The sequence below is a fragment of the Oncorhynchus gorbuscha genome, linkage group LG10 (assembly GCF_021184085.1).
Source record: "Oncorhynchus gorbuscha isolate QuinsamMale2020 ecotype Even-year linkage group LG10, OgorEven_v1.0, whole genome shotgun sequence".
Taxonomy (NCBI): domain Eukaryota; kingdom Metazoa; phylum Chordata; class Actinopteri; order Salmoniformes; family Salmonidae; genus Oncorhynchus; species Oncorhynchus gorbuscha.
The window spans coordinates 23,626,691-23,698,312 of record NC_060182.1 but is presented as its reverse complement, the minus strand read 5'-3'; the positions used below and the strand labels follow the sequence as shown (position 1 = coordinate 23,698,312).

General features: G+C 42.6%; 3 protein-coding genes and 3 non-coding genes across 9 annotated transcripts; all 6 read left to right on the top strand.

Moving 5' to 3' along the window:
* Nucleotides 1–22,197: 22,197 nt before the first annotated feature.
* Nucleotides 22,198–33,136, top strand: LOC124045041 (DNA primase small subunit-like). Its single transcript, XM_046364252.1, is given in 14 exon segments — nt 22,198–22,711; nt 25,947–26,104; nt 26,251–26,357; nt 26,518–26,591; nt 26,742–26,878; nt 27,150–27,208; nt 27,373–27,482; nt 31,759–31,850; nt 31,976–32,108; nt 32,272–32,341; nt 32,486–32,554; nt 32,556–32,587; nt 32,694–32,792; nt 32,893–33,136. Coding segments are annotated over 14 exon segments (1,446 nt in total). The 5' UTR covers nt 22,198–22,425; the 3' UTR covers nt 32,913–33,136.
* Nucleotides 33,137–42,179: 9,043 nt separating this feature from the next.
* LOC124045707 (nascent polypeptide-associated complex subunit alpha-like) lies at nt 42,180–55,195 on the top strand. Of its 4 annotated transcripts, none has more exons than XM_046365247.1 (9): nt 42,180–42,258; nt 43,220–43,297; nt 49,054–50,928; nt 53,067–53,146; nt 53,528–53,605; nt 53,774–53,920; nt 54,136–54,264; nt 54,676–54,798; nt 55,078–55,195. In XM_046365247.1, exons 2-9 carry the CDS (start codon nt 43,228–43,230, stop codon nt 55,090–55,092), a joined length of 2,517 nt encoding a protein of 838 aa, XP_046221203.1. In that variant the 5' UTR covers nt 42,180–42,258; nt 43,220–43,227; the 3' UTR covers nt 55,093–55,195. The 4 variants fall into 4 exon arrangements, with proteins under 4 accessions (XP_046221203.1, XP_046221206.1, XP_046221204.1 ...); XM_046365248.1 differs by lacking the exon at nt 49,054–50,928 and adding an exon at nt 46,922–47,800 and having other exon boundaries at nt 42,186–42,258; XM_046365250.1 differs by lacking the exon at nt 49,054–50,928 and having other exon boundaries at nt 42,182–42,258.
* Nucleotides 53,311–53,384, top strand: LOC124047043. Its single transcript, XR_006841093.1, has one exon. It is a non-coding gene; the product is annotated as a small nucleolar RNA SNORD59 (small nucleolar RNA).
* Nucleotides 54,318–54,391, top strand: LOC124047042. Its single transcript, XR_006841092.1, has one exon. It is a non-coding gene; the product is annotated as a small nucleolar RNA SNORD59 (small nucleolar RNA).
* LOC124047041 lies at nt 54,935–55,008 on the top strand. The gene has a single exon (XR_006841091.1). It is a non-coding gene; the product is annotated as a small nucleolar RNA SNORD59 (small nucleolar RNA).
* An 8,776-nt stretch (nt 55,196–63,971) lies between the features above and the next one.
* LOC124045706 (prostaglandin E synthase 3-like) lies at nt 63,972–70,971 on the top strand. Its single transcript, XM_046365246.1, has 8 exons — nt 63,972–64,135; nt 67,899–68,012; nt 68,144–68,213; nt 68,354–68,452; nt 69,321–69,458; nt 69,588–69,644; nt 69,861–69,888; nt 70,063–70,971. Coding segments are annotated over exons 1-8 (528 nt in total). The 5' UTR covers nt 63,972–64,133; the 3' UTR covers nt 70,083–70,971.
* Nucleotides 70,972–71,622: the final 651 nt, after the last annotated feature.

Genomic DNA, 71,622 nt, shown 5'->3' with positions numbered 1-71,622 from the left:
CCATGGCCTAATAGTCCTCACCCAGAACCCCACTGGACTGAGGGGCAGCTCGTGACTGAGGGGCAGCTCGGGACTGAGGGGCAGCTCGGGACTGAGGCAGCTCGGGACTGAGGGGAAGCTCGGGACTGAGGGGAAGCTCGGGACTGAGGGGAAGCTCAGGACTGAGGGAAGCTCAGGACTGAGGGGAAGCTCGGGACTGAGGGGCAGCCCTGGACTGAGGGGCAGCCCGGGACTGAGGGGAAGCCCGGGACTGAGGAGAAGCCCAGTACTGAGGGGAAGCCCAGTACTGAGAGGAAGCCCAGTACAGAGATGAAGCTGAGGCAGGTAGTAGGCTCCGGTAGATCCTGGCTGGCTGGCGGATCTGGAAGATTCTGGTTGACTGGCAGATCTGGAAGATTCTGGTTGACTGGCAGATCTGGAAGAGTCTGGTTGACTGGCAGATCGGGAAGAATCTGGTTGACTGGCAGATCTGGAAGATCATGGCTGACTGGCGGATCTAGCTGCTCTGGCTGCTCCATGCAGACTGGCAGCTCTGGCTGCTCCATGCAGATTGGCAGCTCTGGCTGCTCCATGCAGACTGACAGCTCAGGCTGCTCCATGCAGACTGACAGCTCTGGCTGCTCCATGCAGACTGACAGCTCTGGCTGCTCCATGCAGACTGGCATCTTTGTGCAGACTGACAGCTCTGGCTGCTCCATGTAGACTGGCAGCTCTGGCTGCTCCATGCAGATTGACAGCTTTGTGCAGACTGACATCTCTGGCTGCTCCATGTAGACTGTCAGCTCTGGCTGCTCCATGCAGACTGGCAGCTCTGGCTGCTCCATGCAGATTGACAGCTCAGGCTGCTCCATGCAGGCTGACAGCTCTGGCTGCTCCATGCAGACTGGCAGCTCTGGCTGCTCCATGCAGACTGACAGCTCAGGCTGCTCCATGCAGTCTGGCAGCTCTGGCTACTCCATGCAGACTGGCAGCTCTGGCTGCTCCATGCAGACTGACAGCTCTGGCTGCTCCATGCAGATTGACAGCTCAGGCTGCTCCTTGCAGGCTGCCAGCTCTGGCTGCTCCATGCAGACTGGCAGCTCTGGCTGCTCCATGCAGACTGACAGCTCAGGCTGCTCCATGCAGTCTGGCAGCTCTGGCTGCTCCATGCAGTCTGGCAGCTCTGGCTGCTCCATGCAGACTGGCAGCTCTGGCTGCTCCATGCAGACTGACAGCTCAGGCTGCTCCATGCAGACTGACAGCTCAGGCTGCTCCATGCAGGCTGACAGCTCTGGCTGCTCCATGCAGACTGGCAGCTCTGGCTGCTCCATGCAGTCTGGCAGCTCAGGCTGTTCCGAACAGGCAGGAGGCTCCGGCAGCGCTATAGAGGAGGAAGGCTCTGGAAGCGCTGAACAGGCGGGAGACTCCGACAGCGCAGGAGAGGAGGAAAACGCTGGCTGCGCTGAACAGGCGGGACGCACTGAAGGCCTGGTGCATGGTGCTGGAACTGGTGGTACTGGATCGAGGACACGCCCAGGAAGCCTGGTGCGGGGAGCTGCTACCGGAGGACTGGTGTGTGGAGGTGACTCTGAATAGACCGGACCGTGCAGGCGCACTGGAGCTTAAGCACCGAGCCTGCCCAACCTTACCTGGCTCGATGCCCACTCTAGCCCGGCCAATACGAAGAGCTGGTCTGAACCGCACCGGGCTATGCACCCGCACTGGAAACACCGTGCGCTCCATAGCATAACACGGTGCCTGCCCGGTCTCTCTTGCCCCCCCTGTGCAATAAATTTTTGGGGCTGCTTTTCAGGCTTCCTTGCCAACCGTGTTCCCTCGTATCGTCGGCTCCTCTGCTCTCCTAAGTGCCTCCACCTGTTCCCATGGGAGGCGATCTCTTCCGGCCAGTATCTCCTCCCAAGTGTAACAACCTTTGCCATCCAACACGTCTTCCCATCTCCATTCTCCGAATAATTCATCCTCCTTTCGCTGCTCCTGCTGTCGCTGCCTGTTACCACGCCGCTCGGTCCGTGTGTGGTGGGTGATTCTGTAACGGCGTTCGTCTGTTGAAGGAGAGTCGGACCAAAATGCAGCGTGGTGGTTACTCATGTTCTTTAATGAAGAATCGCGATACATGAAATAACATATCAAATATACAAAAACAACAAACGGAACGAGAAAACCTATCACAGCCTATCTGGTGAACAACTAACACAGAGACAGGAACAATCACCCACGAAATACACAGTGAAACCCCGGCTACCTAAATATGGTTCCCAATCAGAGACAACGAGAATCACCTGACTCTGATTGAGAACCGCCTCAGGCAGCCAAACCTATGCTACACCCCTACTCAGCCGCAATCGCAATACCTACAAAGCCCCAATACGAAACACAACAAAATAAACCCATGTCACACCCTGGCCTGACCAAATATATAACGAAAACACAAAATACTATGACCAAGGCGTGACAGCTGCAAGGATGAGGATTCTTGGATGCACAGACTCTGCTTCACAGTGCACACAAAGGACCAAGTATTTTGTACTAAAATGTAGACTTTTAATCTTGTTAATAAAATGAAACCTGATTCTGGGACGTCTCAGTGTGCAGTAATTTAGATTAGATTGATCTACAACACAAGTAGAAAAAAACCTGTAAGTATGTATCACACAGCTATTATGTACATTGTCAGCACTTAATTGTCATATAGAATGCATTGAAACACCTCAAAGATTTTTCAGCATTTTAATAAACCTTTATTCTTGATTCTGAAAGTAAACCACAAGACAAAAGCAACTGCTGAGAACAGACTTGTAAACAAGCGTCTATGGATTAAAATGTGTCAGTGTAGTTACAAATGTTTCTGAATATAAATATTTTTGAACAATAGTAAAACAGTGTCTGTTATGAACAGACATGTAGATAACAAAAGTGTCTATGGAATAAAATGAAAGTGTCTAGTGTCTTACTGTGGCCCCAGTCAATTGGTCCATATCCTCTTCTTGAAGTAAGGAGACTCTGGAGATCAGTGTGTATGGTGAGGAGAGGAGGAAAAAGGACAAGAAAAGAGAGGGAGGGGATTAGAGAATAAAGTCTGAAATAATTTGTATTTACCTCTGTGACAGGCCGGTGACATGGTGCATGACGTTCTCCAGAGATGTGCCTTTAATCATTTGTAATGCCTTTGCGAGTGATGTGTCAAGGAATGAGACTGCAGCTCTTTTCCCCCTTCTTCTCACACCCTTACCACTACTGCTGCTGCTCTGTGGCTTCGAGCCCTAAACACATTGTAACCATCCATAGCAACCTCAGAATACAGGGGTTTTATCAGTTAACCAGGTCTCAGATATAATAAAAATATCAGGGTCTGTCTGAGAGACCCAGATCTTGACATGATCCATTTAAGGTAATAAACTATGAATATTAAGATGTAAAAATGTCAAACCTTTTCTGCATTTAAATCATATGGAGTTTCAATACAAGTCAGATTACTTTGGAATTTCAGAACAACAGGAGACTCAAATTATAAAAGAAAACAAAGTAGGAATCTTAGTTACATTTAGCACCATTTGGCATGTCACCACTTTCAGACACAATATGTGTAACTCTCACAGTGACCAAAGAGGAGATGGTAAAACTGTCTTACATGTAATGCTAGTATTGTCCTCACATCAATTTAGTTGACCAATAACCTTACCAATGTTTGATGACCACAGCCGGGAGCCATTTTCACCCAGGTGAATTCCGTCTACCACAAAGTAGCCAGGCCTGTTCCAGAAGGAGTCAAAATTGTCGACGAAGGACATGCCCAAGTCCTTGGTCAGACGCATTAACCACTGGTGAAGAGACCAAAGATGGGTAAAACACTCAGTTAAAAACGGCGAGACAAATATATGTCCTGCTAATTTCTGAGCAATCTCAGAAATTAGAATCAATCTTTAATATCAGGAAACTGTGGACTGTGTTAGAATAACACATCACAACAAATTTTCTGAAATTGTCTCTGTTTTGCATTATACATTTATCATGTTGACTGTTTCCTTTAAACCTAGCTTGGGCTTGGTCATTTCTATGTGTTTGTTTCGTAATGATGTGTTGCATAACCTAGTTTGTTTCAGGCGTGATGTGGCGTAGATCTTCACTATCCCTCCTCCTGGGAGTGTTTTATTATTCATTGATTTCTTCTTTCCTCTTTTCCAATTAAAGAGATTAGATATAGCCTATTCCTTTTTGCAGCCCGTAGTGCTATACTTCTAATAACGTAGTAATAGTTATTAAAAGACCCCACTGTCTATGTGTGTGTGTGTGTGTGTGTGTGTGTGTGTGTGTGTGTGTGTGTGTGTGTGTGTGTGTGTGTGTGTGTGTGTGTGTGTGTGTGTGTGTGTGTGTGTGTGTGTGTGTGTGTGTGTGTGTGTGTGTGTGAGAGAGAGAAAGTGAGCCACACTTGTATACTCAAGGAGCGAACATGTATGGAATAAAGCAGGCAGTGCATTAAGAGAGATTTAATACACAAGTAACATAGTATGCATAATCTTCCATGAAGGGTTGTATACTGTGAACATCAAGACGCCAAAGTGGTAAACAAAGTTGTGGTTGTGTATCAACATGCTGCATCGCAAGAAAATGCTATTCCATCAGTCACTCAGTAGGCTGGGCACGACCAATAAGCAACAGAATAAATCACATCCAGCATGCCTGTCACGTTCATTGGAATAAATGTCGGACCAAGGCGCAGCGGATGTTGAGTTCCACATTATTTATTAGAAAGTGAAACTCTGTGACTACAGAGATGCTACGTGCACTAACTCAAAACAATATCCCATAACACACAGGTGGAAAAAATGCTACTTAAGTATGATCCCCAATTACAGACAAGGATAGCCAGCTGCCTCTAATTGGGAATCATACTAAAACACCAACATAGAAAAAACAAACTAGAACCCCCACATAGAAAATATAAACTAGAATAAACCCCTAGTCATGCCCTGACCTACTCTACCATAGAAAATGGCTTTCTATGGTCAGGACATGACAATGTCTTGCAGTCACGGAATTTGCATAATTAAACCAAGACGTGGTTGAGAGGGTTGCATTATGCAAATTAGGTAATGATTAAATGAGATTCCATACACAAATGTAATCATAAACAGGAAATGTTTAGCTTTCAGTTATTGCCTTTGATGATGCTACAGTTCATGGATAAAGCATTTAAAACATGTTGATATTAATAAAACAACAAGTTTATTAGCATGACGTTAGCAAGTTTGGACGGGATCTCTCTCCATGCTCACTCCACGTGGACCCATGTCGCACTCTGAGAGAAAAGGCATGAAAGAAATGGCAGTTGATAGCTTCGACTGGATGTTGTGACAAGGTTGTTATTACTTTCTGATTATTCATACAGATTTCTAATTATACTCCCCTATCATCTTAGTTTTCCTTCCTTTGTTTTTGTTTTACTTAAATAACAAATCTCACCAGATTGGGTCTGCTGGATGGTCGGAATTTCTCCCTAAGGAGAGTGCCAAGTCTAGGACAAAAAGGCTTCTTAACAGTTTTTACCCCCAAGCCATAAGACTCCTGAACAGTTCATCAAATGGCTACCCGGACTATTTGCATTGTGCCCCCCCCCCCCAAACCCTATTTTTACGCTGCTGCTACTCTCTGTTTATCATATATGCATAGTCACTTTAACTATACATTCAGGTACATACTACCTCAATTGGGCCGACCAACAAGTGCTCCTGCACATTGGCTAACCGGGCCATCTGCATTGTGTCCCACCCACCACCCACCAACCCCTCTTTTACGCTACTGCTACTCTCTGTTCATCATATATGCATAGTCACTTTAACCATATCTACATGTACATACTACCTCAATCAGCCTGACTAACCGGTGTCTGTATGTAGCCTCACTACTTTTATTGCCTCGCTACTGTATATAGCCTGTCTTTCTACTGTTGTTTTATTTCTTTACCAACCTATAGTTCACCTAATACCTTTTTTGCACTATTGGTTAGAGCCTGTAAGTAAGCATTTCACTGTAAGGTCTACTCCTGTTGTATTCAGCGCACGTAACAAATAAACTTTGATTTGATTTGATCCCTCTAACTCCCTGACCTGTAACTCTGCAGTGAGATCAAATTGTTATGGAAATTCTTACACAGGGACACTCAATGTCAATCTTAAATGAATCCTTGTTTATTGTCAGCACGCTAGAGAGGTTCCAACAAACTTGATGCACCATAGTGAACATCTGTCAGGAGCTCTAACGCAGCAGTCCCGTTAGTTCTCTTATGTACTGCACACAAGTCATATTTGCATGCTTTAGCTTATTCATAATTCATACATCATTAACGGTGGCTTCATTCATGTGACTGACCAATACTGGGTCACGCATGTGACAGAACAATACCTCACGAGGCTTCTTCTCTCTAAGCTGTTACCTTGAAACCTTGTACTGCCAAATTGCAGATACTGATAGTGAGGGTTCGTTCAATCAGTCACTTACAGAAAACGGTTATTAGAAAAGCACAAACATAGGACATAGAAATTGGTAAATAAAAAAGCACCAACATAACATTTCCCATCTAAAACAATTCGGAGTTTATGCATGTATTATGACGACATTTTGTGACGTTTTTGTTTGAATTGGGCTTCGGTATGGGTATTTTTGGCTGTTCGAGCCAAAGTTTGGGAGCCAAGTCTACACCCCTTCATTCATGATTGGTCAACTGTAGGGATTCTTGTCATTCAACGAGAGATGACTAATTTTCATGCAAATATTTTCATTGAGAAATACTGCGCCGAACATCTTAGTTAGATGTTAAATTGTGCAATCTTGACAAAAACGTTTCTTGAGTTATCATAGATTAATTCTGACTATTTTTAGGAAGTGTATACTGGCTACAGCATCTAAAAATGGACACACAGTACTATTGCCGCTTCTTTCTCGTTTTTCAAGCGGTCTTTTAAGGGACTAAGGAAGCACACTCGTTTGGTTCGCCTAGCCAACTTCATCTAGCCACCACCTGAGCTGAAGCATGCTGACATCTTTAGAAGGATGTGGACAAAGGAAAAGGTGATGTTACAGGATGCTGTATGAATGTATGGTCTAATAGAATAGAATTCAATACAACTTTATTGTCCATATGTTACAGCGAACAACCAAAATGTGTCTTCTGGTTCTGAGAGGGTAGAGAGATAAAAAGAAAGAAAGAGAGAGAGATGGGTGGATGAGTGGAAGAGAAGAGAGAGAAAAATAGATTGATTGACCAGATGGGACAGTGTGGCCTTGAGGATGTAACATATGTCTGGGGATCCTGTATCACTATGAATCTCTACTGGACCAATCAGACCCCCGTACTCTTCCCCATCTTCCCCATCTCCTTAAATTGTGGTCTATATGGTATGTCCTGTGACCATGTTTGGCTAGGACAGACTAGGAGGAAGCAAGGGAGGAGAGGAGGAGTGAGACAGAGGCTCAAGAGATTAGCCAGTAAGCAGGCATGCCGGCCTTTACCCTCTATCATGCTGGCCAATGTCCAATCCCTGCACAACAAACTGTATGAACTACATGCAAACATACAATACCCACCCAGAGAAGCCCAAGATATACTGTACAATAAGTCAGGGTGGTATTTGTGGATTTCTTTAGTGCCTTTAATACAGTCAGGTCTCACTTAATGGGTCAAAGCTCCAGAACATGAATTTCAATCCACATCTGATTCTCTGGGTCCTCTCCTTCCTGACAAATAGAGAACAGTTAGTCAGATTCAATGGTCATTGCAGCTTGTCCAGAACCATCTCTCACCACAAGGCTCTTTCATCTCACCTGTTTTATTCACCCTGTACACAGACGACTGTAGGAGCTCAGACCCAGAGATGATGTGCATTAAGTATTCGGATGACACAGTAATTATGCACACAGCAGGCAACTCAGGCTGAAATTGACTGTAGCATAGGCCGAACTACCTGGACCTCAATGCAACCAAAATCACAGACCAGGTCATTGACTTCAGAAGAGACCAATCTACCATCCCAGCCTGGAGATTAACGGACAGATCATTGAGTGAGTGGAGGACTACAAAAACCTAGAAACCATAATTTACAACAAGCTGTGTCAACAAAAATGTCATCAACGCCTGTTCTTTCTAAAGAAAATTAGGAAGTTTGATGTACACCAATCAATCATCAAAGCATTTTATATATGCTTCATAGAATCCATCTGTCTTTAATATTGTGGGGTGATTTGGTGCTCTAGGGAACACAAGTCAGAACCCATTAAACAGGATAATAATAATCGGTGGGAAGGTCATCGGAGCAAGCCAGGAACCCCTCATTGACATTTGTAAAAATCGAGTGAGAAAGAAGGAGGAACAAAAAGCATTTGTCAAAACACACACACTAAATGACCAGTGTAACCCCAACCCTCCGGGCACAGGTATAGAGCTCAGCTTCTAGTTTTGTGCCAACATCCATCAAACTCATTAATTCATGAAATGTTTATTTGTATATATGTGTATATACAATGGGATTGCATAGAATGCTTATATTCCTTTATACTGTAGCATACTTGTTTTTGTGTTCCATGTTGTTATGTGTCTTGTATGTACCATTCATCACAACACATCAAGTTCCCTTCCAGGAAATTAAAGTTATTTGAATTTGAATTGAATGTAACTATAATTAGAATGTACATAGAGACTTAAGACTGTTTCAACCTTCATCCTTGTTGCGTAGCCATAGTCACTGTTATTCTGTTCTGTATCCTGGCTGAGAGCAGCTCTCTGAATGACTGGAGCAATGGAAAGGGTGCTATGGAACTGTATATCATGTGCAACATTGTATGGTAACACTGTTGAAAATTTAATTTAAAAAAAAAACTAAGGCTTGTTTATTTAAACATCATGGCGACCAAAACAATAAGAAAGTTCATAAATTAAAGGTGAAAACCAAACAGCAACATTTCGGCCTCAGGCCATCATTAGTATAAATCATCATCACACACACCTGGCTTCTATTTCAAGGATAATTGTATATGTCACATGATCAAGCAAGAAAACACATCAGAAAATCTATGAATCTGGACCTAGTAGTCTCCAGAGTGCCACAGTGGTCTAAGGCACTGTAAATCAATTAAAATTTGATTTGTCACTTGCGACGAATCCACTGTGAAATGCTTACTTACAGGCCCTTAACCAACATTGCAGTTCAAGAAATACAGTTAATAAAATATTTACTAAATAAACTATAGTAAGAAAAATATCTAATCAATCAAAATGTAACACAAGAAATGTACATAACGATAACGAGTCTATATACAGGGGGTACCAGTACCGAGTCAATGTGCAGGAGTACAGGTTAATCAAGGTCATTTGTAAAGTGACTGTGCATAAATAATAGACCGTGAGTAGCAGCAGTGTAAAAACAAAGGGGGAGGACTAACGTCAATAGTCCAGATGGCCATTTGATTAGTTGTTCAACAGTTTTATGGCTTGGGGGTAGAAGCTGTTAAGGAGCCTTTTGGTCCTAGACTTGGCGCTCCGGTACAGCTTGCCGTGCAGTAGCAGAGAACAGTCTCTGACTTGGGTGACTCTAGTCTTTGACCATTTTTTGGGCCTTCCTCTGACACCGCCTAGTATATAGATCCTGGATGTCAGGAAGCTTGGCCGCAGGGATGTACAGGACCGTACACACTATCCTCTGTAGCGCCTTACAATCAGATGCCGAGCATTTGCCATAACAGGCGGTGATGCAACCGGTCAGGATGCTCTCGATGGTGCAACTGTAGAACTTTTTGAGGATCTGTGGACCCATGTCAAATATTTTCATTCTCCTGAGGGGGAAAAGGTGTTGTCATGTCCTCTTCACAACTGTCTTGGTGTGTTTGGACCATGATAGTTTATTGGTGATGTGGACACCAAGGAACTTGAAACTCTCGACCCACTCCATTTCAGTCCCATTGATGTTAATAGGGGCCTGTTCAGCCCTCCTTTTCCTATAGTCCATGATCAGCTCCTTTGTCTTGCTCACATTGAGAGGTTGTTGTCCTTGCACCACACTGCCAGGTCTCTGACCTCCTCCTTATAGGCTGTCCCATTGTTGTTGGTGATCAGGCCTATCATTGTTTGTGTCGTCAGCAAATCTAATGATGGTGTTGGAGTTATGCTTGGCCTTGGCCACGCAGTCATGGGTAAACAGGGAGTGCCGCCCCAGTGTTGAGGATCAGTGTGGCAGATGTGATGTTGTCTACCCTCACCACTTGGGGGCGCCTGTCAGGAAGTCCAGGATCCAATTGCAGAGTGAGGTGTTTAGTCCCAGGGTCTTTAGCATAGTGATGAGCTTTGTGGGCACTATGGTGTTGAACGCTGAGCTGTAGTCAATGAACAGCATTCTCACATAGGTGTTCCTTTTGTCCAGGTGGGAAAGGGCAGTGTGGAGTGCTACTGAGATTTCGTCATCTGTGGATGTTGGCTCGGTATGCGAATTGGAGTGGGTCTAGGGTATCTTGCATGATGGTGTTGATGTGAACCATGACCAGCCTTTCAAAGCACTTCATGGCTAATGACGTGAGTGCTATGGGGCGGTAATCATTTAGGCAGGTTACCTTCGCTTTCTTGGGCACAGGGACTATGGTGGTCTGTAGGTATTATAGACTCGGTCAGGGAGTCGGCACGGCAAGCTGTACCGGAGCGCCAAGTCTAGGACCAAAAGGCTCCTGAAAATGTCAGTGAAGACACTTGCCAGTTGTCCACAAATGCTTTAAGTACACGTCCTGGTAATCCGCCTGGCCCTGCGGCTTTGTGAATGTTGACCTGTTTAAAGGTCTTGCTCACATCAGCTACAGAGAGTGTGATCACACAGTCTTCCGGAGCACCACTCTCATGCATTTTTCAGTGTTGCTTAACTCTAAGCGAGCAAAAAAGGCATTTAGCTTGCCTGGTAGGCTCGTATCACTGGGCAGCTTATGGCTGGGTTTCCCTTTGTAGTCCGTAATAGTTTTTGCCACATCAGATGAGCATCAGAGCCGGTGTAGTAGGATTGTATTGATGCTTTGCTTGTTTGATGCTTCGTCTGAGGGCATAGCGGGATTTCTTATAAGCATCCGGATTAGTGTCCCGCTCCTTGAAAGCGGCAGCTCTAGCCTTTAGCTTGGTGCAGATGTTGCCTGTAATCCATGGCTTCTGGTTGGGAAATGTATGTACGGTCACTGTGGGGACGATGTTGTCGATGCAATTATTGATGAAGCCGGTGACTGAGGTGGTATACTCCTCAATACCATTGGATAAATCAAGGAACATATTCCAGTCTAAGCTAGTAAAACAGTCCTGTAGTGTAGCATCCGCGACATCTGACCACTTCCATATTGAGCGAGTCATTGGTACTTCCTGATTCAGTTTTTGCTTGTAAGCAGGAATCAGGAGGATAGAATTATGGTCAGATTTGCCAATTGGTGTTACGTCCTGACCTTAGTTCCTTTTTGTCAATCGTTGTCTCTGATTGAGAACCATACTTAGGCAGCCTGTTTTCCCACTATGGGTTGTGGGTAGTTGTTTTCCGTTTTAGTGTTTGCAACATACGGGACTGTTTCGATTTTTATTTATTCTCTTGTTCTTTTGTATTTAGTGTTAATTTAATTAAAGGAAATATGAACACTTACCACGCTGTGCTTTGGTCTACTCCTTCTTCCTCAGACGAACATCGTTACAATTGGAGGGCGAGGGAGAGCTTTGTATGCTTCTTTGTGTGTGGAGTAAAAGTGCTCTAGAGTTTATTTTCCTCTGGTTGCACATGTGACATGCTGGTATAAATTGGGTAAAAAAGATTTACGTTTGACTGCATTAAAGTCCCCCGGCCACTAGGAGCACCGCTTCTGGATTAGCATTTTCTTGTTTTCTTACGGCCTTATACAGCTCGTTGAGTGCGGTCTTAGTGCCAGCATCAGTTTGTGGTGGTAAATAGACGGCTTCGAATAATATAGTTGAGAACTCTCTTGGTAGATGTGGTGTAGTCTACAGCTTATAATGAGTTATTCTACCTCAGGTGAGCAATACCTCGAGACTTGTTTAATATTAGACATCGTACACCAGCAGTTTTTGAAAAATAGACACACACACCTGCCCCTCATCTTACCAGACGTAGCTGCTCTGTCCTGCCTAAACACGGAGAAGCCAGCCAGCCCTATATTTTCCTTGTCGTCGTTTGGCCAAGTCTCTGTGAAACATAAGATATTACAGTTTTTAATGTCCCGTTGGTAGGATAGTCTTAATCGTAGATCATCCAGTTTGTTTTCCAATGATTGCATGTTGGCCAATAATACTGAGGGTAGTGGTGCTTTACCTACTCCTCTGCAAATGTTTACAAGGCACCACACCCTCCTCCCCCTTTTTCTCTGTCTTTTCTTCATGCTGATGACAGGGATTTGGGCCTTGTCTTGACAAAGCAGTATATCCTTCGCGTCGAACTCATAAAAAAATGTCTTTGTCCAGTTCGAGGTGAGTAACCACTGTTCTGATGTCTAGAAGCTCTTTATGGTCATATTAGACGGTAGCAGCAACATTATGTAAAAAATGAGTTACAAACAATGCGAAAAAACAAACAAAATAGCACAGTCCCCTCCAAAACCTTGCAGTGCTAGATGCATCCCTACAGACCCGGATTTGATTCCGGGCTGTGTCACAGCTGACCACGACTGGGAGACCATGAGGAGGAGCACAATTGGCCCAACGTCGGGGCGGCAGGGTAGCCTAGTGGTTAGAGCGTTGGACTAGTAACCGGAAGGCTGTGAGTTCAAACCCCCGAGCTGACAAGGTACAAATCTGTCGTTCTGCCCCTGAACAGGCAGTTAACCCACTGTTCCCAGACCATCATTGAAAATAAGAATGTGTTCTTAACTGACTTGCCTGGTTAAATAAAGGTCAAAATTAAACATAAAGGAATAAAGGTGTCCGGGTTAGGGGAGGGTTTGGCCGGCCGAGATGTCTTTGTCCATTCGCACTGTAGTGACTCCTGTGGTGGGCCGGGCGCATACATACTGACACGGTCGCCAGTTGTACGGTGTTTCCTCCGACACATTGGTGCGGAAGCAGTGCAGCTTGGCAGGGTCGTGTTTCAGAGGACGCATGGGTCTCGACCTTCGCCTCTCCCGAGTCCATATGGGAGTTGAAGCGATGGGACAAGACAACTACCAGTTGGATATCACAAAATGAAGGTGAAAAAGGGGCAGAAAAATATTTTTTTAAACATTATTAATAATAATAATCTGTACCTAGTAGAATAGAATGCCTGATCTAGATCATATACAAAAGCGGACAGAGAAATATCATCAACTTTTTCTTTTACATATACCATATGAACAATGTGTACTGTACACTGTGTGACATGTGCTCCCTATCTCCCACACTCTTTCTCTCTCTCTTTCTGTCCCTTTCTGTCTTTTATCTACACTCTCTGTCTGATTCTACCTGGTTGTAAAGATGCTCCTATATGAATGTTCTGAAGATAACCAACACAATTTCACTTTCTCACTTCTCTCTTTAAATATATAGACCTGCTCAGCTTTGATGTATCGAAGGTGGGAAAGGTACAGTAATGGGAAATCAACCAAGGTCCTCTTCTAAGAGACTCTAAGTAGATGACTGTCCCAGAGTAGCGGTGCTTTAACAAAAGCACCATCACAGTAGAGGAGAGAGCTCTCAATGCTGCAGAGCAGAAAGGGATGGAGAGTGGAACAGCTCTGTGTTGTGATGTGAGCGTCCACTCAACTCTCACTCAGCTGCTCTCAACCTTCAGTACAGCAGCACCACTTCAGTCAGGTGCAGTCTTAGTATTTATTAGGATCCCCATTAGCTGTTGCCATGGACAGACCTCTCCCCATCATAGCTTCTGTTGCGTCATGACATGTTTTGACCATGTCAGTTTACAATCTCGGGAAGGGTTTTCTAAACTCGGTCCTGCGGCCTCCCAGAGGTGCACATTTTGTATTGATGATGAGTAGATTATTTGAATCAGCTATGTAGAGCTAGGGCAAACACCAAAGCATGTACCCCTGGGAGGTCCCAGGACCAAGTTTGGGAAACGCTGATCTTGGGTTACACCAAGCAGTTTAGTATTTTCAACTTGTTCAATTTCCACATTAGTTTAGCAAATGATTCATTGCAAATACAATGATTTTAGTTTTCTATATATTTAGGACTAGCTTCTTACTTGCCACCCATTCTAAAACTGAGTGCAGCTCTTTGTTAAGTGTAGCAGTGATTTCATTTGCTGTGGTAGATGACGTCTATAGTGTTGAGTCATCCCAGGGGTACACACAGGCTTTACTCAATGCCAGTGGCAGGTCATTAGTAAAAATGTAAAAATGTAAGGGGCCAGGACAGCTATAAGTAACTCATGATCTGTGATATGGCAGAGGATGTAAAGCCATAATACATGTTTTTTTTAGCAGCAGACAATGATCGGTAATGTCAAAAGCTGTACTGAAGTCGAATAAAACAGCACCCACTATCTTCTTATCAATTTCTTTCAGCCAATGATCAGTCATTTGTTTTAGTGCCTTTCATGTTGAGTGCCTTTCCCTATAAGTGTGCTGAAAGTCAGTTGTTAATTTGTTTTCTGTGAAATAGCATTGTATCTGGTCAAACACCATTTGACGGTAGCAGGCTGTTTGTTCACCTGTTTGAACCAGGCCTGAGGACACACACTTTACTGTAGGCTTAGATTGAAGAGAAGGCAAATAGAAGTGGCAGTCGGAGTCGCTACCATCCACAGTAATTGTCCATCCAAGTTGTCAGTATCAGGTGGTTTGTCATTATTGATAGACAACAATACTTTTGACAACAATACTTTTTTCACCTCTTCCACATTCACTTTGCGGAATTCAAATGACAACGCTTGTCTTTCATAATTTGGTCAATTATGCATGGATTTGAAGGTTCAGAGTTTGTTGTTTGCATGTCATTCCTAAGTTTGCTACTCTAAGTCATGGGTCATAGGGTTTTGTGATGAGCCATCTGATTCAATGAAGGACGGAGTTAATCTTTTTGCCCAAAATATAATTTAAGGTACTTTAAAACTATGTTACTATCATCTTTTCTATCGTTTTTTTCTCCCCTTTATATCATACTACAGTTTCACCTTCTTTTGTTTAGACAACATAATTTATCCTACCTCATTCTCCTACCTCGTACCTAATTTACACACACTGTATATAGATTTTTTTCTATTGTATTATTGACTGTATGTTTGTTTATTCCATGGGTAACTCTGTGTTGTTGTTTGTGTCGCACTGCTTTGCTTTATCTTGGCCAGTTTGCAGTTGTAAATGAGAACTTGTTCTTAACTAGCCTACCTGGTTTAAATAAAAGTGAAATTATTATTTTAATTCTCAATTTACAGTATGTTTGCCAACAACCTGTGCAGCCAAACTTACTTGCCATTTGCCTCGTCCTTCTGTAACATACCATTTCTTTTATTCCTCATCAATCCAACCGGAAGAAACTATCTCATAAATATGTCAAGTGCGGAATCTGGTTGCTCCTCATTACAAACAACAGACCAGCAAATATTATTTACATCTTCAACATAGGAATCACTACCCAACCCCTTGTATGATCTCGTATACACAATTTTAGGCCCAACTTTGTTTTTTCTAGATTATGCCTACTATATTATGATCACTACACCCGATGGGTGTGGATACAGCTTTAGAGCAGATTTCTGCAGCATTAGTAAAGATGTAATCAATACAGGTGGATGATTTCTTTCCTGTGCTATTTGTATATACCCTGGTAGGTTGACTGATTACCTGAACCAGATTGTAGGCAGTTGTTACAGTTTGAATATTTTTCTTGAGTTGACAGCTTGATGAAAACCAGTCAATATTTAGGTCACCCAGAAAATACACCCCTGTCTTAATATCACATTTCAAGTATTTCACACATATTATCAAAATCCAGAATTTTTGCACTCGGTGGTCTACAGCAAGTTCCCACAAGAGTAGGCTTTAGGTGAGGCAGTTGAACCTATGGCCATATTATTTTACAGGTATATGACTCTGAATATATACAGCAACACCTCCCCCATTGTCGTTCCTGACTTGTCTCTAGATTTTATAACCATATGTTGGTACCACTGTATCAAAGCAATTATCTAAGTGAGATTCAGCGATAACCAGAATATATCAATGTTATCTGATGTTATCTACAATTTATTGATTTCATTAACCTTGTTTCTAAGGCTACATACAGTGCCTTCAGAAAGTATTCAGACCGCTTCCCTTTTCTACATTATTTTAAGTTACATCGTTATTTGAAAATTGATTTAATTGTTTTTTTTTCCTCATCAATATACACACAATACCCCATAATGACTAAGCAAAAACTATTTTTTTTAAAGATATTTAAAACAGAAATATCACATTTACATAAGTATACAGACCCTTTACTCAGTACTTTGTTGAAGCATCTTTGGCAGCAATTATGCTCTCAAGGTCTGTCAGGTTGGATGGGGAGTGTTCCTGCACAGCTATTTTCAGGTCTCTCCAGAGATGTTTGATCAGGTTCAAGTCTGGGCTCTCTCTGAGCTTCTCAAGGACATTCAGAGACTTGTCCCGAAACCACTCCTGCTTTGTGTTAGCTGTGTGCTTTGGGTCGTTGTCCTTTTGGAAGGTGAACCTTCACCCCATTCTGAGGTCCTGAGCGCTCTGGAGTAGGTTTTCATCAACGATCTCTCTGTACTTTGCTTCTTCATCTTTGCCTCAATCCTGACTAGTCTCCCAGTCCCTGCCGCTGAAAAACATCCCCACAGCATGATGCTGCCACCCCCATGCTTAGCCGTAGGGATGGTGCCAGGTTCCTTCCAGACTTAACACTTGGCATTCAGGTCAAAGAGTTGAATCTTGGTTTCATCAAACCAGGGAATCTTGTTACTTGTGGGCTGTCTTTTACTGAGGAGTGGCTTCCGTCTGGCCACTCTACCATAAAGGTCTGATTGGTGGAGTGCTGCAGAGATGGTTGTCCTTCTGGAAGGTTCTCCCATCTCCACAGACAAACTCTAGAACTCTGTCAGAGTCACCATCGGGTTCTTAGTAACCTCCTTGACCAAGGCCCTTCTCCCGGGATTGTTCAGTTTGGCCGGGCGGCCAGCTCCAGGAAGAGTTTGGCTGTTCCAAACTTCTTTCATTTAAGAATGACGGAGGCCACTGTGTTCTTGGGGACCTTCAATGCCGCAGACATTTTTTGGTACCTATCCCCAGATCTGTGCCTCGACACAATCCTGTCTCGGAGCTCTACAGACAATTCCTTCGACCTCATGGTTTGTTTTTTTGCTCTGACATGCCACATAACTGTGAGACCTTATATAGACAGGTCTGTGCATTTCCAAATCATGTCCAATCAATTGAATTTACCACAGATGGACTCCAATCAAGTTGTAGAAACATCTCAAGGATGATCAATGGAAACAGGATGCACCAGAACTCAATTTAAAGTATCATAGCAAAGGTTCTGAATACTTATATAAATAAGTTATTTCTGTTATTTATATATGTTTTATACAAAAGTTTCTACAAACCTGTTTTCGCATTGTCATTATTGGGTATTGTGTGTAGATTGCTGAGGATTTGTATTTATTTAATACATTTTATAATGTAACAAAATGTGGAAAAAGTCAAGGGGTCTGAATACATTCCGAAGGCACTGCATGTTGATATGGGCTTGTACACCTGAAGGACAACATTCTCCAGGTATAGCAAACATACATGATCCACACACACACACACACACACACACACACACACACACACACACACACACACACACACACACACACACACACACACACACACACACACACACACACACACACACACACACACACACACACACACACACACACACACACACACACACACACACACACATCAACAGCCGGCTATAAATGGGGGAGCAAAAGGTACCTGGCTTGGTTCAGAATTTAGAACCCTGTTGGCTGGGTTCTGAGGAGCCCCTGAGAAACACATGAGTCATTCCATTAACAGGGGGCACATCTACCCAATCTATCTCCTCTGCTGATTAACTGCAGTGTGGTGGGCGTGAAGGAGCGGGTATCTATGGAGAGGCATCACACACATGGGCAATCTTTCAGGAAGAGATTAGCTGACATTGCATCGCCATCTGATGGTCATAGAGGAAAAATGCATTCCATCACCACTTAGGCCTGTGTCAATGAACAGCAGTAGACTACCATAAGAACCATTTTATAAACAGAAAGTATTACATCAAACCAGAGAATATTAAAGTGAATTGTAAATCTGCCAATCCAGTCATCATTTGCAGAGTAAAATAACATTGCTATATGTCTGTCAGGAAGATCAAATCATGAATGATATCATCTCATGAAAATGATCTTATTTGGTGTGACAAATGAGCAGGTAATTAAACACCAGCAACATCTTTCACATGCACCTTTACCTTTTCGAGCTGCTATGAATGATCACTGAAGGATGCCTAGCCTAGGGACAAGATGGCGGGTATGCCCAAATGTTTGTCGGATTAGGAGATGGAGTCAGGGGAACCCATAGAGGTTGGTAAGAAGGCAGGCAGGGAAAAAATGAAAAAAGTGGAACATATCATGTTCATGTGTAGATTTTTTGAATTTCTACTGTACAGAGGGAGTGTGCGCTTTGCATTACTCGACCTGGGAAAATAACTGTGAATTGCTTTCCCCTCCGGAGCAGGGCAACATTGAAAGGAGTGATAACTGAAGTGGTGTTAAGTGTTGAAAAGGTTCAACTAAAGTTGAAGATTCCCTGTGTCTGTGACGCCCTACGTTTGGTGCGAAGTAGAACCGGTGGGGAGCGTGGTGAAACAGAGGAGTCATTGTCAGTCCTTTAGAGTTTTAATTCAGAGTCTCTACCAGACTAAGTCATGTTAGGATACAGTATATCAGTTATCCTGTTAGAGCTTTTGTGCTGAATCCCCTGCTCTGTTTCAGGTGCAACATTTAGAGCCAATTTATGCTTGATCTGAAAATGTGGTCGGTGGCGCCAATGGATGATGCAATTGCGGCAAATTGTGGTCGGTGGCGCCTATGGATGATGCACTTGCGGCAAATTGAGCTCGGTACTGCATCGCCGTGCATGTGCCTCTCAAATTTTACATGATTGGTTGACGGTAGGTGAGGTCGGAAGGTCCTGTGTAAACACAAACTCACTTCCTTGACAATTTCCTTCACAAAACTCTGCATTGCTCGGTGAAGCGCAATAAGTATGAATGCACTGACTTATGCAGAGGCCATATCACCATAAATGCTGCATTTACAGGCAATTCAGACTTCTTACGGGCAATGCAGACTTCTTACGGGCAATGCAGACTTATTATGGGCAATGCAGACTTTTACGGGCAATGCAGACTTCTTACAGGCAATGCAGACTTCTTACGGGCAATGCAGACTTCTTACGGGCAATGCAGACTTCGGATTGACCATGCAGCTTCTTTTATGGTCATGTTGCAGCTGTCTGAAGGAGGGAGATTACAAGATGTGGGAAGTGTGTAGGGGGGCATGGGACAGAGGATTGTGTATTTCGGTGGATAAAGTAGTGTGTGTAAACTGTAGGGGTGCGAGATAGGCAGGTCGAAGTTGCCAGAGTCAGAATAGTGCAGAGGGTGTCATATGCTGAGGCAGTGAAGAAAGTGGAGGAGGATGGGTCAAATGTGAGGGATCCTGAGAGGATCCCAGTGAGAAGTAGATTTGTGCCAGCACAGAGGGATAGGCCAACGAGAGATATATGTTTCATTAAGGTTGGCTTCTTACCGTTCATAGCATTGGTTATCAACTGTACCACAGAAATGGAACGTCAATTATAGAGAATAGATGTTGTGGTGGCAGCTGCAGAGAAGTATTTGTGTACACAAGATTTGGCCAGAAGAGTTACAGGGTGTGTTAAGGAGTGGTGTCCGCCCTCCCATGCAGTTGGCAAATAGAGTCCTCCAATCTTCACGGTGGGAACCACACATGCGGAGATCATCCGTTCACCTACTCTGCATCACCTACTCTGCACCTACTCTGCATCTCACAAAGACATGGCGGTTGGAACCAAAAATCTCAAATTTGGACTCATCAGACCAATGGACAGATTTCCACCAGTCTAATATCCATTGGTCGTGTTTCTTGGCCGAAGCAAGTCTGTTCTTCTTATTGGTGTCCTTTAGTAGTGTTTTCTTTGCATCAATTTGATCATGAAAGCCTGATCACACAGTCTCCTCTGAACAGTTGATGTTGAGATGTGTCTGTTACTTGAACTGTGTGAAGCATTTATGTGGGCTGCAATCGGAGGTGCAGTTAACTCTAATGAACTTATCCTCTGCTACAGAGGTAAATCTCGGTCTTCCTTTCCTGTGGCGGTCCTCATGAGAGCCAGTTTCATCATAGCGTTTGATGTTTTTCGCAACTGCACTTGAATAAACATTCAAAATTTTCCAGATTGACTGACCTTCATGTCTTAAAGTTATGATGGACTGTCGTTTCTCTTTGCTTATTTAGTCACATGCGCCAAATACAACAGGTGTAGACCTTGTAGTGAAATGCTTACATATGAGCCCCTAACCAACAGTGCAGTAAAAAAAGAAAGAAAAAAAGAATAAGAATAAGAAATAAAAGTAACAAGTATTTAAAGAGCAGCAGTAAAATAACAATACCAAGACTATATACAAGCGGGCTCCGGTACAGAGTCAATGTGCGGGGCCAACAGTTAGTCGAGGTAATTGAGGTAATATGTACATGTAGGTAGAGTTATTAAAGTGACTATGCATAGATGATAACAACAGAGAGTAGCAGTGGTGTAAAAGAGGGGGGGGGGGCAATGCAAATAGTCTGGGTAGCCATTTTATTAGATGTTCAGGAGTCTTATGGCTTGGGGGTAGAAGCTGTTTAGGACCTAGACTTGGCCTCTTGGACCTAGACTTGGCGCTCTGGTACCACTTGTCATGCAGTAGCAGAGAGAACAGTCTATGACTAGGGTGACTGGAGTCTTTGACAGTTTTAGGGCCTACCTCTGACACCGCCTGGTATAGAGGTCCTGGATGGCAGGAATATTTGCCCCAGTGGTGTACTGGGCCATACGCACTACCCGATGGATCTGAGGAGCCATGCCAAATCGTTTCAGTCTCCTGAGGGGGAATGTGTTTTGTTGTGCCCTCTTCACAACTGTCTTGGTTTGTTTGGTCCATGATAGTTTGTTGGTGATGTGGACACCAAGGAAATTGAAGCCCTCAACCTGCTCCACTACAGCCCTGTCGATGAGATTGGGGGCGTGCTCGGTCCTCCTTTTCCTGTAGCCCACAATCATCTCCTTTGTCTTGATCACATTGTGGGAGAGGTTATCCTGGAACCACACGGCCAGGTCTCTGACCTCCTCCCTATAGGCTGTCTCATTGTTGTTGGTGATCAGACCTACCACTGTTGTGTCGTCAGCAAACTTAATGATGGTGTTGGAGTCATTGCGGATTAGGAGACAGCAGCTGACAAATAAATATTGGGTCAACCTACAGGGACATGCGGTGTCTCCTCCTGCAAAAGCGATTTTACAGGCATGCTGGGAACATGAGTGAGGACAGAACACAAGCTTTGGGTGGATGGGTAATACTCAGACGAGGGAGATGGGACTGTATGGAAGGGAGGGGTGGCAGTCAGGAAACATATTCCAAATAATCTGGCTGTATATACGGCGGAGCTGATTTCCAATGTTGGCCTTCCAGTGGGCGGAGAAAGTCAAGCCAGACATAGTACTTATTTGCTATGATTCATGTGCAGTGTTGATGAGTCTGCAGTCCTTTAGCTCATGATGTACTACAAACCCATGGCAGGATTAGACGAATGGGTATACAGAGAAGAGTTACTTGGGTCACAGCCCATGTGGGAGTGGAGGGGAACGAGGCAGTTGAAGTACTGTACTGGCTAAACAAGCACTTAGTCATGCGGATGTTGATGTTGTCGTTTCAATGAGCAAGGCAGACGCAAAAAGCCTAATATGGACAGTGAGTGTGCAGAGATGGCAAGAGCTGTGGAATAGAGATACCAATGTCAGGCATTTATTTCAAGTACAGAAGAAAGTCGGGGAGGACAGTAGGAATGGACATAAGAAAGGAGACTATTTTTGCAAGAATTAAGGGTGAGACACAGCCAATTGAATAAGACTTTAAATGTGATAGGAAAGCATCCAACAGGAAAGTGTGATTATTACCAGAAAACAGAGATAGTGGAGCATGTATTTGTTATGAGTGTCTCGTCATTTAACATTCAAACAGTATTGATACAGTACGGGCAGCATTAGAGGGAAAGAGAGAGGTTGAGAACAAAATATTTGAATCTGTATTTTTTAAGAGAAATGGGGCTGGCAGGTAGGATTTAGTTTCTCCCTCCAGTGCAGTAGGTGACGGCAATGAACCATAATTGTGGATGCCAACCGCCGATAAACCCCACCGAAGAAGAAGAAGAAGAAGGAAATTCCGGTCAACTTTCAGATTTTCACGCGCGCTCGAATGTCAGACAAAGAATTGCGGGTACATTCAGTTATCAACATTTTCGATTAAATCAATACATTTGCATAACTTCAGAAATGACAACTGCTGATTACGACCAGGCTTCTCTACCGGACTTATTGCCTCTGTACTACCGCCGACTTTTCCCTTTCTCTCAATACCACCGGTGGCTGAACTATGGAGGAGGTGAGTACAGTAAGCTAGCTACTGCTAGCCTCTACGCTTCCGAGTGGGAAGTTCTCTCTCCCCACTCGAACAGTTGTTTTATTCAGAATGTTCAATAAACTCTATCGGTTGGTTGTCAGCGAACGTTATGTTGCTAGAAATGAGACAAACATAAACAGCAACGTTTTTTAACGGCAGTACCAGCAAAGGACAGTATAATTTGAATATAGGCTAAAACTCTAGTGTCGGTAGAAGAATCATAGGAGTAACTATTTTATTGGACGTATCGAGAGAAGTGGGAGGATCAGGCGTAACATGGTTTCTCCACAGGTAGAGAATCAAGGTCCAAACACGTGAAAGAAACACCCTATTCCCTCAGCCCCCAAATTAAATGGGCACTTCTGATGACGTCTGAAGAATATACACTTGCAGGGCAAGGGAGGAAGGAATCATTTTTAAATGGACCACCCGTAGCCTGAAATTAATCACTTGTTCATCCCGCGATGATTGTTTTCAGCCACCGTAAACTTGTGGGTGGTTTATATGCGCTGCAGTCAATTGAGTGCATGTCTACGTATATTAAATATAATTATTAATATATGCCTACAGTATGATAGGTAGCAAATTAATTACCTAACTAACGTTAGCCTGCCGAGCTGGAACTTCTGAAGGAACATTATTTCTACAATTTCCAAAAGATACCCAAACAAAAATATTTACTTTACATAGTAGCGACATTTCTAACTTATTTGCATTCGTTGTTAATAATAGACGCTAATCAAAAGTCACCGGTCCTAAAAGTGAATCAGAATGAGATCGTCAAACCTGTTACATGTGTGACGATGTATATTGATTTCTCCATTGATTTTTTAAAATTTTTCGCTGGCTTTTCTTGGCGGATGTACAATCTTCGCGAATTGAATTATGGGGCGTTTCAGACCAGGAGTGAACATGATTGGTAACTCGCAAAGCCGACTAAAAACAAGGGCTGATCGGCTTACGTTGCAAACTTCCCTTGCTTGGCTAATCATTTGGACCATCCTCCAAGATGGTGAGGCGGATTATGCCAAGGGCATAAAGCGAGGGTAAGTGGACAAGGGTGTGTCTCTTAAGTGTTTGGACCCCAGTGGGAGTAGATAGATTTTGTTCCCAAAACTATAATCTGTTATGAAAGGGAAAGGGGGGATACCTAGTCAGTTGTACAACTGAATGCATTCAACTGAAATGTGTCTACAGCATTTAACCCAACTCCTCTGAATCAGAGAGATGTGGGGGGGCTGCCATAATCCATATAAATTTAGGAAATGTATTAAAAAAATACTAAATTGATATCACATTTACATAGGTATTTAGACCCTTTACTCAGTACTTTGTTTAAGCACCTTCGGCATCTATTACAGCCTCGAGTGTAATTGGGTATGACGCTACAAGCTTGGCATACCTGTATTTGGGGACTCTCTCCCATTCTTCTCTGCAGACCCTCTCGAGCTCTGTTCGGTTGATGGGGAGCGTTGCTGCACAGCTATTTTCAGTTCTCTCCAGAGATGTTGGATCGGGTTCAAGTCTGGGCTCTGGCTGCGCCACTCAAGGACATTCAGAGACTTGTCCCGAAGCCACTCCTAAGTTGTCCTGGCTGTGTGCCTAGGGTCGTTGTCCTGTTGGAAGGTGAACCTTCGCCCCCAGTCTGGGGTCCTGAGCACTCTGGAGGAGGTTTTCATCAAGGATCTCTCTGTACTTTGCTTCGTTCATATTTCCCTCGATCCTGATTAGTCTCCCAGTCCCTGCCACTGGAAACATCCCCACAGCATGCTGCCACCACCATGCTTCACCATAGGGATGGTGCCAGGTTTCCTCCAGATGTGACGTTTGGCATTCGGGCTTCATCAGACCAGAGAATCTTGTTTCTCATGGTCTGATTCCTTTAGGTGCCTTTTGGCAAACTCCAAGCGGGCTGCTGTGCATTTTACTGAGGAGTGGCTTCTGTCTGGCCACTCTACCATAAATGCCTGATTTGGTGGAGTGCAACAGAGATGGTTGTCCTCCTGGGAGATTCTCGCATCTCCACAGAAGAACTCTGGAGCTCTGTCAGTGACCATCGGGTTCTTGGTCACCTCCCTAACCAAGGCCCGTCTCCTCTGATTTCTCTGTTTGGCCAGGCGGCCAGCTCGAGGAAGAGTCTTGGTGGTTCCAAACTTCCATTTAAGAATGATGCAGGCCATGGTGTTCTTGGGGATCGTCAATGCTGCAGACATTTTTTGGTACTCTCCCCAGATCTGTACCTTGACACAGTCCTGTTTCAGGGCTCTTCTGACAATTCCTTTGACCTCGTGGCTTGTTTTTTGCTCTGACATGCCGCATAACTGTGGGACCAATAATTGACCGCTCTGTGCCATTCCAAATCATGTCTATTCAATTTAATAAAAAAAGTGCTGTTTGAATGAATATTAAATGAATATGCCTACCACCGCTCAGTCAGATACACGCTAGATAATATCTAGTAATATCGTCAACCATGTATAGTTAACTAGTGATTATGATTGATTGTTATTTATAATATAAGTTTAATGCTAGCTAGCAACTTACCTTGGCTTACTGCATTCGTAACAGGCAGTCTCCTTGTGGAGTGCAACGAGAGGCAGGTCGTTATTGCGTTGGACTAGTTAACTGTAAGGTTGCAAGATTGGCTCCCCCGAGCTGACAAGGTGAAAATCTGTCGTTCTGCCCCTGAACAAGGCAGTTAACACACCGTTCCTAGGCCGTCGTTGAAAATAATGTGTTCTTAACTGATTTGCCTCGTTAAATAAAGGTATAAAAACAAAACAAAAATTTAACAACTCGGCGCCCAAAAATACCGATTTCCGGTTGTTAAGAGAACTTGAAATCGGCCCTAATTAATAGGCCATTCCGATTAATGGGTCGACCTCTAGTCGACATGCTTAATTGCATCACTTGTCTTGAGCCGTGTTCACAGTTGGCTTTGAACAGGGCACCTTCCAAAACAAATACAATCAACTTGCATCCAGTGCAAAACATGCCTAATAGAATCTCCTCACCAGATTACTGGGGATATTTTGTCTCAAATTTCCAACAGCATAGGGCATGTAAGGATTTTAACAGCTTTGCAGACAATGACATTGTGCCCCATGCCTCTGGCATTTTTTGACTGAAACAGTTTTGCCCCTCCAACAACACACTTGCTATCTAGTTCACAACCAGTCAAGTTTAATGGTTGAGAACGTCTTTTGCAACCCCTCAGTGACAAAGAACTACTTCCAGAATCGAGAGTTCTCCTTCACGTTGAAGGATGACATCTACGTACGATATCAGTCGTTCAGCACACAGAACGAGCTGGAGAAGGAGATGCAGAAGATGAACCCGTACAAGATTGACATTGGAGCAGTCTACAGTCACAGGGTGAGGATCCATTACCCACTGTCTGGATCTGACCACCACTTACTCACATACTCTTGCCCTCTTCTCCCTTTATCTGTCTCTATCTCTCTCACACACCTCTCGTCACTCAAGTGTCCATTCTATTTTTCTTCTTCTGCCACCCTCAGCCCAATCAGCGCAACACAGTCAAGTCTGGATCCTTCCAGGCTCTGGAGAAGGAGCTGGTGTTTGATATTGATATGACAGACTATGATGACGTCAGAAGCTGTTGCAGGTACTTGATCACATTAGCCAGAAAGTGTCTGTAGTTCAACCATCTTTACGATTGTAAAGTTGTGGAGTATGTTTGAATGTACAACAGATTCTAATTTGGGGATTAATATTTTTGAAGTTTTGGGGATCTGGGACCGTTCATTAGCTGTCTTGTTTTGCAGTGGTGCAGACATCTGCCCAAAGTGCTGGACTCTGATGACCATTGCCATCCGTATATTGGACCGGGCCCTTCGAGGTGAGTCAGAAAAACGGTTAGTTTTCACAGGATTAAAAGAGGTTCAAGACAAGAGCTCAATCTTTCTATTGGTCATTTTACAAAATTGTCTGATGTTGATTAATTTTCATTGTTACCTGTGTTTGTTGACTTTTTTCTGGGGTGCTCCAGATGACTTCGGTTTCCGGCACTGCCTGTGGGTGTACTCTGGCAGGAGAGGGGTGCATTGCTGGGTGTGTGACGAGGCCGCCCGGAAGCTCTCTGTGGCGGCACGCTCCGCTGTGGCTGAGTACTTGAGTCTGGTCAAGGTAAGACCACTTCTCATGACATCATAACCCACTCTAGGCTAAAAGAGGTTTCCAACAATCAAGGGTTACACTCTTCTTGGCTATATTTTAATGGATTAGTAGACTCAATCACATGCAATATTTGATAGAGGTGATGCGGGAGCCTTACATTTATCGACTTCTGTTCATTTGAGTCAAGAAGTTCTGAGTAAAGAAATGCTAACAATCATAAGATCAACATCATCAAAGTGATATCAACACTGGAGATTGTCACACAAATTCTGTTCTTCAGGGTGGAGATGAGACTGTGAGGAAAGTTGTGCTGTCAGACCCAATTCATCCATTCATCACGTAAGATCACGTTTCAGAGCCATACTTGTATCCTTGTTAGCTGTTGTGGGTTCTACTAGTTGAGAAAAGGACCATTCATTTAAGTTGTTGTCTAACTGTTAAAGGGCAGAATCATGTTGAATTTTGATTGACCAGTTGACCTCTAACCCTCATCTCCCCTCCAGGGAATCCCTGACTGTGGTGGAGCACTACTTCTCCCAGTACGCTCTGCTGGGACAGGACATACTGGGTAGCAAAGAGGCTGTAGACAAAGTGCTGGCTCTTTTACCTGAAGATATCCTTTTCCTCTGTGCCACTTTTCATATGATATTTGGCGTGCATACAGTACATACACTCAGTGGCCAGTTTATTAGGTACCCCACCCAGTTCACGAAAATAGATTGCTCCTACAGACGATGAGTCACATGGCCATGGCTTGCTTATATAAAGCTGGCAGACGGGTATCGAGGCATTGTTACTGTTCGGTTGAACGTTAGAATGGGCTAAACGAGTGACCTAAGCGACTTTGAGCGAGGTATGATTATCAGTGCCAGTTCCAGTGTCTCAGAAATGGCCGGCCTCCTGGGCTTTTCACGCATGTCAGTGTAGGCTTTGCCAAGAATGATGCGGATATCATTTATTTATTAATTTTAAATTTTCCTGTTCCGACAGGTGCATGATAATGGCCCATTCTAAATACAAACTAATTTTGCACATATTATTTAGTATATGTGAAGACTAGATTAATTTGAGAAATCACATGTGAATGATGCACAGCGCATGCATTTTTCAGCAACTTTTTCAAATCATAATCTCATGCATAATGTTGCCTAGCCCATAGGCCTATATGTTTTGCTAAGGTTCATCACAACTGAAGTGGCCAAATAATGCCAAACGTAGCCTATAGGCAGTAGCGTGAAGTACTGAAGTAAATATACTTGAAGTACAACTTAAGTAGTTTTTTAGGGTATCTGTACTTTACCATTTATATACAGAAAATAAATATAAACGCAACATAATACAATTTCAAAGATTTTGCTGAGTTACAGTTCATATAAGGAAATTAGTCAATTTAAATACTTTCATTAGGCACTAAATCTATGGATTTCACATGACTGGACAGGGGCGCAGCCGTGGGTGGATCTGGGAGGGCATAGGCCCCACCCACTCGGGAGCCAGGCCCAGCCAATCAGGATGAGTTTTTCCCCACAAAAATACTTTATTAGACATAACTCCTCAGCACTCCCCCTCAGACGATCCCGGAGGGGAAGAAGCCGGATGTGGAGGTCCTGGGCTGGCGTGGTTACATGTGGTCTGTGGTTGAGTCCAGTTGGACGTACTGCCAAATACTATAAAACGGCTTATGATAGAGATATTAACATTACATCTCTGGCAACAGCTCTGGTGGACATTCCTGCAGTCAGCATGCAAATTGCAAGCTCCCTCAACTTGAGACGTTGTGTGACAAAACCTCACATTTTAGTGGCCTTTTATTTTCCCCAGCACAAGGTCCACCTGTGTAATCATCATGCTGTTTAATCAGCTTCTTGATATGCCCACCTGTCAAGTGGATGGATTATCTTGGCAAAGGAGAAATGCTCAGTAACAGGGATGTAAATACGTTTGTGCACAAAATTAGAGAGAGAAAAGCTTTTGGTGCGTATGGAACATTTCTGGGCTTTTTCAACTCATGAAACATGGGACCAACACTTAACATGTTGAGTTTATATTTTTGTTCAGTATATAACCAAATAACTTAACTTTTACTCAAGAAGTATTTTACTGGGTGACTTTTACTTGAGTGATTTCCTATTAGGGTATCTTTACTTTTATTCAAGTATGACAATTGGGTACTTTTTCCACCACTGCCTACTGGCCCAAGACCCCTGGAACATGTTTGGAAAGCCCATAGCCTACAGAACCTAGTGAAACTAAACTCAGTCGTTGTGCAATTGAGTGTGAAAACAGTGGGTTTTTTTTTCCAATTCTATTGTTCTTACCATAGCCTCAGGAAGTAAGGGCGCTGAGGGTGCTGCATCACCCCCTTAAAAAAAATTGGAATTTATATATACATGCATACAGTTGAAGTTGGAATTTCACATACACCTTAGCCAAATATATTTAAACTCAGTTTTTCACAATTCCTGACATTTAATCCTAGTAAAAAAATTCCCTGTTTTACGTCAGTTAAGATCACCACTTTATTTTAAGAATGTGAAATGTCAGAATACTAGTAGAGTGATTTATTTCAGCTTTTATTTATTTCATCACATTCCCAGTGGGTCAGAAGTTTACATACACTCAATTAGTATTTGGTAGCATTGCCTTTAAATTGTTTAACTTGGGTCAAACGTTTTGGGTAGCCTTCCACAAGCTTCCCACAATAAGTTGGGTGAATTTTAGCCCATTCCTCCTGACAGAGCTGGTGTAACTGAGTCAGGTTTGTAGGCCTCCTTGCTTGCACACACTTTTTCAGTTCTGCCCACAAATGTTCTATAGGATTGAGGTCAGGGCTTTGTGATGGCCACTCCAATACCTTGACTTTCTTGTCCTTAAGCCATTTTTTTCCACAACTTTGGAAGTATGCTTGGGGTCATTGTCCATTTGGAAGACCCATTTAACTTCCTGACTGATGTCTTGAGATGTTACTTCAATATATCCACATAATTTCTCTTCCTCAAGATGCCATCTATTTTGTGAAGTGCACCAGTCCCTTCTGCAGCAAACCACCCCACAACATGATGCTGCCACCCCGGTGCTACACAGTTGGTATGGTGTTCTTTGGCTTGCAAACATCCCCCTTTTTCCTCCAAACATAACGATGGTCATTATGGCCAAACAGTTCTATTTTTGTTTCATCTGACCAGAGGACATTTTTCCAAAAAGTATGATTTTTGTCCCCATGTGCAGTTGCAACCCGTAGTCTGGCTTTTTTATGGCATCCTTGGAGCAGTGGCTTCTTCGTTGCTGAGCGGCCTTTCAGGTTATGTCGATATAGGACTTGTTTTACTGTGGATATAGATACTTTTTTTCGCACCAAAGTACGTTCATCTCTAGGAGACAGAACGCGTCTAATTCCTGAGCGGAATGACTGCTGTGTGGTCCCATGGTGTTTATACTTTCGTACTATTGTTTGTACAGATGAATGTGGTACCTTCAGGCATTTGGAAATTGCTCCCAAGGATGAACAAGACTGGAGGTCTACAATTTTCTTTCTGAGGTCTTGGCTGATTTATTTAGATTTTCCCATAATGTCAAGCAAAAAGGCACTAAGTTTGAAGGTAGGCCTTGAAATACATCCACAGGTACACCTCCAATTGACTCAAACGATGTCAATTAGCCTATCAGAAGCTTCTAAAGCCATGACATTTTCTGGAATTTTCCAAGATGTTTAAAGTTACAGTCAACTTAGTGTATGTGAACTTCTGACCCACTGGAATTGTGATACAGTGAATTATAAGTGAAATAATATGTCTGTAAACAATTGTTGGAAAGAATGCTTGTGTCATGAACAAAGTAATGTCCTAACTGACTTGCCAAAACTATAGCTTGTTAACAAAAAATTTGGAGTGATTGAAAAACAAGTTTTAATGACTCCAATCTAAGTGAATATAAACTTCCGACCTCAACCTTATGTATGTATATCTTTTTTTATTTCCCGAAAGTAGTGTCCTGGGCCTTTACTAGTCCTGTATTTGCAACCCCCCCCCCTCTGAAATGGACTACATTTTCTTCATATGTTTCTTTAGACCTGTCTAAAATAAATTATGTATTTACTGTGATGGTGTAGGCTATTTTAAATTGATTTATTAGACTTTTAAAAATGTAGATGTTTTAAAGGTCCACATCAGTGGCTTGGAGGCTATACGTTGAAGCCAGAGATTATAAACATGTTTATTTTAATTAACGGTTACTGTAAGACTGGCAGTTACTTGAATGACAATCACCTACTGACAAAATGTCATGACCGCCACAGGCTTCGGTGCGACAAACAAAAAACATCCAGTCAGTGGCAGTCCTGTGGGTGAAAGCAGCTCGTTGATTTAGGTTCTAAGAGTGGAAATAATCGTGCAACTTAACAGGTGGGCCACAAACAGGCAAAGAATGGCACAGTACAACAGTGGTGTCAATCCCTGTCACAGATGGGCTGATGAAGCGGCTCTAGTGGGCACCCGATCACCAACACTGGACATTTGAGGAGTGGAAAAACATTGCCTGGGCCAATGAATCACGGTCCTTGTTGCATCATGCTGATGGCAGACTCGGGATTTGGCGTAAGCAGCCTGAGTCCATGGCCCCATCCTGCCTAGTGTGAACAGTACAGGCTGGTGGTGTAATGTTGTGGGGAATGTTGTCCTGGCACACGTTAGGTACCTTGATACCAATTGAACAATGTTTCCATTCCCCAAAGAATTCCAGATGTTCTGGAGGCAAAGGGGGGTCCAACCCGGTACTAGATGGGTATGCCTAAAAACTGGCCATCAGTGTTCTGTGTGTCGCAGTTTAGCAGGTTTTGTGATATATCATTACATGTTGAGGGAGAACATGCCTATCCTTAGCGGAGACTTCACATGTCAGAAAGAAGCTGCTGCAGTACTTCCAGACTGAAAAGAACCCTGAGATCCGCTGGGATACACTCAGAAGTATGGCCCAAGACAAACGCGTAGGTGGCCATGATCACACAATGCAATAAAGCCCGACATAAGCCCTGTTTGAACACAGTACAACAATGTGGTGATGTTAATGGCAGCCAAGCATGCCCTTATGAAAACTGCTTTTTTCAACCAGACGACTGCCAAGAAGGGCCACTACTTTGAGATGGAGATCATGCTTCAGTACTGTTACCCTCGGCTGGATGTTAACGTCAGTAAAGGAGTCAACCACTTGCTGAAGAGCCCCTTCAGCGTCCATCCCAAAACAGGTGAGGAGAAACTCATGAAGTGCAAGACTAACACGTTGAACCATGACAAACATTTAACCCAAATGTTGCCTGTGAGAGAAACAGTCAAAGGATGCTTCTCATCCAATTGAGGGAGATAATCTTTGGATGTCAGCCCAACACGCAACTCCTTACCTCCCCACAGGGCGCATCTCTGTTCCTATTGACATGAGAGAACTGGATCGCTTTGACCCCTTTGAAGTGCCCACTATCAGGTAAGCCCACAGTCAGTTTGTCATAACTTTGTAAAGAACTTTTCAAAAACGGTTTTCCCAAAGGGCTAAACAGAAGGTTTGTGTTGCGTCTGTAGTGTTCTCTGTTGGTTTTCTCACCGATCCTGTTATTGTATCTCCTTGTAGTCTGATCTGTGAGGAGCTGGATCAGCCCAATACTGAAGAGGAGCAGGAGGACACCATGGAGAATGAGAATAAAAAAAGCAGGAGAGCAGCGGAAGATGAGAGGTAATTCAAAGAGACCAGTGCAATTCATTACTAAGGGAGCCAAGGGATCTGATATGTGTTTGTTCATTGCACGTTGATTTGACTAACAAAAGCTTATTGGTTTCAGATTACAAACGAACAAGCTTGGCGAAGTATGTGAAACTGTTTGATCGTTTCTTGGAGGGGATGGCTCACTCAAGGAAAGGGGAGGTTCTTAAAAACAGTGGTGAGTGTAATTTAAATCCATAGTGGAAGAATAAAATTGTTAGCATGAACATTTCTAAAAGATTTGATGATCATGTCCTTATTTCTCAATTTCTTTTCAGATCTTCAAAAGGACTTCTAACCCTGTGCGGTGTCCAACAATAGTTGTCTAATCTTAAACAAGCATGTCATATTAGTTGATAATCTGACATTTAAAAGATGAATACACATTACATATGCACTGTAAGCAAATGGTTTCAGTCTGAGAATTGTCATGCAAATATATTACTCTATGAATGATTGAAAATATCAGTTGTGCAAACTTTTATATGGCTTGTTTTCTCATTAAATTGACTTTGTCCTCCAGTTTGTCAACCTATTTTGTGTCTTAGTATTGCTGTAGTGGAGACCAACTAGATCTAATCAGTTCCATCATGGCACGTGCCTTGCCTAATAAATCCAACTGATACCAATTGAGTCAAACAAAGCACTGCAAAAACTTGGAAAGTTTCCACACAAGCCAGAATGTATAATACAATGATATTTGAATTTACTTTGGATAAAAGCGTCTGCTAAATGGCATTTATTATTATTATTACTTTACAAGTTGTTTGTGAGGTTGGGCCTTCAGTGGGTTGAAATCTGAGTCAAAGTATCCTACAGGAAAGTTATATTTCCCTGACTTTTTATTTCTATCACCTGGCACATGCTCCAAATCATGAAAACACCTGCAAGACTTTGGTTAGTATGTGTGCATCGTGTTTATGTACTACCATCTTGTGCACGTGCATTAGGCCTCAAGCAAACAAATATTGATTGCCACACACAGAGACTTGTGTTTTGATGTCTGTTTATCGCCTGTGGATATTTTCTCAAATTTCAACCCACTGGAGGACCAACCCCACAGGCAATCGGCAGAGTAAGATCCAATATAATTTTATTCAACATTCGTGACAGACAACGGGACATTAACTTTTTTAAATGGAACCGTGCGTTTCTATGCTGTAAAGTTACTCAGCATTGCCACAGCGGGACGATTCTTTGCCATGAGAGTCGAAGACAAGGTCAGAAGCATTCCCCCCCCCAGCATATATACTCCAGCTATATTATGCAGTTCATTTAACTGTCAGAATGAAATTTTGATAGGCCTATGTACCAGTGACTATAGCTAAAATCATTAATACCATTCAAATCACTTTTTATTGGCCGCATTCACACACTATATATACAAAAGCATGTGGACACCCCTTCAAATTAGTGGAGACAGCTATTTCGCAATACCTGTGGCTAAAAGGTGTATAACATTTAACACACCGCCATGCAATCTCCAGAGAGACACATTGGCAGTAGAATGGCCTTTACTGAAGCGCTCAGTGACTTTCAACGTGCCACCTTTCCAACAAGTCAGTTTGTCAAATTGCAGCCCTGCTGGAGCTGCCCTGGTCAACTGTAAGTGCTGTTATTGTGAAGTGGAAATGTCTGGGAGCAACAACGGCTATGCCGTTTAGTGGTAGGTCACAGAAACGGACCCCCGAGTGCTGAAGCGCTCTGCGCTTAAAAATCGTCTGTCCTCTGTTGCAACACACTACCGAGATCCAAACTGTCTAAAAGCAATATCGTGGAAAGGCGTTCTCAGGAGTGTTGAATCACGCATCGCCATCTAGCAGTCCAATGGATAAATCTGGGTTTGGCAGATGCCAGGAGAACCTGCCCCAATGCATAGCGCCAACTGTAAAGCTTGGTGGAGGAGGCAGAATGGTCTGGGACTTTTTTTCATGGTTTTGGCTAGGCCCCTTAGTTTGAGTGAAGGGAAATATTAATGCTACAGCATACAACGACTTTCATGACGATTCTGTGCTTCCAACTTTGTGGCAACAATTTGGGGAAGGTCCTTTCCTGTTTCAGCATGATAATACCCCCATGCACAAAGCGAGGGCTGTACAGAAATGGTTTGTCAAGATCGGTGTTGAAGAACTTGACTGGCCTGCACAGAGCACTGACCCCATCGAACACCTTTGGCATGAATTATAATACTAACTTCGAGCCAGGCCTAATCGCCCAACATCAGTGCCCGACCTCACAAATGCTCTTGTGGCTGAATGGAAGCAAGTCCCTGCAGCAATGGTCCAACATCTAGTGGAAAGCTTTCCCAGAAAAGTGGAGGCTGTTATAGCAGCAAAGGGGGGGACCAGCTCCACGTTAATGCCAATGATTTTGTAATGAGATGTTTTTCTACTTTTGGTCATGTACTGTATTTAGCAGATGTTATTGCAGGTGTAGTGAAGTCCTTGTGTTCCTAGCTCCAACAGTGCAGTAATATCTAGCAATACACACATCTAAAAGTAAAATAATGGAATTAAGGTATTTAGAAATATTAGGACAAACAATGTCGGAGTCCGGAGTATGTATTTTGTGTGTGTTGTGTGTGTTGTGTGTGTATATACACTACCAGTCAAAAGTTGGACACACCTACTCAAGGCTTTATTTTTTTACTATTTTCTACATTGTAGAATAATAGTGAAGACAAAACTATGAAATAACACACGGAATCATTTAGTAACCAAAGAAGTGTTAAACAAATAAAAATATATTTTATATATGAGATTATTCAAAGTAGCCACCTTAATGACATCTTTGCACACACTTGGCATTATCTCAGCCAACTTCAAGGGGTAGTCCGCTCGAATGCATTTTAATTAAGGTGTGCCTTGTTAAAAGTTAATTTGTGGAATTCCTTTCCTCAATGCGTTTGAGCAAATCAGTTGTTTGGTGACAAGGTAGCGGTGGTATACAGAAGATTTCCCTATTTGGTAAAAGACTAGGTCCATATTATGGCAAGAACAGCTCAAATAAGCAAAGATAAACAACAATCCATTATTACTTGAAGACATGAAGGTCAGTCAATCTGTAAAACTTAAAGAATTGTTAAAGTTTCTTCAAGTGCAGTCACAAAAACCAAGCGCTATGATGAAACTGGCTCTCATGAGGACCGCCACAGGAAAGGAAGACCCAGTTACCTATGCTGCAGAGGATAAGTTCATTAGAGTGAGTAGCCCAGATAAATGCTTATTTGCATAAGAATTCAATTCCATTGATCATCTTTGAGATGTTTCTACAACTTGGTTGGAGTTCACCTGTGGTAAATTCAATTGATTGGACATGATTTGGAAAGGCACACGTCTGTCCACATAAGGTCCCCCAGTTGACAGTGCATGTCATAGTAAAAACCAAGCTATGAGCTCGAATGAATTGTCCATAGAGCTCCGAGACAGGATTGTGTCGAGGCAAACATCTGGGGAAGACTACCAAAACATTTCTGCAGCATTGACGGACCCCAAGAACGCTGTGGCCTCCATTTTTAAATGGAAGCGGTTTGGAACCACCAAGACTAGGCCTAACTGAACAATCGGGGGAGAAGGGCTTTGGTCAGGGAGGTGACCAAGAACCCGATGGTCACTCTGACAGATTTCCAGAGCTCCTCTGTGGAGATGGGAGAACCTTCCAGAAGGACAGTAATCACTGCAGCACTCCATCAATCAGGCCTTTCCACCAATCAGACGGAAGCCACTCCTCAGTAAAAGACACATTTTTTAATTTTTCATCTTTTATTTAACAAGGTAGGCTAGTTGAGAACATGTGCTCATTTACTAATGCGACCTGGCCAAGATAAAGCATAGCAGTGCGACACAAACAACACAGAGTTACTCATGGAATAAACAAACATACAGTCAATAATACAATAGAAAAAGTATATATACAATGTGCTCAAATAAGGCAATAAATGGCCATAGTGGCGAAATAATTTACAATATAGCAATTAAATACTGGAGTGATAGATGTGCAAATAGAGATACTGGGGTGCAAAGGAGCAAAATAAATAACAGTATGGAGATGAGGTAGTTGGATGGGCTATGTACAGATGGCTATGTGCAGTGATCTGTGAGCTGCTCTGACAGCAGGTGCTTAAAGCTAGTGAGGGAGATGTGAGTCTCCAGCTTCAGTGATTTGTTTGTTTGTTGTTGTTGCAGTTCGTTCCAGTCATTGGCAGCAGAGAACTGGAATGAAAGGCAGCCGAAGGAGGAATTGGCTTTGGGGGTGACCAGTGAGATATACCTGCTGTGGTGTGTGCTACGGGTGGGTGCTGCTATGGTGATTAATGAGCTGAGATAAGGTGAGGCTTTACCTAGCAAAGACTTAGAGGACATGGAACTAATGGTTTTGGCGACGAATATGAAGCGAGGGCCAGCCATCGAGCGCATACAGGTCGCAGTGGTGGATAGTATATGGGGCTTTGGTGACAAAAGGTGATGGCACTGTGATAGACTGCATCCAATTTGCTGAGTAGAGTGTTGGAGGCTATTTTGTAAAGGACATCGCCGAAGTCAAGGATCGGTAGGATAGTCAGTTTTACAAGGCTATGTTTGGCAGCATGAGTGAAGGATGCTTTGTTGCGAAATAGGAAGCCGATTCTACATTTAATTTTGGATTGGAGGTGTTTAATGTGAGTCTGGAAGGAGAGTTTACAGTCTAACCAGACACCGAGGTATTTGTTGTTGTCAACATATTCTAAGTCAGAACCGTCCAGAGCAGTGATGCTGGACGGGCGGGCAGCGGCGGGCAGCGATCGGTTGAAGAGCATGCATTTAGTTTTACTTGCATTTAAGAGCAATTGGAGGCACCAGAAGGAGAGATGTATGGTATAGTTAACACAGCTTAATTAACACAGTGTCCAACGAAGGGCCAGAAGTATACAGAATGGTATCGTCTTCGTAGAGGTGGATCAGAGAATCACCAGCAGCAAGAGCGACATCATTGATGTATACAGAGTAAAGAGTCGGCCAGATTATTGAACCCTATGGCACACCCATAGACTGCCAGAGGTCCGGACAACAGGCCCTCCGATTTGACACACTGAACTCTGCCTGAGAAGTAGTTGGTGAACCAGGCGAGGCAGTCATTTGAGAAACCAAGACTAAACAGTCTGTTGATAAGCATGTGGTGACTGACAGAGTTTAAAGCCTTGGCCAGGTCGATGAAGATGGCTGCACAGTATTGTCTTTTATCGTTGGCGGTTATGATATCGTTTAGGACCTTAAGCGTTGCTGACGTGCACCCATGACCAGCTCGTAAACCAAATTGCATAGAGGAGAAGAAACGGTGGGATTCTAAATGTTCGGTGATCTATTAAGTTGGCTTTTGAAGACCTTAGAAAGGCAGGGTAGGATAGATATAGGTCTGTAGCAGTTTGGGTCTAGATTGTCACCCCCTTGGAAGAGGGGGGTGATGCGGTAGCTTTCGATTCGTTTTGAGATCTCAGACGATACGAAAGAGAGGTTGAACAGGCTAGTAATAGGGCTTGCAAAAATGTTGGCGGATAAATGTAGAAAAAAAAAGCCCAGCTGATTTGTAGGGGTCCAGATTTTGCTGTTCTTTCAGAACATCAGCTATCTGGATTTGGGTGAAAGAGAAATGGGGAGGCTTGGGCAAGTTTCTGTGGGGGCCGCAGGGCTGTTGACCAGGATAGGGGTAGCCAGGTGGAAAGCATGGCCAGCCGTAGAAAAATGCTTTTTTGAAATTCTCAATTATTGCGGATTTATCCGTGGTGACAGTGTTTCCTAGCCTCTGAAGTTGGGAGGAGGTGCTCTTATTCTCCATGGACTTTACAGTGTCCCAGAACTTTTTTGAGTTTGTGCTACAGGATGCAAATTTCTGTTTGAAAAATCTAGTCTTTGCTTTCCTAACTGTGTATATTGGTTCCTAACTTCCCTGAAAAGTTGTATATCGCGAGGGCTATTCAATGCTAATACAGTACGCCACAGGATGTTTTTGTGCTGGTCAAGGGCAGTCAGGTCTGGAGTGAACCAAGGGCTATATCTGTTCCTGGTTCTACATTTTATGAATGGGGCATGCTTATTTAAGATGGTGAGGAAAGCACTTTTAAAGAATAACCAGGCATCCTCTACTGACGAAATTAGGTCAATATTCTTCCAGGATACCAGGGCCAGATCGATTAGAAAGTGACGGCCCACTTGGAGTTTGCCAAATGGCACCTAAAGAACTCAGACCATGAGAAACAAGATTCTCTGGTCTGACGAAACCAAGATTGAACTCTTTGGCCTGAATGCCAAGCGTCACTTCTGGATGAAACCTGGCACCACCCCTACGGGGAAGCATGTTAGTGGAGGAGTTTTTTAGCGTCAGCGACTGGGCGACTCGTCCGGATTGAGGGAAAGATGAATGGAGCAAAGTACAGCGAAATCCTTGATGAAAACCTGCTCCAGAGCGCGCAGGACCTCAGACTGGGGCAAAGGTTCACCTTCCAACAGGGCAACAACCCTAAGTACTCAGGCAAAATAAATCAGGAGTGGCTTTTGCGACAAGTATTTGGATGTCATTGAGTGGCCCAGCCAGAGCCCGGACTTGAACCTGAGGAATATCTCTGGAAAGACCTGAAAATTGCTGTGCAGTGACACTCCCCATCCAACCTGACAGCTTGAGAGGATCTGCAGAGCAGAATGGGAGACTCCCCAAATACAGGTGTGCCAAGCTTGTAGTGTCATACCTAAGGAGACTTGAGGCTGTAGTCGCTGCCAAAGGTGCTACAACAAAGTACTGAGTAAAGGTACTAACTAGTTATGTAAATTTATGTTGTGTCTTTACTATCATTAACTGAAGAGTTATAGTTTTTATCAAAGATTCTCTGTAATTAGTATTACGCGATCCGACTGATTAATCATGTAACCGTAATTACTAGGAAGTCGGGGCACCAAGGAAAAATATTCAGATTACAAAGTTATCATTTCCTAAAATAACTTTTCAGATATTTTATCTGATCAATTAGTCTTCGAATTAAATAATTATTTACTTTACCTCACATTAGTCTCATTCCAAACATCGTAAATTGTTGGTTATCTGCACGAACCCAGTCTTCACTATGAGACATCCATACATCAATTGTCTTAAATCATTTATGTATTACTAACTAAGTAATTCACAGAAATGCATAAACATACAGAAAATATGGTTACAAGAAATGATAGGAGAATGTGCCCTACTGGGCTAAACCGGCATGGCGGCTTGTTAGACAAAAGGGGAAGTGGGGGTCGACTAACTGAAATGAACACTCACTCATTCGGGAACAATTGCACTCAATATATATATTTACGCTCAGTGTGTCGTCTTGATCGCTGGTGAAAAGTTAGTTTCTTTTGTAGAATTGTCCGTCTCTCTCCCTCTCTCTCTGTCGTGGTTATAGTGTATAGTTCAGAGTGACATTCATTTGCTTCGTTATAGTGTGGATGTTTCGGAGGTTGTCGTGCTTCACGTTCAATGATACCGAATTCCTAGCTGCAGACTAGTAATTAATATCAAAGACTTGTTCTTATTCTGTCGGTATCGATAGTCTGAGTTTAACCACGTGGTATGGTTAAAAGACTCAGCAATGGTCAACAACCTTTGTCTCCTCCTAATGGAGAAAAACATGGTCTGGTGATAATTTCTCAAAGTTGGGTTTTATTCGGAATGGCAGAAAAGGGCTGTCCCAGGACGCCTGACCCTAACTGGGCTCAGGGGCGGTCCTCTGATTTAGTTAACTCCAATCCCCTTTTTGAGTTTTCCTTCATTAAACAGTCCAAAATCATATTACACAATTTTACAAACAGTATCATACTCACTCATTCATCTTATACAACAATTAGATGTAAACCTCATATCTGAGGCTATTATATAAACAGCGTTATGGTAATGTGGCCACACCGTCTCCAATGAGCTTCCCCAATTTGTGACAAACGGACCAGTTCGTAGCTGGATTCTTCACCGATATTTTATACTTTCTCCAGAACATGAAATTTGTTTGTACCTCAAGTTCTGTGTGCACCATGAAAATTTTATCTGCCTCTTATACTATGTGGCCATGTGGCAAGGTCTTCTCAGGAATTTACGACCTCTCTCTGACCACAGCAGCCTAGTTGAAGGGAGAGGCAGGGAGGGGGGATGGGCTTGCTATACCCAAAGAGGCCAACGTCATGACAGTATTTATGTAATTTTTTTAGTTTTTGCTTTGTCATTATGGGGTATTGTTTGTAGATTGATGAGATGAAAAAAAAACAATTGACTTCATTTTAGAATATGGCTGTAACATAACAAAATGTGGAAAAATGACATGTGAAATGGGTCAAACAGTATGTAAACATTATTAAAGTGACCAGTGCTCCATGTCTATGTACATAGGGCAGCAGCCTCTAAGGTGCAGGGCTGAGTAACCAAGTGGTAGCCAGCTAGTGACAGTGACTTAGGTCAGGGCAGGATACTGGTTGGAGGATGGCTAGTGATGGCTATTTAACAGTCTGATGGCCTTGAGTTAAGAAGCTGTTTTTCAGTCTCTCTGCCCCAGCTTTGATGCACCTGTACTGACCTCGCCTTCTGGATAATACCGGGGGGGAATAGGCCGTAACTCAGGTAGATGAGGTCCATGGTGATCTTATTGGCATTCCTGTGACACCAGGTGCGGTAGATATCCTGGAGGGCAAGTAGTGTGCCCCCGGTGATGCATTGGGCGGACCACACCACCCTCTGGATAGCCATGTGGTTGTGGATGGTGCAGTTGCTGTACCAGGTGGTGATACAGCCCGACCGGATGCTCTCAATGGTGCATCTGTAAAAGTCTGTGAGGAACTTAGGGGGCAAGCCAAATTTCTTCAGCCTCCTGAGGTTGAACAGGCGCTGTTGGGCCTTCTTCACCACACTGTCTGTGTGTGTGGACCATTTCAGATTTCAGTGATGTGTACACTGAGGAATTTTAAGCTTTTCACCTTCTCCACTGCGGCCCCGTCGATGTGGGTGGGGGCGTACTCGCTTTGTCTGGTCTTTTTTGGTAAACAGGCCTATAACTGTTGTGTCATCTGCACACTTGATGGCACAACACCTGGGGGTGTCCTGTCAGACTGGGTCATGCACTTCCTGGCGGGCCGTCCCCAGGTGGTAAAAGTAGACAACAACACCTCCACTACGCTGATCCTCTAACACAAGGGCCCCACAAGGGTGCTTGCTCAGCCCCCTCCTCTACTCCCTGTTCACCCATAACTGCGTGGCCATCCTGATGTCACTGAAGTTGCTAATGATTTGTACTGCCGTGTTCATTTATCGTGTTAATGAGGCCCAGACAAAGAAGCTGACCAGTGCTGAAAGATTAAAACAGACACAATCAAGTCACACACAAAAACAACAGTGCCTACCAGAATGTCAAATGTTAAAATGTCCCACCATATAATGTCAACTTTGCAGATTTCAAATATGACGGTTTGTTGTAACTTCACCTGAAAAACCTCTGAACGGATACGCCATAGATGTTATGGAAAAAATAGTGTGAACACCACTTGGAAACACCGGAACAACCCGGAAGAAGAAGCTAGTGCAAAATGTGATAACACCGCGAGACAGAGGTCAGAATTTCTCTCTCACAACCATCTTGGATATAGAATCCTGACTCGGTGAGTCTCTCGCTAATCTATCTTAATCTAACCGTTTATTGTCTTTGAAAATATTTTAAACAGGGTTCCGACAGTACATGATACATTTGTCATACACTTTATGTGGATATTAATCTATATCATTGTATGTACACATTTTCACAGTTATGTAGTCGATCTCTGGTACAAAATGGGGGAACATGACTGCTCACATTCCCTATCTGGAACAGGCTAACTAGTTGATAACACAGGACGAATTTTAAGTGTTACCAAGTTTGTGAAGTGTTTAGTAAACGTCCGTGTATGAACACGTAAAATTGTCTGTCGGCTTTTTGTGACCGTGCACAGCCAGCTAGCTAACGTTAGCTTCAAGTGGAGCTTGTTCGCCAGAAAGTGAGTTTAACGTTAGCTTGCTAACTTTTTCGTTTTCTTTGTAGAGTTTAAAAGTTGATACGAGTGTTTATTGTTGCTGATATGTTATATTAAACAGATTTGATTTGATTGATTTGCAGTTTAACATAAACTAGTTAATTAATCATTTTAAAGTGGCTTGTTTGTGTGCTAACTAGGGCTGTAGCTAATGCTAGCTATGTAGCAACACGTGAAACACGCACATCACTTGAGTTATAATTTAAAATGGCTAACGTTAGCTACTATCCATTAGCCAGTTACCCCTCAGTCAGTAAGTTGCATAAAGTTACATTTGACAGTATCAGTAGTAAAGTGATTCAAATGTTACTCAAGTACAGTAGCTTGTACTTAGTATAAATGAGATCTAGCTGGGAATGATTGATATTTGAACACAGACACGTTGAATCCAGTTCCTACTACAGTACAGTACTGAAGCCATCAGCGCTCTGCATTCGCCTAGTCAGTGAGCCATGTAAAAAAATAATGAGTAAGTTGGCTGTGTTTTATTCAAGCCTCACTTGATTTAAATGTAAGTTATTCCTGGTGATCATTACTTGATTTCTCCTTTCAGACACAAGCATGCCTGGCGAAGCCACAGAGACGGTCCCAGTCACTGAGCAGGAGATGCAACAGCCGCAAGTTGAGACGGGTTCGTATTGCATTATTATATCACACATGCATGCTAAGATACTAAACTACAGGGCTAATGGGGTCCTGGAACTCAAACACTGCAGTAGAAGTCATATTCCCCCATTGGGAGTGGAGTGGTGGCTTTTATTTCAGAGCTCTATATTGGTTTAATTCCTTTTGGGAAAGGTAACACTCCTCTGTTGACACTGAAATAATCAAGCAGGTGACACTGCTGTTGAATGACACTAACATCTGTTGGTGACGTTGACTTGGAACTCTGGGTCGCCTGTTGAGTCCTGCTTTACACACATTCTCAGCATAAATGGGGAGGTGTGGTGTCGGGTTTATTTTAAGGGGGTGGGTGGGCTGAGCAGCTGATGGATCATATAAACCATACCCTGTCTCTATCTACTCTGTCTCTATCCACAACTTCCAGACTAGAAACCTTGTTTTTATACTGGGAAGTGAGTAGCCCTCTAGAATTATGTTTGACAAGGCCGGTCATTGCCTCACTTTGCATTAAATTGGGAATAACTGTGTGTTAACAATTTGGTTGTTGTGTCCTGAAATTCACTGCAGTCCAAATGGGTTATCCAGGACCCCTTATTTACTCAAACTCACTCACAACTGCCTGTTGAATGTTACTGCACTGACAACTGGGTTGTGAAACACTTCCCAATGCATGGGTATTTATGTAGTCGCCTTGTGCTTGGAACATTTTAAAGGAACAGGAATTAATTATGTGGTCAAACTAATAGCAACCTTTGGTATAAAGGAGTGGCACTGACTCTGATGGTAGAGTTGTAGGAATTACTTCTGGTTCTGGGAAATTCCAGTCCACATAAAATATATTTTTTTATGGCAGCTTTATTAATTTTTTTATTCACACTACATTCTCATTGACCATGTTAAGTGTCCATTGCTTACTGCTATTTTCTGTTTATTTTATCTGAAATTCCAGCTTTTACTTTCGAATTGATGGTAATGATAGTGCTATAGTATACAGGTCGACCGATTATGATTATTTATTTTTTTTCAAAGACAATACCAATTATTGGAGGGCCAAAAAACTATACTGATTAATCGGCCAATTTGTTTTTCTATATATATATGTATGTATATGTAATAATGACAATTACAACTAGACTGAATGAACATGTTTATTTGAACTTAATACATAAATAAAATCAATTTAGTCTCAAATAAATCATGGAAAATGTTCAATTTGGTTTAAATAATGCAAAAACGCAGTTGGAGAAGAATGTAAAAGTGCAGTATGTGCCATTGTAAAAAAAGCTCACGTTTAAGTTCCTTGCTCAACATGAGAAAGTATGAAAGCTAGTGGTTCCTTATAACATGAGTCTTCAATATTCCCAGTTAATAAGTTTTAGGTTGTAGTTATTGGAATTATAGGACTATTTCTCCCACTACCATTTGTATTTCCATATACCTTTGACTATTGGGTGTTCTTATAGGCACTATAGTATTTCCAGCCTAATCTCGGGAGTTGATAGGCTTGAAGTGATCAAAAGCACTGTGCTTCAAGAATTGCAGAGAGCTGCTGGCAAATGCAGGAAAGTGCTGTTTGAATGAATACTTACAGGCCTGCTGCTGCCTACCACCAATCAGTCAGACTGTACTATCATACTTAATTATAATATAATAAACACAGATGTGAGCTTTAGGTCAGTTTGTTCAAATTTTGAAAACAATGTTTATTCTTTCAGTGAATACGGAACTGTTCCTGTTGGAACGAGTGGCAACCCTAAATATTGCTGTTACTTTGCACAGCCTTCAATGTTATGTCATATTTATGTACAATTCTGACAAGAATTACGGTCTTTGTGAGGAAGAAATATTCTTCACAGTTCGCAATGAGCCAGGTGGCTCAAACTTGCATATACTCTGACTCTGAGAGAAGTGACCATTTCCCTGGTTAATATTGCCTGCTAACATGAATTTCTTAATTACATATGGAGGTTTACAAAAAAATATACTTGTGTATTGATTTTAAGTAAGGCATTGATGTTTATGGTTAGATGCAACGATTGTGCTTTTTTCGCTAATGCGCTTTTATTAAATCATCAACCATTTGGCGAAGTTTGAGGTAGGCTGTGATTCATTGATAAATTAACTGGCACCGCATTGATTATATGCAAAGCAGGACAAGCTAGTTAACTTCACATGGTTGATATTACTAGTTTAACTAGTATGATTATGCTAAGATAAGTTTAATGCTAGCTAGCAACTTACCTTGGCTCCTTGCTGCACTCGCGTAAATCGGCCTTAATTAATCGGCCAACCTCTACTATGGTAATGTACTGATGCCCTAACAAGTGCGGGCCTGTTATGGCATTGATTTGACTAAATGTTGATGTCAAAGGTACGCTGCTTCTGTGAAGTAGCTTATGGCTTTTTCAAGTCATTTGAGAAACATTTGGTTTTGACTAGAAAGGAGTTTGCATTGTGGTTTTCTTAAAGCATTTTCGTGCTGTAACAAACTAAATTCTGATTAGTATGGCGACGATGTCAATATGCTAGTGATTATAATTGGTGAAACTTTTATGGATTTCCTCACGACCAAGCCCTGTACTAGAAGCGTTATAAGCAGATGAAAGTCAATGTTTCCCCAAAGAGACTGGGGTGGCGCTGATTAAGACCACAAATTGCTTTTGAAGTCCATTGGTCATGATGGCAGCCAAAGAAGATGCATGTGCTAAATAAGTGAAGACTACCGATATTGATTGGAGAAGACATGGGTGTTCAGTACCACAGGTGCTTGTTTAATCAAGTTGCTGAGAAACTACAGTGAAGGATTTATGGAGAGCCCACATACTAGTGATAACGGTTTTTAGCTGAAGACCACACGTGAAGGCTTTAGGAATTAATGTTAGACTGTTTTTTTTTTTGTTCCGCATGGAAGTCTGTGTTTCAGAAAGGTGTTGAAAATCCTACTGGGGGATTGGTTTGTTGCATGAAATGGGTGAGAGAAAAAAAAACTTTTCAATTGTAGTTATTTGATGGTTTTTCGGGTAAGGTTGTTAAATTGTCTCATTATATATAACAGAATAGGACGTTTTCTAGTTTTCCAGTGTGCATGATTGTCTCTGTCGCAAGACACTTCACTCTGAAATGTTGTCATTACGGTTTGTAGGTGTATTGAATGCTACTCTGTCTTCAGAGGTTTTCCTCACTTTCGGTCTCAAGGTGTTTCCAAGTACAATCTTGTGCATTTGGGCACTGCATGATAACTGGGACATGGGCACAAGTTTGTTTTGTTGGTATACACATTCACCCATTTTAGGTTCAGTTATAACAAATGGAAAGCTCGTGTCTGCATCCTTGAACAACCTCACAAACACCTTGGTTCAACTGAATTGGTAGATGTAGATCACAAACCCATTGCTAAAAAATGTACTCTTATTCAATTGTTTCCTCTTAATATTTTGTCACATAATTCAAACATTTTGGACCCTGCCTTCCTCATGTTTTAGTCTCTCGTATAGGGGAGTACTATTAGTGTAGCTAGATTTTCTTAAACAAGGTGTTAAATCATTTTGATCATATGCTTTAAAAAAAACACGCTATCGCTGTGACTATCCCCTGCTGCTCCTTCCGCTCCTCCTCCTTTCCTTCCTATCAGCTCCAGGGGTGTTGAGTTCCTCTGCTCCCCTTGGGATGTCTGTGCCCGACGTGACCAATGCCCCATTGGAGAGTCCTGTGCCTCCAGAAGGCTCCACTTTTCTTCCAGAAATCAAATCCCATTCAGTGTCAGACATGGCTTCTGGAGAGGCAGCTAGTGGACAACTTAATGGTGTAAAAGCAACACCTGAAGCCACTGCGCAAACTGAAGTGCCTGGTGTCACAGAGGAAGCAGTGATCCAAGAATCTGTCTCACCAGTTGAGGCAGCTGCATCTGCCGCAGAAGAAACGCATGTTCAGGAACCAACTGCTCTTTCCGACGAACCTGATGCCTCAAATGAAGAACCAACTGTTGAAGACCTAGAAGCTGCTGCAGAAGAGCCGGTCACCCAAGCAACTGAAAATATAATCATTCCAGATTCAGCTGAAGTTACAGAGGCTACCGTGGCAGCTAGTCAAGAGGCTGTGGCTGAGGAACCTATGGCTGAAGAACCCATTGAAGTGGTCAAAGAACCTGTGCCTGCTGCTGAAGAGCCCATCGCTGATGCTGTTGACGCGCCAATCGTAGACACTATTGATGGGATGGCACGTGGAACTCCAGAAGTCACCCCTGAGCCTGCAGTTGAGACAATCGTTGAAGATGTGAAGACTGTGGGTTTGAAGCCAGCTCCTGAAGCTGCAGTACCATGCACTGAAGTGGTCAGCTCGAACCTTGGGGCCAAAGAACCAAAATCTCTGCCTACTGATTTGACCATAGACACTGCCACACTAAACACAACTCTCGTTGAGAAAGAAGCATTTGCGGCCTTCTCTGAGGCCGACCAGCCAAAGGTGACGTCAAATCGTGCAGGCCCGACCATCTCCACCCGGCACCTGTCAGGTGGGTCATTTTGTGTGTAAAGTAAAAGCTGCTTTTACTTTCTTACAGCAGCTCCCCCTTCCAGATCTTTTGTTTCTTATATACTTGCTAACTTTTGCACCCACTGGGCCTAGATTACCTTGTAAATGGTATGTTTTCCCCAATTTATCTTTTTGTATTTCAATATGCTTAATGAAAAGGGCTAATGTTGAGAGAATTAAGAATGTCAAGATTTTATTTTACGGCTTGTTATAGAGGGCTCGCTATCTTTTACGTCACTGGTTTAAACTCATTGTTTCACCTTGAAACAGGCCAGTCCATTTAAGCACTTCATGTAAAGAGTTGACTTCCAGCAACTTTTTCCTCTTGTCGTCAGATGTTGACTGTTCTGTTTCTGTTGCTCTATTTTCTCTCAGTGCTTATTGGTGTTTGTCCAGGAAGAATGCACCAAGCCAACTGTGTTCATGTGCTTTAACTGCAGTGTGTTTTCAACACTGATATTTGTTTCCAATTAATGTGTTTGTATCCATTTGTGGGAGTTGTAGTTGCAGTTTAAGGCTTTTTGTTCATTGTGGTACACCATTTTAATCCTCCGTATCTTTTAATCATTCTCACATCTGCTGTTGATTGCTTTAAAAATGGTAGTACTAAACATAGTGAATTGGTTAAATGTTTCAATGAAATACTGATTTTATTTGTACCTATACTATAGTGATTCCCAAACCTATGGGGTTCGCTATGACGAAAGGGGGCATGAGTGAAAATGTTTGGGAGCACTGGTGTAGCTTAACTTTGAAACTCTGTAAACTACAATTCATCATTCTACCTAGGGTTTAGGTCAAATGATCTTAAGTGTTATTTGTTCTGCATAGCATTGTTTATAACCTCTAAAGTGCCTTTGAATTTGACCGGTCACAAATTCATTTTGGTATAAATCGTGCCATACTTTGCGAATGCGTTTGCCAAACTTAGTCTTTCCTCTGCACTGAGTGGGTCCTCAATTTGAATCTCTGGTTATGAAATTAGAGTAATGTTGTAGAAAATGTGACGTGTGTTTTTTGCCTGAATACTTTAAATTGAGTGTGCTGCCCTGCAACAAATCCTTCCATTTCGGAAAGAAGTTTGGTGTGGTGTTTATTTTCCTAACCCAGGATTTCTGAGGTAACATTGCCTCCTGTGTGTTCCGATCTTTTAACCCGCATGGTTCAGGCTTTGACATCCTTGTCTTCCAAATGTAAAAACATTTTTTTTTTAAACAAATTTGTTTCATTCAGCTACACCCTCTGCCCCTGCAAGTCTGGCTACTTCAAAGAAACCTCAGACTGCTTCTGGCCCTGCCAAGCCCAAAGGCAAAGAGGCCAAGGGTGGCTCTACCCCAAAGGCTGTCCCTGGCAGAAGAAAACGCTCTTCTATGTCTGCCTCCTCTGCTTCTCCTACCTCCTCCACACCCCATTCCCCCCTAGCTAACTCACCCGGGGCTTCTGGAACTCCCAGCCAGGGCAGTCGTGCCGCACCCAAGGTTGTGAAGGTTGGCAAACAAAGAAAGGCTAAAAAAGAGTATTTTAAGCCTGCTGCTGACCTGCCAGCCCCAGCAGAGGCTCCTGCCCCCACAGAGGCCAAACCTATTCCTATGGAGCCTAAAGCTGCTCCTGCACCAGTAGTGGCCACGCCAGTAACTGTTGCTCCAGAGCCTGCCTCTCCCAAACCTGTGGCGTCCCCTGTGTCCTTCAAAGTGACCTCAAAGCCTGCTGCACCAGCCCCTGTGTCATTTGCTGCCGCTATTGCCTCTACCCCTAGAGCTGCCTCTGGAATGCCCATGGCCAAGCCAGAGCGCCTGCTCAAAGCTGAGGTGAAAGAGGTCAATGCAGCACCTGCCCTGGAGGATGACGATGACCTTCCCCCACTAATTCCACCAGAGGAGCCAGTAAATATGCCAGTCTTCTCACCCCCTACAGTAGTAGGGACTCCTAAGCCTGCCCCAGTTGCTTCACCAGCTCCCCCTAAGCCAGCTCCTGTTGAGCCCGTTGTAGTGGCGTCAGCTCCTTTTAAGGCTGTTGTGGCTACACCAGCTCCCCTAAAGCCGCCTCCAGTTGTTGCTACAGCAGCTCCCTCTAAGTCAGTTCCAGTTAAGCCCATTGTTGCTACACCAGCTCCCCTTAAGTCTGCTCCAGTTGTAGCTGCTCCTGTTAAGCCAGTTCCAGTTAAGCCCATTGTTGCTACACCAGCTCCCCCTAAGCCTGCTCCAGTTGTAGCTGCACCAGCTCCCCCTATGCCAGTTCCAGTTAAGCCCATTGTTGCTACACCAGCTACCCGTAAGCCTGCTCCCCCTAAGCCAGTTCCAGTTAAGCCCATTGTTGCTACACCAGCTACCCCTAAGCCTGCTCCAGTTGTAGCTGCACCAGCTCCCCCTAAGCCAGTTCCAGTTAAGACCATTGTTGCTACACCAGCTCCCCCTAAGCCTGCTCCAATTGTACCTGCGCCGGCTCCTGTTAAGCCCGTTGTGGCTACAATAGCGCCCCCTAAGCCAGTTCCAGTTAAGCCCGTTGTGGCTACACCAGCTCCCCTTAAGCCTGCTCCAGTTGTAGCTGCACCAGCTCCCCCTAAGCCAGTTCCAGTTAAGCCCATTGTTGCAACACCAGCTCCCTCTAAGCCTGCTCCAATTGTACCTGCGCCGGCTCCTGTTAAGCCCGTTGTGGCTACAATAGCGCCCCTTAAGCCTGCTCCAGTTGTAGCTGCATTAGCTTCCGTCAAGGCGTCTCCGGTTGTAGCTGCATTAGCTTCCGTCAAGGCGTCTCCGGTTGTAGCTTCGCCAGCTCCCGTTGAGCCAGTTATAGCTGCACCAGCTTCCGTCAAGACCGTTCCCGTTGTGGCTACTCCAACTCCTATTGAGGCCTCTCCGGTTGTACCAGCACCCGCTAAGCCAGCTCTTGTTGAGCCCGTTGTAGCTGGACCAGCTCCCCTTAAGCCTGCTTCCTATGCAGCCGTGGTAGCTGCACCAGCTCCCCTTAAGCCTGTTCCCATCGAGCCTGTTGTAGCTTCCCCAGCTCCCCCTAAGCCTGTTGAAGTAGCCGTTGTACCAGCACCTGTTTCAAACCCTGCCCCTGCTAAACCCCCTACCAAACCGGATCCTGTGATCAAGAATGACAAGGGTATTTCTCCTTATTTTGTCTGTCTGTGTCCTCTGTTTGCCCACCAGTGTTGATTTCTGTGGCCCGTTCAAGTCTCTTCACTTTTTAAGGTTTAAGCTAAAGAAAGTAGAGATTGTAGTAGTCTGTATTAGCTTTTCCTCAAATGTAACCTCTGAACTGGCCTGTTTCAAAGATCACGCGTAGTTATTGGAGCTATTGATTGGAGAATTCGGGGCTCCCATTTGAGTGCCATTTTTATAATTTGGCGTACATTTTTACTGTGTACTTTCAAACAAGACATTCCAGTGTTTTTCCTCCCAACAAGATAAGGTTCAAATTATGTAAATGCCCTGCTTTTATATACCGTTTTTTTCTGGGGGTGGTCTCTCAATTATAGTGAAATGAGGAGCCCTATTACAGTGCCTTCAAAGTATTCATACCCCTGGACTTATTCCACATTTTGTTACAGCCTAACTTCAAAATGGATTTTAAAAATACACTTTTGCACCCATCTACACACTAATGTCAAAGTGAAAATGTTATTTTTTTGCAAATCTATTAGATTAAATGCAGATCTCATTTACATAAGTATTCACGAGTAAGCACCTTAGACCCACACCTGTTTTACATTTTCCTATTTATTATTTTCAAAAGTCTTCAAACTCGTGTGAAATTGGTTCTTGAGCATTGCTAGAAAATCAAGTAGATTTAAGAACTAACTCTGCCACTCGAACATTTGGCCTTGAGTTTTAGGTTATTTTCCTGCTGAAAGTTGACATCTCCAAATGTCTGGAATGCAGACTAAACCAGGTTTTCCTCTAGGATTTTGTCTGCTTAGCTCGTTCTTTTTTTAAATCCTGAAACTCCACAGTCCTTAACGATTACAAGCATACCCATAACATGATGCAGCCACCACTAGGCTTGAAAATATGGAGCGGTACTCATTAATGCGTTGTATTGTATTTACCCCAAGCATAACACTATTCCGGACAAAACATTCATTGTTTTTTGCGGTATTACTTTACTGCCTTGTTGCAAACAGGATATTTGTTTTGGAATATTTTTAAATTCTGCACAGGCTTCCTTTTCAGTCTGTCAATTAGGTTAGTATTGTGGAGTAACTACAATATAAATCCATCCTGTAAGCCATTAAACTCTTAACTGTTTGAAAGTCAACATTGGCCTCATGGTGAAATCCCTGGGTGGTTTCCTTCCTCTCTGGCAACTGCGTTAGGAAGAATGCCTGTGTCTTTGTGGTAACTGGGTGTATTGATAATTATTAATGACGTCACCTTGCTCAATGGGATATTTAGTGTCTGCTTTTAAATTATATTTTTTTTAGTTGCCCTTTTGCTAGGCATTGGAATACCTCCCTGGTTTTTGGGGTTGACAATGTATTTGAAATTCGCTACTCGACTGAATCGACATTTGTATGTATGGGATACAGAGATGAGGTAGTCATTCGAAATTTGTGTTAAACACTATTGCACACAGTCCATGCAACTTATTATGTGGCTTGTTAAGCATGTTTTTACTCCTGAACTTATTTAGGCTTGCCATAACAAAAGGCTTGACTATTTAAGATGTTTCAGACCTCTGTTTTGAAATGGTGTATTAAGCCTTCGATAAAATCAATTGAATCCCTTTTTAAATTCTGTCTAACAAAATGTTGGCAAGTCAAGGGGTGTGAATACTTTCTGAAGGAGCTCTATTTCTGTCAGCCTATAAAAGTACTTTTGAGGGGAATGGCAAGGGGGTGGCAGTTCTGTCATTGTGATACAGATTTGTCAAGTTGGGAGAACTTTTCAAATCCATATGCAAAGGATGTGCAAGATTTTACTACTCCAGATACTTTCACATTTCTAAGCAGGTCTGTTGATTTCTACACTGACGTTTTTGTTAACCTCATCCACATATACCCATTTTTATTCTGTTTCACTGCCACATGAATAGGTTAAATTCACCTACCACCAACCAATGTTGCGCTCATTCAACATCTCGATTTGTATTAGTCTCTGTTGTGCCTCATGGACTTTGCTCTGTTAAATACCTATGCAATTACACTTCTCTTACAAAGGCTACTGTAGAAGAACTGGTTTTCTGCAGCTCGTGCCAGTGACCATATGAATAATGCTTGTTTTTCTGGGGGTGGCTTACAGGGTCTGGCACTGAATCAGACAGTGATGAGTCTGTACCAGATCTGGAGGAACACGACTCTGCACAGACACAGCAAGCGCAGGTAAGACCACCTGAGAGCGACCAAGTGCCCAGATAAGACTATTCGGGCAGAGGTCTGGTAGGCCACAGAACAGATTAATTTAGCACGTTGCTTCTACGGTGTATGGGTGTGATGCAGTAAACCATTATATTTCACTCCCGACATGATTAGAATAAATCCTGGACTCTTCAGTGATGATTGATTCAGTGACTTTCGTTCTTCTGATTCTACTGAAGCCATCCTTCCTGTTCTGAGAAGAGAAGGCCAAAGGGATATTTTAATATGCTTTATTTTTACCGCGCACACCATATTCTTACATATGGGTTGAATTTTTGATCTCGTTCTCTAAAAATCTACATCTTGCCTGTCATTAAAGGAGGATTTATATTTTTTCCTCCACAGCTTGCAGCTGCTGCAGAAATAGATGAAGAACCCGTTAGCAAAGCCAAACAGAGCCGTAGTGAAAAGAAGGCACGAAAGGTAACTAATTTGAAACTATCTAGACTTGTTTTCATAAGGCATTCCAGTCTTAAAAGTATACATTGAATTATTTAAATTACTATGCCATCTATAACTGTCCATTGTTGGAGCTAGTGTTCATTTCCACTCAAAATAGAGCATGACCCATGTTTCTTTGCTTCTCTCCAGGCAATGTCTAAGCTGGGTCTCAGGCAGGTGACGGGGGTCACCAGGGTTACCATTCGCAAGTCTAAAAATATCCTTTTCGTTATCACCAAACCAGACGTCTACAAGAGCCCTGCGTCAGACACGTACATTGTCTTTGGTGAGGCTAAGGTAAGATGGACACCGTTTGAATTTTGTTTTCTGATCCCTTTTAAATGTCATGTTATTCCATCTCATCTAATCTGCTCTTTCAGAACCAGAATTACATATTCTTAATGGTATCAGTCAAATGTGCAGTGTAATGTCCATTCAACCAAGGTGTTGGGGTTCTTTCCAAAGGTTACAGCGCTGATGTCACGGCCTGTTTCTCTCCCTTTGTGTCTCAGATCGAGGATCTTTCACAACAAGCCCAGCTTGCCGCGGCAGAGAAGTTCAAGGTACAGGGAGAAGCCGTGTCGAACGTCCAGGAAAACACACAGACTCCCACTGTACAAGAGGAGAGCGAAGAGGAAGAGGTGAGGGCCTTGATGGGTGAAACGTTAACATAGAATCATCAGCAGGTCATTTCTCTTCAGTGATGATTGATACAGTGACTTTCGTTCTTCTGAGTCTACTGAAGCCAACCTTTCTGTCCTGAGAAGAGCAATTGAAACTATGATGGGGTTTAGTTTTATACATGATCAGAAGCCAGACCGCTGTAAACTATGATAGGTTTATACATTATCAGAAACCAGGTACCATACTTTTTGTCCATTTTAGATGGTATAACTCTGTTTGCCTCCATTAATTAGCTTCTAGTTTGTAGTAGTCTCCCTTGTGTAATGGGGTTATTGTGGGTCCAATCCAAAACCCCCATTCCCCTTGATATCAGTGAATTGCAGTGCGAGTTAAACTGTCTGATACTAATGCTTTGTCTCGATGCATAGGTTGACGAGACAGGGGTTGAGGTGAAGGACATTGAACTCGTGATGTCACAAGCCAACGTGTCGCGAGCGAAGGCTGTACGCGCCCTTAAAAACAACAACAATGATATTGTCAATGCTATTATGGTAAGTATATTTTACCACACAATTCCCTTGTCACCAGACAGTGTTATCCAGCACAGGGTCCCTTCAATTCAAATATTTGTAGATTTGAGTTGTGACCTGTCAGTTATCGTAGGATCTACTAGCTGGAGATCCTTTCTCTTCAGTGATGATTGATACAGTGACTTTCGTTCTTCTGAGTCTACTGAAGCCAACCTTTCTGTCCTGAGAAGAGATTGGTACTTAACTATGACAAGGTTTAGTTTGTACATGTATCAACACATTGTATTCTTATATTCACAGGAATTGACGATGTAGGCTGCTGGTCGAAGTGGGTTCTGAAAGTTTGCTGGTTTAATCTACTATTGTTTGTACAATTTATACCCGAGATGGAAATAAAGTTGTGGCTTGGTAAATTGAACTAGGTTTCCCTCTGTATTAGTTTTGTGAAATTATGAATCGTACATCTCCAGGACTAGGAAGTCGCTCTGGATAAGAGCGTCTGCTAAATGACTTAAATGTAAATGTTAAATGTAGGATTGAAAACTTTCGTCTGAACAGCGGTATGGAATATAGTTTAGTCCTCAGAGGTGTAAATTCTGCTCTGTTTTACTGAACTTTCAGAAGTCCCTCTGCTGAAATGGTATTGTAGGACTTTTCATTGCTGTGGTTAAATATTTTTTTGTAAACAATGTACCACAAATTTAAGACAAAGTATTGCATTTTAATGAGCTGGTGCTGGGAATCTTGAGCCGTTTTGTTAGTATGACTAATCTAAAGACTTCCAGTGTAAACCGCACCTCTGAGTAGCTGAGGAAACTGGAAGGCACTTGGTCTCTGAAAGATTACTGACAGTAAAGGTATTTGATATCCTAGAAATACCTGACTGATACCTGTGATAATACACCAGACATAACCCAGAGTGCTCCAACTGTATGTTAACCACTGAGGGTCTGTTTCCGCATTCTCCTAATGATAAAGAAAAGAAATGGAATAATCTTAGATCTGTGGTCAGGCCAGGTCAACCACGGAATTGCGTCAAACATGCTCCTATCTAGGGTTTCTACTAAAGGGGAGTAGTCTCCAGAACTTTAATTCCTGTGTCCTAACCAGTTCATGAGCAACTGGTGAATGCTTGAGATGCATCCAGTTGCAACCCTGCAGCAGCCTGTGATTAGCCTGTCACTAGACAATACTATCGACATCTACTGGCTGTGGTTAATCCCTACCGGGGGAGAGCAACTGCACCAAACAATAGCACTGTATTTTTTCACTGTAATAGGTACTGTATATTGGACAGTGCAGCTAGATTAACAAAAGTCATTCTTCTGCCAATATCAGGTATGTCTGTCCTGGGAAATGTTCTTACGTACAACCTCAGGCTAATGTGATTAGCATATGTTAGCTCAGCCATACCGAGGGGGACCCACCGATCCTGTAGAGGTTCATTTAATTTCATATTTTGTTTACAATCTTTCGGTTCAACCATAATGCATAATAAGCATCAACAGGGTGAACCTATTGGGTGTATGCTGATAAACTGTAGAAAGAATATATTAATTTATAGACTTTTTTTAATGGAAAATATAATTCTTCATATAAAGGGCCAAAGTCAAAATTCAGACCACTAAGGGGTCAATGTTTTTAAATAAGATATCCAGTTGGCCTCCCTCTAGTTGTAGGTAGGATCTCAACGTTACCACCTCTCCTTGGTAGAGAAATTTGATCAATCCCTGTGTATTTGAGAGATGGGATGGTTAGCTTCAACAATGTGAGCTGCTACTGGATCGTCTGTGTTCTTACACCTGATTAAGCTGCGCTGTTCAGCTATGCTTTGTTTTAATTTGTTCTATGTAGGCTTTCCCACATGAACAGGTGATGAGATGACTCCCTTTGTCTTTAATTTTTTCTTTTATAGCTTAGTTTATTAACCCTTAGTCAGCACCTCTACACTAAATAATCTTCTATTTTATTAGACAATCAAATGAAAACGTTAGTACTGGTTGTGCTTATGCAACATTTAAAGCTAATACATGTTGAAAGTATTTGTCATATCACTTTTAAGGCCCACAGAGATCATATGAAATTAATAGGGTTTCTATGTAATTCTATGATCACACCAGAGGAAGCTGGTGTGAGAAACTAGGACAGGCTCATTTTAGTAGCTGGAATGGAATAAAGATGGAACGGTATTGAACACATCAAACATGGAAACCATATATTTGACTCCGTTCCATGAATTCCATTCCAGCCGTTACAATGAGCCCGTCCTATAGCTCCCCCCACCAGCCTCCACTGTATTACACCTAGGCTATTAATAAAATGTGTGTGCTTGGTTGTCCCTGACCTACCGGTATATTTTAATCTACTTTCACCTGTATTGAAAACGTAAATACATTTGCACAATGAGTATTTCTCTCAAGTACAAAGTTAGTTGTTGGTTAACTAACTAGCTCATTTTAGCATAGACATGACGAGCAGTGCTTGACTTGAACCAAAAGAGGCGCCGGTAATAATTGTAGGTGCTGGTCCTGTTTATATTTGGGTGCAGGAGAAGTTGAAAATTTGAAGTGCAGGAATTTAGCACCGGTGAGCTCCTCAAAACAAGATATGGTATCAATAACAAGATGGACCTATGATTCCCCACATGGCAGCTTCATGTCATTGTTGCTTGCTATCTGACCATCCAGAATCATAACTACAGATGGACTTCTTCCCCATCAACGCACGTGCATAATCTTCGTGTTGTCAGCTAACCCATCTATAGTGAATGGAAAAATCTTTGTGTAAATAATTATATCTAATGGCAGCCTACTGTACCCCAGTCGGCCTTCAACTTCAGGTACTCAATGGGATTGGGCAGCAGCACTGAGCTACCCTGCAAGATATTTTCCTGGAGTAGCTCAAACTGTATGTTATGTCTCCATGAGACACCATTTTCACTGAATTTGGCTTGATTTTGCTATCTGAGTCTTCACAGAAAATAATTGGTGTCACGTAATCGATGGCTTTGTCCTTTCATATATGCCGTCATTGATCCCTACCACTTGCATGTGAAATCCTCTTATTTCCTAAATTTCCTCATTTTCTTGCTAACTTTCCTTTCCTCTTTTCCTAGCTCCCATTTCCTCCTTTCCTAGCTTCATTTCCTAATAGACTAGCTTCCTTATCTCTTTTCCGAGGACCCTTCCTCTTTTCCTAGCTCCCTTTACTCTTTATTTCCTAGATAGGGGGGTGTTCCTATCTACATTGATGGAACAGTAGTGGAGAGGGTAGTAAGTTTTAAGTTCCTCAGCGTACACATCACAGACAAACTGAATTAGTCCACCCACACACAGACAGCATCGTGAAGAAGGCGCAGCAACGCCTCTTCAACCTCAGGAGGCTGAAGAAATTTAGCTTGTCACCAAAAGCACTCACAAACTTCTACAGATGCACAATCGAGAGCATCCTGTCGGGCTGTATCACCGCCTGGTACGGCAACTGCTCCGCCCACAACCGTAAGGCTCTCCAGAGGGTAGTGAGGTCTGCACAACGCATCACCGGGGGCAAACTACCTGCCCTCCAGGACACCTACACCACCCGATGTCACAGGAAGGTCATAAAGGACAACAACCACCCGAGCCACTGCCTGTTCACCCCGCTATCATCCAGAAGGCGAGGTCAGTACAGGTGCATCAAAGCTGGGACCGAGAGACTGAAAAACAGCTATCTCAAGGCCATCAGACTGTTAAACAGCCACCACTAACATTGAGTGGCTGCTGCCAACACACTTGACTCAACTCCAGCCACTTTAATAATGGGAAATGATGTAAACTATATCACTAGCCACTTTAAACAATGCTACCTAATATAATGTTTACATACCCTACATCATTCATCTCATATGTATACGTATATACTGTACTCTATCATCTGCGTCTTTATGTAATACATGTATCACTAGCCACTTAACTATGCCACTTTGTTTACATACTCATCTCATATGTATATACTGTACTCGATACCATCTACTGTATCTTGCCTATGCCGTTCTGTACCTTGCCTATGCCGTTCTGTACCATCACTCATTCATATATCTTTATGTACATTTTCTTTATCCCCTTACACTTGTGTCTATAAGGTAGTAGTTTTGGAATTGTTAGCTAGATTACTTGATGGTTATTACTGCATTGTTGGAACTAGAAGCACAAGCATTTTGCTACACTCGCATTAACATCTGCTAACCATGTGTATGTGACAAATAAAATTTGATTTGATTTCCTTCTTTCCTTACCTCTTCCTAGCTCCATTTCTGTTCTGCCTTTCCTAGCTTCCTTTCCTATTTCCCTTGCTACCTTTCCTTCCCTACTTCCCTTTCCTCTTTCCCTAATTCCTTTCTTTACTTGCTCCCTTTTCCTAGGAAGCTAGGAAAGGAGGAAAAGAAAGCAGGAAGGAATCTAGGAAAGAGAAGTTCATGTGTGTTGTAGGGATTAATCACGGCCAGTAGATGGCGATAGGATTGGTTTTAGTGACGGGCTACTTTTAGTCGCAGGCTGCTCAGCTGGATACTATTGCATTGTTGGAAAGGTAACCGCAAGTAATGGTGCTTTCAAGACAACTGGGAACTCGAGAAATCATGACGCGGGTGATCTTCAGGTCAGAAAGCTGGAGCTCTAGAAAGAGGCCTGAGTTCCAGACTTGGAATTCTGATTTGGATTACTGTTAAAAATCACTTTTCCCAGTTGGAACTCGTTTTTTCAGCGTTCACAGTTGTCTTGATTGCACTGAAGTCGGAGATTTCCGAGGTCCGAGTACCCGTTTGTATTTAACGAGGCATAATCATTTCACTGTTACACCTGTTGTCTACATTTACATTTAAGTCATTTAGCAGACGCTCTTATCCAGAGCGACTTACAAATTGGACTAAGCATGTGACAAATACAATGTTATGTTATTAGATTTATTGGAATGTTCTAGAAACGCTAAATTTGTATTAGCCGAGTCATGGCGTCATTGTTGGTGCCAAGTTCCCAGTTGTTTTGAACACCCTATCAGTCGCAATACCATACAGAGGAGGAATGACGAGAGAGAGAGAGAGAGAGAGAGAGAGAGAGAGAGGAAGTGGGTGAGCTTGAGTCTATTAAGGGAGATGGTTTGTTAAAAAAATAATGGTAGAATGTGTAAGCAGAGTGAGTTGAAGACGGGGAGAAATTGAAGTGAATGAGGGTGAAGTATTGGAGGTGGTAGGTGTGAAGTTCTCAGAGCCCGAGGATTGCACTGAGGGTCCAGATAAAGATGAGTCTATGACAGTAGGGGGGAAGTTTTTTTGAAAAAGTGATCCATTTTTTGCTGATCCATTTGTGGTTTCAGAGTGGTTGTAACAGATTTGGATGCTGTGGAATTGGTGAGGGTAACCAGAAGTGGTCTTGTGATAATTTTTGTGTTTCTGCTGGTCAGAGGGAGCAGGTGCTCCATGTTAAATGAATGGGGGCAAGAGATGTGACTTGTTTTGCTCTAAAGAAAAGGCCAACATTGAATGGAGTGATTACTGGGGCAGCAGTAAATGTGAAAGCTGACCAACTAAAGGGGAAGATTGATTCCTGGTGTTTGTGATGCTCATAGTTTGGTGCGACTCAGACAGGGTGGGGTGAAACAGTTATGTTTAAAGTTAGTGAGGGAAATATACGTCTCCAGCCTCAGCGATTTTTGCAATTAGTTTCAGTCACTGGCAGCAGAGAACTGGAAGAAAAGGTGGCCAAAAGAGGTGCTGGCTTTGGGGATGACCAGTGAGACATACCTGCTGGAGCGCGTGCTATGGGTGGGTGTTGTTATCGTGACCAGTGAGCTGAGGTAAGGCAGTGCTTTACCTAGCATAGACTTATAGATGACCTGGAACCAGGAGGTCTGGCAACGAATATGTAGCGAGTGGTATAAGGGGATTTGGTAACAAAACGGATGGCACTGTGTTAGACTGTATACAGTTTGCTGAGTAGAGTATTGGAAGCTATTTTGTAGATGACATTGCCAAAGTCGAGGATCGGTAGGATAGTCAGTTTTACTAGGGTATGTTTGGCGACGCAAGTGAAGGAGGCTTTGTTGCGAAATAGAAAGCCGATTCTAGATTTGATTTTAGATTGGTGATGTTTGATATTAGTCGGGAAGGAGAGTTTACAGTCTAACCAGACACCTAGGTATTTGTAGTTGTCCACATATTCTAGGTCAGAACCGCCCAGAGTAGTGATGCTGGGCGGGCGGGCGGGCAGCGAACGGTTGAAAAGCATGCATTTGGTTTTACTAGCGTTTAAGAGCAGTTGGAGGCCACGGAAGGAGTGTGTAATACAGTGCCTTCCACTAATATTGGCACCCTTGGTAAATAATTAATAAAACGGCCTGTGGAAAAAAAGTATATTTATCCTCTTGGTATTATATATATTTACAAAACTCTAACCTTTAATTAAAGTCAAATATTTTAAAGGAGAAATTTTTTAAAAATAATAAAACAAATATTTTTCTCAAATATACGTGTGCCGCAATTATTGGCACCCCTTCATTCAATACTTTGTACAACCTCCCTTTGCCAAGATAACAGCTCTGAGTCTTCTCCTATAATGCATAATGAGGTTGGAGAACACATGGCAAAGGATCTGAGACCATTCCTCCATACAGAATCTCTCCAGATCCTTCAGATTCTGAGGTCCACGCTTGTGGACTGTCCTCTTCAGCTCATCCAACAAGTTCTCTATTTAGGTCAGGAGACTGGGACGGCCATGGCAAAACCTTGATTCTGTGATTAGTGAACCATTTTTGTGTTGATTTTGAGGTGTGCTTTGGTTCATTGTCCTGCTGGAAGATCCAACCATGGCCGTTTTAAGATTCCTTCTAGAAGCAGTCAGGTTTTGATTTCATATCAGCTGGTACTTAATTGAGTCCATGATATTTTAATTTTAAATTTTTAAATTTCACCTTTATTTAACCAGGTAGGCTAGTTGAGAACAAGTTCTCATTTGCAACTGCGACCTGGCCAAGATAAAGCATAGCAGTGTGAACAGACAACACAGAGTTACAAATGGAGTAAACAATTAACAAGTCAATAACACAGTAGGAAAAAAAAAGAGAATACTATGTATCCTAACAAGTTGTCCAGGGCCTTTGGAAGAGGAACAGCCCCACAATATCAAAGATCCATCACCATACTTCACAGTGGGGATGAGGTACTTTCCTGTATGGCTATCTTTCTGTCTATGCCAAACCCACCTCTGGTGTTTAAAAAAAAAGAAGCTATATTTTGGTCTCATCTGACCATGGAACCCGGTCCCATTGAAAGATCCAGTAATGTTTGGCAAACTGTAGGCACTTGAGTTTGTGGTTTGATGACAGCAAAGGCTTTTTATGGAAACCCTCCTTAACAACTTGTGGTTATGTAGGTGGCAGTAGTTAATAGTTTTGGAGACTTTCTGACCCCAAGACCCAACTGACATCTGCAATTCTCCAGCTGTGATCCTTGGAGATTTTTTTGTCCACTCAAACTATCCTCCTCACTGTGCGTGGGGTCAATATAGACATACATTCTTTTTCAGGCCAATTGTTAACCTCTCCAGTTGCTTTAAACTTCTTAATTATTGCCCTGATTGTGGAAATGGGCATTTTCAACCGTTTGAGATATTTTCTTAAAGCCATTTCCTGATTTGTGCAGCTCAATAATCTTTTGTTGCACATCATTACTGTATTCTCTGGTCTTTCCCGTAGTGATTGATGGCTATGGGAACTTGGCCTGTGTGTCACCTCAAGTTTATACCCCAGTGAAACACCAAGTCATGGCTTACCACTTAAGCGTTCCTAATCACTCAGGTGAACTTAAAATCGTAAAATATGAATGGGAATATAGTTCAGTTAGATTCTACTCATAAGAATTTATTGGGGTGCCAGTAATTGTGGCAGACATGTTTTGGAGAGAAATATTTATTTCACATGTATTTTTTTCAATCATTCAATCATTTTACTTCAATTGATTTTTGTGAATATTTTTGAATGAAATACCAAGAGGATTTTTCACAGCCCATTTTGCTCATGTTTACCATGGGTGCCAATATTAGTGGAGGGCACTGTAGATCTGTACCAGCACAGAGGGATTAATCAACAAGTGATATATGTTCCAGCAAGATTGGATTTTTGGCATTTATAGCAATGGTTATCAACTGTACTGCAGGGATGGAACATAAGTCGCAGAAATAAAGGTTGTGGTGGCAGCTGCAGGGGAGTATTTTGTGTGTGCAAGATTTGATGTCAGAGTTACAGGGTGTGTTAAGTGGTGGTGTCCCATTCCCTAAAACAGGGAAGACAGGAGCAACTTTTAGTGTTCCTGAGTTTAAGGTGGCAGTGACGAAAAGAGCAACGGATGATTTATCTGTTTACACAAGGGAGTTGTTGGCCATACTATTGGCTGCAGAGTGGGTGGATGAGGTGAGGCTAGACAGGGTAGTCATCTGCTCTGACACCTGTGCAGCACTGATGAGCTTAAATTCATGTATGTCTTAGAGCAGACAGGAGGTATTGTATGAGGTTTTGCAGTGTTTGTATAGGGTGAAACAGGTGGCGGTATGTGTGACGTTCCTCTGGGTACCAGCTCATGTGGGAGTAGAGGGGAATGAGGAAGTGGATATTATTGCCAAGCAGACTCTTAAACGTCCTAATGTTGAGATGGAATTATCAATCAGTAAAGCAGAAGTCAAGGGATTAATAAGAACAGTGGTTAAAAATGAGTGGCAAGAGTTGTGGAACTGTGATAGTAAGGGAGGACACCTGTATAAGATCCAGGAGAGGGTGGGGGGAGGGAGGTCTACAGGCTGAGACTGGCACACACAGGGCTAAATAGTACATTGAAAGTGGTGGGGAAACATTGACTGGGAGGTGTGATCATATTCAGGAGGAGATGGAGAACGATGTTCCACTGTCTATTTCAGTGCCAGGAATATGTGAGAGAAAGGGAGCAATTGTTATTAGATTTGAGGAGTAATGGGGTTGAAGAGCCAGGATTAAATGAACTGCTGAAGACCTTTTCATGGGATGTAGTATTTAATTATGTAATTCGTTTCCTTAGGTAGACGATATTATTTGGTAGGATTTAGACCTTCACTGTCTCTGGTCCACACTCCAGTCCAGTTGGTGGCGGTAATGCACCTTAAAGTTGGTTGCCAACCGAGGTATAAAATCCACAGAAAAAGAAGATACACAGTCCGCGACTCATAGAAACGGTGGCTTTGCAGTGTATGGATATAGCACATTTTTGTACAGCCCATTGAAACGAAATCCCCATAAGGACAGTATTGTAAATTAATTTTGTATCCCCAAGGAGAAAGCTATCACATCTACAACGAGACATGTAAGTTTGATGAATTGCGAGCTTCTGTAAAATGTAGTCCACAAGAGCACGTTAGCGCCACTAGCTAGCGTCGTTGGTTTCTTTAAGGTTATGGCAAGTTAGCTACCTAGCATACCAACATGCTTTTACGAAAGGCGGGAGGGACGCCCAGCGACGATGGGCCTTGTTAGGTATCTGTTGGCTACCAAGCTAGCTCATGCAAAAGTCATTGAATATAATCATGCGAATGTCGGTCAGTTGATTTGCTAACTAGCTCGCTAGTAACGTTAAAATAAATGTAAAAAAAAAAAGAAGCTAGTAACTAACGGCAAGGATTGAACTAGCTACTAACGTTAACTAGATTTAGAAACTGCTAAACCAAACTGAAAAGAACGATGTTTCCTTCTATGCTCACATTGTTCTGCTATGGGCTAAATTCCCATGCTAGCCAAATAGACGCAAGTTATCTTACTTTAGTTAGCTAATGATGGAAGTTGGCTAGGTAGTGGTCAAGTGCACCGCATGGCATGTGGTGTGCATTCCACACCCCCCCCCCCCCCGAGTTAACGTTAGCTATAAAATATATTTGCTAGTTACCTAACACAACTGATTAATTAACTATTATATTAGCATGTTGATCGACCCCCATGGTTGTTTCCCACATTTGAACTGAATCCAATCATGACATGTTAGTAACCTTAATAACACACTAGTTAGCGAAGTGCTCTGGTGATAAGTAACTTTAGTTTTATTCTAATGATGAATGACTGACAGTTTAAATTAACAAAATGTTTACATACATACTATGCACATAGATAATGTCCAGTTAATCTCAACTAAATGAAAGGTTGGTCATCCTACTGCCGGCTGCTAACTAAGGAAGCCAAGAGCGATGGCTAACAAGCCAATGATACATAATGCTCATTAATGGATGTCCTAAAGTAGTGAAGTGCATTTAACATCAATTGTCGGTATGGTAAGATAAATGTGGTTAATCTTAGGCAGTGAGGGCAAAAGTCGTCTTAAAGCTCTGGTTTAGCCCATGTCATTGACAGCCTACAATGCTTACTTTTGACTTTGAACAGGAATATGGAAGGAATGTGTAACTTTAGCGATCTAGATTACTATTTAGTCAGTCAGGCCTTAATCAAATCTTGATCATTCATTGGTGCATTGGGGCTATTTTTCACTACAGCATCACATGAGAACACTAAAGCAGGAAGTAGCTCATTTCAAAAACATTTAATGTTTTTATATCAGTTGAGTTTGCACGTTTCAAGTCAATGTCTCGATCTCTGACCTCAACAATGCAGTAATAAATAACAATATAATACTAAAAATAAAAGGGTAGAACAAAAACAAGATGTAAAAACGTGATAAAGTAAGTAAGTAAGTAAGCATACTATATACAGGGTCAGTTCCAGTACCATATTTACAATGTGCAGGGATGTTTTTTTTATTAGCCTGTTATTTTATTTCACTTAGTCCAGCATGTTGGAGCTTGAAGCCTAAGATTGTCACTGTATCCTATAATTGCACCTGTACATGTGACTATTAAACACTTTGAATCTGAGAGATATGTATAGGGGTAGGTGAGTAGGCATCACAACATATGATAAACAGAGTAGCAGCAGTGCATATGATTGTGTGTAGAGTCAGTATAAATGTGCATGATCAAATTATGGGGTGTGTTGGAGTGCCTAGTGTTTAGGGCCCTGTTAGTGTGCATAGAGAATAAAATACTAATGTCAACTCAGTCTGTGTACCTATTTAGCAGTCTTGTCTTTTTTTTTACATTTGATTTAACTAGGCAAGTCAGTTAAGAACTCCTTATTTACAATGACAGCCTAGGAAAAGTTGGTTAACTGCCTTGTTTAGGGGCAGAACGACAGATTTTTTACATTGTCAGCTCGGGGTTTTGATCTAGCAACCTTTCTGTGACTGGCCCAGCGTTCTAACCACTAGGCTCCCTGCTGCCGCATGGGGGTAGAACGTGGTCAGACTTGATGCACCAGTACCGCTTGCTCTGCGGAAGAAGAGAGAAGTCTATGGCTTGGGATTGTAACTTTTTTCCTGGGCCTTTCACACTGCCTGATATACAGGTCCCTGGATGTCAGGGAGCTCGGCCCCAGTGATGTAATGGGCTGTCCGCACCACCATCTGTAGCGCCATGTGATGGAGAGCAATGCTATTGCTGTTTGTAACATCTTTTGTGCTGCTACCATGTTGTTGCTACCATGCTGTGTTGTGTGTTGCTACCTTGCCTTAAGTCTCTCTTTATGTAGTTGTGTTCTCTTGTTGTGATGTGTGTTTTGTCCTTCTTTTTTTTTGTCTCCGCAGGAGATCTTTTGCCTTTTGGTAGGTCGTCATTGTAAATAAGAATTTGTTCTTAACTGACTTGCCTAGTTAAATAAAAAATGCCATACCAAGCAGTGATGCAGCCAGTCAAGATGCTCTCAATGGTACAGCTGTACAACTTTTTGAGGGTTCGTGCTAAACCTTTTCAACCTCCTGGTGGGGAAGAGGTGCTGTCACACCTTCACGACTGTGCATGTGTGTGGACCATTGAGTTTTTCGTGATTTGGATACAAATGAACTTGAATCTCTTGATCCACTGCAGCCCTGTCGATGTAGATGGGTGCGTGCTCTCCCCTTTCCTGTAGTCCACGATCAGCTCCTTAGTCATACTGCCGTAGAGGGAAGAGGTTGTTGTTCCGGCCCCACATTGCCACATCTCATCGTCGCCTGTGATCAACCCTACCACCGTCGTGCGGTTAACACACATGATGCCGTTGGAGTTGTGTGGGGCCCCACAGGGAGTACAGTAGATGACTAAACGCACACCCCTGTGGTGCCCTCGTGTTGAGGGTTAATGTGGTGGAGGTGATGTTGCCTATCCTCACCACCTGGAGCCGCTCCACCAGGAAGTCCAGGATTCAGTTGTAGAGGGAGATGATCAATCCCAGGGTTCTAAGCTTGAAGGGGACAATGGTGTTGAATGCTGAGCTGTAGTCAATGAACTACATTCTCACATTGGTATTCCTCTTATCTAGGTGGGTGAGGGAAGTGTGGAGTGCAATTGAGGTTGTCATCTATGGATCTGTTGGGGCGGTATGCAAATTGGAGTGAGTCTAGTGTTTCGGTGATGGTGGAGTTGATGTGTGCCATAACTAGCCTCTCAAAGCACCTTATGATTACAGATGAGTGCTACAGAGTGGTAGTCATTGTGACATGATGCCTTAAAGTTCTTGGGAACAAGAATGATAGTTGTCATCTTAAAACGTGGGATTATACCCGCCAACTATTATGCGCATGCTCAGAGAATGTGCTCAGGAATACCATCGGGCCTTGTGGTATTGATCTGATTAAAGACTTTACGTATGTCGGCCTCTGAGAGCGAGATCACCCAATCTTCTGGGTCAGTGACGGCCCTCGCACTCGGATGTCATGGTCAAAGCGTTCATAAAATCCATTGAGTTTGTCTTTTGTAATTCGCAATGGATGTAGCCCCTGCCACATGCGGCGAGTGGTGGAGCCTGTGTAATATAATTCCACCTATTCCTATATTGTCCTTTAGCTCGTTTAATGACTGGAGGTCATAGCGAGACTTCTTGAACTTGTTCCTGTTCTCAGCCGTAGACTCGGTTGTCTGCAGTAGCCCTATCCTATAGTTTAGCACCAACCTGTGTTAATCCAGGGCTTTTGATTGGGTAAGCGGCTAACCTTAACTGTGGGGACAGCATTGCAGATGTCATTCATTGAGTTTCTTCACCTGTGTTCCCAGGCATCCGGCGACTGCTAAGTGGTATGACAGGCGGGACTCCGTCTACATCGAGTTCTGCGTAGCGGACAGCAAGGATGTCAAGATCAATTTCGAGGAAGCAAAGTTTGTTTTCAGGTGAGTAATAACTTCTGTCAGTGGAGGTTTAAAGGAGACGTTTGGCTAACTGCTCTAGGCATTTGATAATTCTTCTAATTCAGTTTTAGTCACATTTATGCCGAATTTCCTTTCACCCCTCCCTTTACCAGTTGTCTTGGAGGAACTGATCAAGTCAAACATGAGAACGAAGTAGACCTTTTCGAAGGCATTGATCAAAATGTGAGTAACTTCATTGCATTGTCTTCCTGTCTTCAGGACAAGATGCAGATTACATCTGACAAGATATAACATTACATTATATAACTAAGGGGACTTAGTTTTGCAGCATGAAAGTGTTCATGTATCTCTTGTACACACAGGAATCCATACACAAACGCACAGATCGGTCAGTATTGTGCTGTTTAAGAAAAGCTGAACCTGGGAAAGCGTGGCCTAGGCTAACGAAAGAGAAGGCTAAGGTTAGTGATGGTGTATAATATTTTTCCCATAATATATACACTAAATTGACAAAAGTATCTTGACACCCTTTCAAATTAGCGGATTTGGCTATTTCAGCCACACCCGTTGCTGGCGGATGTATACAATTGAGTACACCGCCATCCGATCTCCATAGACAAACATTGGCAGTAGAATGGCCAGTGCTGAAGAGCTCAGTGACTTTCAACATGGCACCGTCATGGAATGCCACCTTTCCAGGAAGTCAGTTGTTCAAATGTCTTCCCTGCTAGAGCTGCCCCAGTCAACTTGAACTGCTATTTTTGTGAAGTGGAAATGTCAAGGAAATTTTGGGCAACAAGCTCGGAGAACAGGACTGGCGAGTGCTGAAGCATGTAAAATAATTCTGTCCTCAGTTGTAATACTCACTACAGAGTTCCAGGAGAACTGCTCCCTGACAGGGATGGAAGCAAGTTTGTGCACAAAATTTGAGAGTAATAAGCATATTGAGAATATTGAACATTTCATGAAGCTCCCAACAGTTCTTGTGCTGATGTTGCTTTTCATTAAGGCCATTCTACTGCCAATGTTTTATGGAGATTGCATGGATGTGTGCTTGATTTCATACACCTGTCAGGAATGGGTGTGGCTGACATAGCCAAATCCATTCATTTGAAGGGGTGTCTACATACTTTCGTATGTACTTAAATTAGTTATCTATATATTTAAGTAATATATCTATATAGATCATTTAAATGCACATTTTCTGTATTTGGTGCATAATTGATTTTGGAACACTGAACTCTAAATGCATGTAAGGAGCCTGGAAGATGACATCCTCCAAACGAGCATCTGCAATGCCTTTTTTTCATGTAAGATATTCCTCAACAGTTAACTTGGCTCAGCGTCGACTTTAACAACTGGAAGGACTGGGAGGGCGACTCAGACGAGGAACTAGGCAACTTCGATAATTTCCCAGAGGGGGGAGACGGGGATATGGCATTCAACACACAAGAAGCGATGGCTAAAGTAAGGGCCCTAGGGCAAACTGAACTTGCACTTGAATGCTGTATGAAAGGTTGGGCAAAGATTGTACAAGTAATATATGCCAACATGATGATATTTGTCTCCGGCTGTTCTGTGTGATTCTGATTGCAGATGATGAACAACATGGGAGGGGAAGACTGCTTACCTGATCTAGATGATGTTGATGATGTAAGAGCTTTTCTGTGGAGTTCCTTCTTTCCCTCAGTATCACTTGGCTTAATACAAAAACATGTCTCACTCTAGTCGTGTCCCTCTTGTGTATGGGTTTGCTAATGAATGATCAGTGTCTCAGAATGTGTGGGACACAATATAAACACTTGCAAAACCTTAATTGCAATGGTCATATTCCGCTTGATTGCATGCTCTTTTTCTATTCCTGTTTAGGACGAGTCTGCAGATAGTGACGATGAAAGTAAGCAAGATGTTTTCTGACCAGATACTGAGCTTTCGAATGAAATGTTATACCCCGACATCCCTTAACCCTGAAAATGTAATGATGCAGAATGTGCCATGAGAAGTATATTTTTTTGACCATAGGGGTATTTGTTTACTTTACATTATTTTTAACTGTTGGTTTTATTTTCAGAAATGCCTGATTTGGAATAAAAGGCCTCAAAATCCAAGAAGTCGGGATGGAAGGCAGGAGGAATCATCAAGACTATCTTGAAATAGAAGGCAGTGGGTAAAAACACTGTACATGAGTCAGTAGCCATATTTAAATCCAGAGCTCTTTTCCAATCAGTCCACTGAAGGTTAATATCTATAGTGTTGTACGGAGCAGCAGTCTCCACTTCCATTTGCAGTGCTTCACTCTTGGCATATCCTGTTTTACTATTAATTGTTACAAGTAAGCATTCCTGATTTGTTCTGAAGTACTGTATAGTAATCATCCTCAACCTAGAAAACAATAAATGTGAAGACATTTATGAGCAGTTGACTAATGTTATGAAGTGTAATTAAACGGACAAATGTTTTACACCCCCTGCCTCATGGATGTGTGTTTGAAGTTAGTTGATCAGGTTACAATTTCTGTTTGGTTCCCTCTTGTGAGCCGCCTCCTGTGGATAGTGATCAGAGAAACAGTAAAAAAGTTTCAGTACCTTAGCCTTTAAACTTACATGTTTCCCCTCTCCTCCTCATCTGTTAAATCGCTAAAACAGTCTTATCAATGTTCATAAGATTTGAATGTTCTGGAATTGTGTCTTAATGTTCTTCTCAAATATACATTTTATGGTACCAGTTTTATTTTTTACTAATTCCATATTGATATTATCTAACAGCAGATCACATGAAGGCAAAATGAAAGGAGGCTTGAAGCTCGGTTTGGCAAACATCTGTTTGTTTTTTGTTTTTTTACCTTCCAGAATCTTTCCATCTGTTTAGAGTTGTGGCAGAGTACATTACAATACTCCTGGGTCTTGTGTGGTGATGGGGGTTATGACATGGTAAACCTGTGTAATGACCAAATTAAACTTGCACTGTCAAGAAAATATGAGGTAAATGTGTAGTTATTGGTGTGTATGTCAAACCTGTAAAGGTATCACAGGCTTAAGCACTTCAAATGATGTTGAGTTACACTGGAACATGTATATTTTTGTCTACATCGTTCTAAGTAACTAAGACTCGTGTTTCCCATGGTGCAAGTGTTTGAAGACTGGCTATGCATGTTTCATGTCAAATAAGTTTTTGAAAAGACACTGCTTTCAGTGGTGTGACTTTTCATACATTGGAAATGGGAGGACATGGCTACTGTACTTCATTAATCACTGTTTACCAAACAAATGACCAAGAATACTGCATAGAGGTGTGTTTCTCGACCATCAGACATCTGATCAGCTTCTCACTGTAGGTAAATATCCTAGAAATAATTTTGCTCCATGTTTGCTTTATTTTAAATTTGGTTATGTAATTTTAGGGGAGAATTTTAAAAAGGGGGTGGATCCTTTATCACTCACCCACCCCTTCCCTAAAATGAATGCTCTGCGCCCCAGCACCAGAGGGGGTTGTACATACACTAGCGCTTGCGTGGGGGCTAGTTCCCTTTACTTTTATTTATAGGCTACAGAACCTGGTCTAATCAACGTGTGACTATATATTGTACTGTTGGTTATCAAAATAGGTTCAAAATAGGTTCAGTATGAAAAGT

What these genes read in the sequence shown, in the direction of transcription:
- LOC124045707 (XM_046365247.1), top strand. Translation starts at nt 43,228, where the DNA reads ATGCCTGGCGAAGCCACAGAGACGGTCCCAGTCACTGAGCAGGAGATG. An exon ending in TTGTCTTTGGTGAGGCTAAG is followed by an intron (nt 53,921 to 54,135) that starts GTAAGATGGACA and finishes TTTGTGTCTCAG; the next exon opens with ATCGAGGATCTTTCACAACA. An exon ending in AGGAGAGCGAAGAGGAAGAG is followed by an intron (nt 54,265 to 54,675) that starts GTGAGGGCCTTG and finishes CTCGATGCATAG; the next exon opens with GTTGACGAGACAGGGGTTGA.
- LOC124045706 (XM_046365246.1), top strand. An exon ending in GAAGCAAAGTTTGTTTTCAG is followed by an intron (nt 68,013 to 68,143) that starts GTGAGTAATAAC and finishes TCCCTTTACCAG; the next exon opens with TTGTCTTGGAGGAACTGATC. An exon ending in TAACGAAAGAGAAGGCTAAG is followed by an intron (nt 68,453 to 69,320) that starts GTTAGTGATGGT and finishes ATTCCTCAACAG; the next exon opens with TTAACTTGGCTCAGCGTCGA.